Source organism: Arachis hypogaea, chromosome 7 (assembly GCF_003086295.3).
Source record: "Arachis hypogaea cultivar Tifrunner chromosome 7, arahy.Tifrunner.gnm2.J5K5, whole genome shotgun sequence".
Classification (NCBI taxonomy): domain Eukaryota; kingdom Viridiplantae; phylum Streptophyta; class Magnoliopsida; order Fabales; family Fabaceae; genus Arachis; species Arachis hypogaea.
In genome coordinates, this window is record NC_092042.1 from 41,178,248 (window position 1) to 41,250,336 (window position 72,089).

At 37.7% G+C, this 72,089-nt stretch overlaps 2 protein-coding genes, 1 long non-coding RNA gene and 1 other non-coding gene across 7 annotated transcripts in view; 1 reads left to right on the forward strand and 3 right to left on the reverse strand.

Annotated features, from left to right (window-relative positions):
- The first annotated feature begins 17,371 nt into the window (after positions 1-17,371).
- Positions 17,372-19,552, forward strand: LOC112704063 (uncharacterized). 2 transcript variants are annotated; one of them, XR_003154757.3, is made up of 4 exons: positions 17,372-17,519; positions 18,389-18,471; positions 18,743-18,807; positions 18,919-19,552. It is a non-coding gene; the product is annotated as an uncharacterized lncRNA (long non-coding RNA). The 2 variants fall into 2 exon arrangements; XR_011863475.1 differs by having other exon boundaries at positions 18,743-19,552.
- A 24,921-nt stretch (positions 19,553-44,473) lies between these two features.
- On the reverse strand, positions 44,474-44,581 carry LOC112704575 (small nucleolar RNA R71). Its single transcript, XR_003155192.1, has one exon. It is a non-coding gene; the product is annotated as a small nucleolar RNA R71 (small nucleolar RNA).
- Positions 44,582-52,240: 7,659 nt separating this feature from the next.
- LOC112702966 (lipase) lies at positions 52,241-57,757 on the reverse strand. Of its 3 annotated transcripts, none has more exons than XM_025754223.3 (11): positions 57,372-57,757; positions 56,655-56,752; positions 55,757-55,836; positions 55,450-55,515; positions 55,279-55,326; positions 55,089-55,156; positions 54,811-54,883; positions 54,566-54,727; positions 53,906-54,100; positions 53,026-53,114; positions 52,241-52,758 (listed from the first exon to the last, which is right to left on the reverse strand). In XM_025754223.3, the coding sequence occupies exons 2-11, from the start codon at positions 56,719-56,721 to the stop codon at positions 52,536-52,538; spliced, it is 1,071 nt and encodes a 356-aa protein (XP_025610008.1). In that variant the 5' UTR covers positions 56,722-56,752; positions 57,372-57,757; the 3' UTR covers positions 52,241-52,535. The 3 variants fall into 3 exon arrangements, with proteins under 3 accessions (XP_025610008.1, XP_025610011.1, XP_025610010.1); XM_025754226.3 differs by having other exon boundaries at positions 56,655-56,726; positions 57,372-57,734; XM_025754225.3 differs by having other exon boundaries at positions 56,655-56,737; positions 57,372-57,669.
- A 12,300-nt stretch (positions 57,758-70,057) lies between these two features.
- The window catches only part of LOC112701407 (uncharacterized), a 2,163-nt gene continuing 131 nt past the window's right edge, over positions 70,058-72,089 (reverse strand). Inside the window, exon 1 of the mRNA XM_025752166.1 lies at positions 70,058-72,089. This exon is cut by the window's right edge and continues 131 nt beyond it. Coding sequence (XP_025607951.1) covers positions 70,058-72,089 — 2,032 coding nt within the window.

Below are 72,089 nucleotides of genomic sequence, written 5' to 3' on the forward strand. Positions count from 1 at the left end.
GAATAACAGAGGTGACAAATGAGATGAGGGAAGGCTAACCTTGCCAAGGTAGAGGACTTGTCCGCCACCTTATAGAGTTCTTGGGCTATAACCTCATGAACTTCTATTTCTTCTCCAATCATGATGCTATGGATCATGATAGCCCGGTCTATGGTAACTTCGGACCGGTTGCTAGTGGGAATGATTGAGCGTTGGATGAACTCCAACCATCCTCTAGCCACGGGTTTGAGGTCATGCCTTCTCAATTGAACCGGCTTTCCTCTTGAATCTCTCTTCCATTGGGCGCCCTCTTCACATATGACTGTGAGGACTTGGTCCAACCTTTGATCAAAGTTGACCCTTCTAGTGTAAGGATGTTCATCTCCTTGCATCTTAGGCAAGTTGAACGCCACCCTCACACTTTCCGGAATAAAATCCAAGTATTTCCCCCGAACCATAGTAAGATAATTCTTTGGATTCGGGTTCAGACTTTGGTCATGGTTCTTGGTGATCCATGCATTGGCATAGAACTCTTGAATCATCAAGCTTCCGACTTGTTGAATGGGGTTGGTAAGAACTTCCCAACCTCTTCTTCGGATCTCATGTCGGATTTCCGAATATTCACCCTTTTTGAGTGAAAAAGGGACCTCGGGGATCACCTTCTTCAAGGCCACAGCTTCATAGAAATGGTCTTGATGCACCCTTGAGATGAATCTCTCCATCTCCCATGACTCGGAGGTGGAAGCTTTTGCCTTCCCTTTCCTCTTTCTAGAGGTTTCTCTGGCCTTGGATGCCATAAATGGTTATGGAAAAACAAAAAGCAATGCTTTTACCACACCAAACTTAAAATGTTTGCTCGTCCTCGAGCAAAAGAAGAAAGAAGAGAGTAGAAGAAGAAGAAATGAAGAGAAAGGGAATGGCTTTGTATTCGGCCAAAAGGGAGAAGAAGTAGTGTTTAAGGTGTGTGAAAATGAAGGAGTGAAGGAGGGATTATATAGGAGAGGGGGAGAGGGATGTTCGGCCATTTGAGGGTGGGTTTGGGTGGGAAAGTGGTTTGAATTTGAATGGTGAGGTAGGTGGGGTTTTATGAAGGATGGATGTGAGTGGTGAAGAGAAAGATGGGATTTGATAGGTGAGGGGTTTTTGGGGAAGAGGTGTTGAGGTGATTGGTGAAGAAGAGAGAGAGTGGTAGGGTAGGTGGGGATCCTGTGGGGTCCACAGATCCTGAGGTGTCAAGGAAAAGTCATCCCTGCACCAAATGGCATGCAAAATCACGTTTTGTGCCATTTCTGGCGTTAAACGCCGGGCTGGTGCCCATTTCTGGCGTTTAACGCCAGCATCTTGCCCTTCTCTGGCGTTTAACGCCAGTCTGGTGCCCCTTTCTGGCGTTAAACGCCCAGAATGGTGCCAGACTGGGCGTTAAACGCCCAACAGCTAACCTCACTGGCGTTTAAACGCCAGTGGGTGCGTCCTCCAGGGTGTGCTGTTTTTCTTCCTGTTTTTCATTCTGTTTTTGCTTTTTTCATGGATTTTGTGACTTCTTATGATCATCAACCTACAAAAGACATAAAATAACAAAAGAAAATAGTTAATTATAAAACATTGGGTTGCCTCCCAACAAGCGCTTCTTTATTGTCATTAGCTTGACAGAGGACTCTCATGGAGCCTCACAGATACTCAGAACCGTGTTGGAACCTCCCAACACCAAACTTAGAGTTTGAATGTGGGGGTTCAACACCAAACTTAGAGTTTGGTTGTGGCCTCCCAACACCAAACTTAGAGTTTGACTGTGGGGGCTCTGTTTGGCTCTGTTTTGAGAGAAGCTCTTCATGCTTCCTCTCCATAATGACAGAGGGATATCCTTGGGCCTTAAACACCAAGGATTCTTCATTCACTTGAATGATCAACTCTCCTCTATCAACATCAATCACAGCCTTTGCTGTGGCTAGGAAGGGTCTGCCAAGGATGATGGATTCATCCATGCACTTCCCAGTCTCTAGGACTATGAAATCAGTAGGGATGTAGTGGTCTTCCACTTTAACCAGAACATCCTCTACAAGTCCATAGGCTTGTTTTCGTGAATTGTCTGCCATCTCTAGTGAGATTTTTGCAGCTTGCACCTCAAAGATCCCTAATTTCTCCATTACAGAGAGGGGTATGAGGTTTACACTTGACCCTAAGTCACACAAGGCCTTCTTGAAGGTCATGGTGCCTATGGTACAAGGTATAGAAAACTTCCCAGGGTCCTGTCTCTTTTGAGGCAATTTCTGCCTAGACAAGTCATTTAGCTCTTTGGTGAGCAAAGGAGGTTCTTCCTCCCAAGTCTCATTTCCAAATAACTTGTCATTCAGCTTCATGATTGCTCCAAGGTATTTAGCAACTTGCTCTTCAGTGACATACTCATCCTCTTCAGAGGAAGAATATTCATCAGAGCTCATGAATGGCAGAAGTAAGTCCAGTGGAATCTCTATGGTCTCATTTTGAGCCTCAGATTCCCATGGCTCCTCATTGGGGAACTCATTGGAGGTCAGTGGACGTCCATTGAGGTCTTCCTCAGTGGCGTTCACTGCCTCTTCTTCCTCCCAGAATTCGGCCATATTGATGGCCTTGCACTCTCCTTTTGGATTTTCTTCTGTATTGCTTGGAAGAGTACTAGGAGGGAGTTCAGTAATTTTCTTGCTCAGCTGACCCACTTGTCCTTCCAAGTTTCTAATGGAGGACCTTGTTTCAGTCATGAAACTTTGAGTGGTTTTGATTAGATCAGAGACCATGGTTGCTAAGTCAGAGGTATTCTGCTTAGAACTCTCTGTCTGTTGCTGAGAAGATGATGGAAAAGGCTTGCTATTGCTAAACCTGTTTCTTCCACCATTATTGTTATTGAAACCTTGTTGAGGTCTCTGTTGATCCTTCCATGAAAGATTTGGATGATTCCTCCATGAAGGATTATAGGTGTTTCCACAGGGTTCTCCCATGTAATTCACCTCTTCCATTGAAGGGTTCTCAGGATCATAGGCTTCTTCCTCAGATGAAGCTTCCTTAGTACTGCTTGGTGCTTTTTGCATTCCAGACAGACTTTGAGAAATCATATTGACTTGTTGGGTCAATATTTTATTCTGAGCCAAAATGGCATTCAGAGTGTCAATCTCAAGAACTCCTTTCTTCTGACTAGTCCCATTGTTCATAGGATTTCTTTCAGAAGTGTACATGAATTGGTTATTTGCAACCATTTCAATCAGTTCTTGAGCTTCAGTAGGCGTCTTCTTCAGATGAAGAGATCCTCCAAAAGAGCTATCCAAAGACATCTTGGATAGTTCAGAGAGACCATCATAGAAAATACCTATGATGCTCCATTCAGAAAGCATGTCAGAGGGACACTTTCTGATCAATTGTTTGTATCTTTCCCAAGCTTCATAGAGGGATTCTCCTTCCTTCTGTCTGAAGGTTTGGACTTCCACTCTAAGCTTACTCAATTTTTGAGGTGGAAAGAACTTTGCCAAGAAGGCATTGACTAGCTTTTCCCAAGAGTCCAGGCTTTCTTTAGGTTGAGAATCCAACCATGTTCTAGCTCTGTCTCTCACAGCAAAAGGGAATAGCATTAGTCTGTAGACCTCAGGGTCAACCCCATTAGTCTTGACAATGTCACAGATTTGCAAGAACTCAGCTAAAAACTGATGAGGATCTTCCAATGGAAGTCCATGGAACTTGCAATTCTGTTGCATTAGAGAAACTAATTGAGGCTTAAGCTCAAAGTTGTTTGCTCCAATGGCAGGGATAGAGATGCTTCTCCCATAGAAGTCGGGAGTAGGTGCAGTAAAGTCACCCAGCACCTTCCTTGCATTGTTGGCATTGTTGTTGTTTTCGGCTGCCATGAGTTCTTCTCCTTTGAAGAATTCGGTCAGGTGCTCTAAAGAGAGTTGTGCCTTGGCTTCTCTGAGCTTTCTCTTTAAGGTCCTTTCAGGTTCAGGATCAGCCTCAACAAGAATGCCTTTGTCTTTGCTCCTGCTCATAAGAAAGAGAAGAGAACAAGAAAATGTGGAATCCTCTATGTCACAGTATAGAGATTCCTTTAGGTGTCAGAGGAAAAGAAGAGTAGAGGACAGAAGTAGAAAATTCGAACTTAACAAAGGGGATGAAGTTCGAATTTTGCATTAACGGATAGTGTTAGTCCATAAACAGAAGGATGTGAGAAGAGGGGAGGTGATTTTCGAAAATTAAGTCAAAGATTTTGAAAACATTTTTGAAAAGCATTACTTAATTTTCGAAAATGAAAGTGGAAAAGAAATCAAGTGATTTTTGAAAAAGATTTTGAAATTAGAAATCAAAAAGATTTGATTGAAAACTATTTTGAAAAAGATGTGGTTAAGAAGATATGATTGGTTTTGAAAAAAAATGTGATTGAGAAGATATGATTTGAAAAACATTTTAAAAAGATTTGATTTGAAAATTAAAAACTTGACTAACAAGAAAAGATATGATTCAAACATTAAACCTTTCTCAACAGAAAAGGCAACATACTTGAAATGTTGAATCAAATCATTAATTGGTAGTAAGTATCTTTAAAAATGGGAAGAAATTAATTTTGAAAAAGATTTTGATTGAAAAATTGATTTGAAAAAGATTTGATTTTGAAAAGATTTTGAAAACTAAAAAAATTTGATTTGAAAACAAAATCTTCCCTTCTAGCCATCCTGGCGTTAAACGCCCAGAATGGTATCCATTCTGGCATTTAACGCCCAAAATGCTACCCTTTTGGGCGTTAAACGCCCAACCAGGTACCCTGGCTGGCGTTTAAACGCCAGTCTGTCCTTCTTCACTGGGCGTTTTGAACGCCCAGCTTTTTCTGTGCAATTCCTCTGCTGTATGTTCTGAATCTTCAATTCTCTGTATTATTGACTTGAAAAGACACAAATTAAAAATATTTTTGGATTTTTAATAATAAGGAGAAATCAAAATGCAACAAGAATCAAATAACAATGCATGCAAGACACCAAACTTAGCAGTTTGTATACTACTGACACTAACAAAAGGAAAATGCATATGAGACACACAAAATACTCAAGTCAATTGAATTCAAAGATCAGAGCAAGTAAATCATCAAGAACATCTTGAAGATCACCAAGATACATGAATGCATGCAATTGACACCAAACTTATGATGAGACACTAGACTCAAACAAGAAATTTTTGGATTTTATGATTTTTTTTTTTAATTTTTTTTTGTGTTTTTCGAAAATTAAGTGGAAAAAGGCATCAAAATTCTTAATGAGAATTCCATGAATCAGTGCAATGCTAGTCTAAGACTCCGGTCCAGGAATTAGACATGGCTTCACAGCCAGCCAAGCTTTCAAAGAAAGCTTCGGTCCAAAACACTAGACATGGCCAAAGGCCAGCCAAGCCTTAGCAGATCACTGCTCCAAAAGCAAGATTGATAAGAAATCAGCAAGCTCTTGTGGTGATAAGTTGAAACCTCGGTCCAATGAGATTAGACATGGCTTCTCAGCCAGCCAGATTTCAACAAATCATCATGAAACTCTAGAATTCATCTTCAAGAATTTCGAAAAAAAATAAATACCTAATCTAAGCAACAAGATGAACCGTCAGTTGTCCAAACTAGAACAATCCCGGGCAATAACGCCAAAAACTTGGTGTTGTTGCCGGATCTTGGCACTGATGTTACCAAAAGCTTGCTCAAAACTTGAACAATCCCCGGCAACGGCGCCAAAAACTTGGTGTTGTTGCCGGATCTTGGCACTGATGTTACCAAAAGCTTGCTTAAAACTAGAACAATCCCCGGCAACGGCGCCAAAAACTTGGTGCGCGAAATTGTGAACAATACTTTTTCACAACTCTCATAATCCCCGGTCATGAACCCCAAAAACTTGGTAGCTCAATACCATGGCATTACACAACTTCGCACAACTAACCAGCAAGTGCACTGGGTCGTCCAAGTAATAAACCTTACGCGAGTAAGGGTCGATCCCACGGAGATTGTTAGTATTGAAGCAAGCTATGGTCATCTTGTAAATCTTAGTCAGGCAAACTCAAATGGTAATGGTGATGAACGAAAATAACACAAAGGTAAAGATAGAGATACTTATGTAATTCATTGGTAGGAACTTCAGATAAGCGCATGAAGATGCCTTCCCTTCCGTCTCTCTGCTTTCCTACTGTCTTCATCCAATCCTTCTTACTCCCTTCCATGGCAAGCTTAAGCAAGGGTTTCACCGTTGTCAGTGGCTACCTCCCATCCTCTCAGTGAAAGCGATTGCATATGCTCTGTCACAGCATAGCGGAATTCATCTGTCGGTTCTCAATCAGGCCGGAATAGAATCCAGTGATTCTTTTGCGTCTGTCACTAACGCCCCGCCTTCAGGAGTTTGAAGCACGTCACAGTCATTCAGTCATTGAATCCTACTCAGAATACCACAGACAAGGTTAGACCTTCCGGATTCTCTTGAATGCTGCCATCAGTTCTCGCCTATACCACGAAGACTCTGATCTCACAGAATGGTTGGCTCGTTTGTCATACGAGCACTCGGTTGTCAGGCGATCAACCATGCATCGTGCAATCAGGAATCCAAGAGATATTCACTAGAGCCTTGATCGCTTGTAGAACAAGAGTGGTTGTCAGTCACCTTGTTCATGGGTGAGAATGATGATGAGTGTCACGGATCATCACATTCATCAAGTTGAAGAACAAGTGATATCTTAGAACAAGAACAAGTGGAATTGAATGGAAGAACAATAGTAATTGCATTAATACTCGAGGTACAGCAGAGCTCCACACCTTAATCTATGGTGTGTAGAAACTCCACCGTTGAAAATACATAAGCATAAGGTCTAGGCATGGCCGAATGGCCAGCCTCCCAATGATCTAAGAACTAAATGTCCAAAGATGATCAAAGGATCTAAAACAATCCAAAGACCTAAAGATATCTAATACAATAGTAAAAGGTCCTATATATAGAAAACTAGTAGCCTAGGGTGTACAGAGATGAGTAAATGACATAAAAATCCACTTCCGGGCCCACTTGGTGTGTGCTTGGGCTGAGCAATGAAGCAAATTTCGTGCAGAGACTCTTCTTGGAGTTAAACGCCAGCTTTAGTGCCAGTTTGGGCGTTTAACTCCCATTTGGGTGCCAGTTCCAGCGTTTAACGCTGGGATTCCTGAGGGTGACTTTGAACGCCGGTTTGGGCCATCAAATCTTGGGCAAAGTATGGACTATCATATATTGCTGGAAAGCCCAGGATGTCTACTTTCCAACGCCGTTGAGAGCGCGCCAATTGGGCTTCTGTAGCTCCAGAAAATCCACTTCGAGTGCAGGGAGGTCAGAATCCAACAGCATCTGCAGTCCTTTTTGGTCTCAGAATAAGATTTTTGCTCAGGTCCCTCAATTTCAGCCAGAAAATACCTGAAATCACAGAAAAACACACAAACTCATAGTAAAGTCCAGAAAAGTGAATTTTAACTAAAAACTAATAAAAATATACTAAAAACTAACTATATCATATCAAAAATATACTAAAAACAATGCCAAAAAGCATACAAATTATCCGCTCATCAGACCCATTATTTTGTGATAATGGTCTTCATGTTCTTTGGTTAAGAACTTCTCTTGATTCCAAAGATTCTTTGGATTATTCTCTTTCTTTCCTCTTAAATTGGTTTGTTTTCCCTTAGGAGCCATGATCTTGATGAATCTTGGCTTAGTGATCACGGAAAAGCACACCAAACTTAGAGGTTTGCTTGTCCTCAAGCAAAAGAAAGGAAAGAAGAGAGAGATAGGAAGAGTAAATTCGAATGGTGTGGTGGAATGAGGGGGGGCCAAACATGTATTTATAAAGTGGGGAGGAGAGATTTCGAAAAAAAAGAAAAGTTTGAAAGGAGATTTGAGAAGATATGGAAAGAAATTGAGAGAAGGGTAAGTTTTTGAACAAAATTTGGGAATGATTTGAGAGATTTGAAGAATGATTTTAGATCTTTGAAAATTTGAAAGTGAATGATGAAAGATTGAAATGTGTTTTTGTAGAAAAATATGGGTAAGAAAAGGAAAGTTTGAAAAAATTTGATTTGAAAACAAAATTGTGGTCCTCCCACCTTTCTGGCGTTAAACGCCCAGAATGGCACCCATTCTGGCGTTTAACGCCCATTTGTTGCCCCTTTTGGGCGTTTAACGCCCAGCCAGGTGCCCTGGCTGGCGTTAAACGCCAGAATTCCTTTATCACTGGGCGTTTTTCTAAACGCCCAGGATGCTGCACACCTGGCGTTAAACGCCCAGAATGGTGCCCATTCTGGCGTTTAACGCCCAAAATGGCACCATTCCTGGCGTTAAACGCCCAGAATGATACCCATTATGGCGTTTAACGCCCAAAATGCCCCTTACTGGCGTTTTTTCGCCAGTAAGCTCTTTTTCTCTGCTTTTTGAGCTGAATCCTTCTGTAACTCTATGAATTCCTTCATTTTTGATACTTGCCTCTGTAAGAACAAATCATATAACCTCCTAATGACTGGGTTGCCTCCCAGCAAGCGCTTCTTTACTGTCTTTAGCTGGACCTTCACTGAGAATCATTCAAGTCACAGTTTTGAGCATTCCTGCTCAAAATTGCCTTCAAGATAATGCTTGATTCTCTGTCCATTAACAATGAACTTTTTGTCAGAATCAATATCCTGAAGCTCAACATATCCATATGGTGACACTCCTGTAATCACATACGGACCCCTCCACCGGGATTTAAGTTTTCCTGGAAACAGTCTGAGCCTAGAGTTGAAGAGCAGAACTTTTTGTCCTGTCTCAAAGACTCTGGTTGACAACTTCTTGTCATGCCATTTCTTTGCCTTTTCCTTATAAATTTTTGCATTTTCAAAGGTGTTGAGTCTGAACTCCTCTTGCTCATTTAGCTGGAGTAATCTTTTTTCACCAGCTAACTGAGCATCCATGTTTAGGAATCTGGTTGCCCAGTAGGCTTTATGTTCCAGTTCCACGGGCAGATGACAGGCCTTCCCATACACCAGTTGGTATGGAGAGGTTCCTATAGGAGTCTTGAATGCTGTTCTGTATGCCCACAGAGCATCATCCAAGCTCTTTGCCCAATCCTTTCTCCGGGCTATCACAGTCCGTTCCAGGATTCTTTTTAGTTCTCTGTTAGAGACTTCAGCTTGCCCATTTGTCTGTGGATGATACGGAGTTGCCACTTTGTGGCTAATTCCATATCTAACCATAGCAGAGTATAGCTGTCTATGGCAGAAATGAGTGCCCCCGTCACTGATTAGTACTCTGGGAACACCAAATCTGCTGAAGATGTGTTTCTGGAGGAATTTCAGCACGGTCTTGGTATCATTAGTGGGTGTAGCAATTGCTTCTACCCACTTAGATACATAGTCCACCGCCACCAGAATGTAAGTGTTTGAGTATGATGGTGGGAATGGACCCATGAAGTCAATTTTCCATACATCAAACAATTCTATCTCTAATATCCCTTGTTGAGGCATGGCATATCCGTGAGGCAAGTTACCAGCTCTTTGGCAACTGTCACAGTTACGCACAAACTCTCGGGAATCTTTATAGAGAGTAGGCCAGTAGAAGCCACATTGGAGGACTTTAGTGGCTGTTCGCTCACTTCCAAAATGTCCTCCATACTGTGATCCATGGCAATGCCATAGGATCCTTTGTGCTTCTTCTCTGGGTACACATCTGCGGATCATTCCATCTGCACATCTCTTAAAGAGATATGGTTCATCCCAGAGGTAGTACTTGGCATCTGAAATTAATTTCTTTCTTTGCACTCTGCTGTACTCCTGGGGTATGAACCTCACAGCTTTATAGTTTGCAATATCTGCAAACCATGGAGCTTCCTGAATGGCAAAGAGTTGCTCGTCTGGGAAGGTCTCAGAGATCTCAGTAGAGGGGAGGGACGCCCCAGCTACTGGTTCTATTCGGGACAGATGATCAGCTACTTGGTTCTCTGTCCCTTTTCTGTCTCTTATCTCTATATCAAACTCTTGCAGAAGCAACACCCATCTTATAAGTCTGGGTTTTGAATCCTGCTTTGTGAGTAAGTATTTAAGAGCAGCATGGTCAGTGTACACAACCACTTTGGATCCCACTAGATAGGATCTAAACTTGTCAATGGCATAGACCACTGCAAGTAACTCTTTTTCTGTGGTTGTGTAATTCTTCTGTGCGTCATTTAGAACACGGCTGGCATAAGAAATGACGTGCAGAAGCTTGTTATGCCTCTGTCCTAACACTGCACCAATGGCATGGTCACTGGCATCACACATTAGTTCAAATGGCAATGTCCAATCTGGTGCAGAGATGATTGGTGCTGTGACCAGCTTAGCTTTTAGGGTCTCAAATGCCTGCAGACACTGTGTGTCAAACACAAATGGTGTGTCAGCAGCTAGCAGGTTACTCAAAGGTTTTGCAATTTTTGAAAAATCCTTTATGAACCTTCTGTAGAATCCTGCATGCCCCAGAAAGCTTCTGATTGCCTTAACATTGGCAGGTGGTGGTAATTTTTCAATTACCTCTACCTTTGCCTTATCCACCTCTATTCCCCTGCTTGAAATTTTGTGCCCAAGGACAATTTCTTCAGTCACCATAAAGTGACATTTCTCCCAGTTTAAAACCAGGTTAGTCTCTTGGCATCTTTTCAGGACAAGTGCTAGGTGATTAAGACAGGAGCTGAATGAGTCTCCGTATACTGAGAAGTCGTCCATGAAGGCTTCCAGAAATTTCTCTACCATATCTGAGAAGATAGAGAGCATGCATCTTTGAAAGGTTGCAGGTGCATTGCACAGACCAAAAGGCATCCTTCTGTAGGCAAACACGCCAGAAGGGCAAGTAAATGCTGTTTTCTCTTGGTCCTGAGGATCTATTGCAATTTGGTTGTAGCCTGAATAGCCATCCAAAAAGCAGTAATAATCATGACCAGCTAGTCTTTCTAGCATTTGGTCTATGAATGGTAAAGGAAAATGATCCTTTCCGGTGGCTGTATTGAGCCTTCTGTAGTCAATACACATACGCCACCCTGTGACTGTTCTTGTAGGAACCAGTTCATTTCTTTCATTATGAACCACTGTCATGCCTCCCTTTTTGGGGACAACTTGGACAGGGCTCACCCAGGGGCTATCAGAAATAGGATAAATAATCCCAGCCTCTAGTAATTTTGTGACCTCTTTCTGCACCACCTCCTTCATGGCTGGATTTAGCCTCCTTTGTGGTTGGACCACTGGTTTGGCATTATCCTCCAACAGGATCTTGTGCATGCATCTAGCTAGACTAATGCCCTTGAGATCACTTATGGACCACCCAAGAGCTGTCTTGTGTGTCCTTAGCACTTGAATCAGTGCTTCCTCTTCCTGTGGATTTAAAGCAGAGCTTATAATCACTGGAAAAGTGTAACCCTCTCCCAGAAACGCATACTTCAGGGATGGTGGTAGTGGTTTGAGTTCAGGTTTGGGAGGCTTATCCCCCTCCTGAGGAATTTTCGAAAATTCCTTTGTTTCCACTGATTCTTCTTGATCAGGTTGAGCATCTTTGAAGATGTCCTCAAGCTCTGATTCTAGGCTTTCAGTCATATTGATCTCTTCTACCAGAGAGTCAATAATGTCAGCGCCCATGCAGTCATTTGGTGTGTCTGGATGCTGCATAGCTTTTACAGCATTCAACTTGAACTCATCCTCATTGACTCTCAAGGTTACTTCCCCTCTCTGTACATCAATGAGAGTTCGTCCAGTTGCTAGGAAAGGTCTTCCTAGAATGAGAGTTGCACTTTTGTGCTCCTCCATTTCCAGCACCACAAAGTCAGTTGGAAAGGCGAATGGCCCAACCTTGACAATCATATCCTCTATTATGCCTGATGGATATTTAATGGAGCCATCAGCGAGTTGGAGGCATATCCGGGTTGGTTTGACTTCTCCAGTCAACCCAAGCTTTCTGATAGTGGATGCAGGTATTAGATTGATGCTTGCTCCAAGATCACACAGGGCTGTCTTGGTGCAAGCACCTTCTAATGTGCATGGTATCATAAAGCTTCCTGGATCTTGAAGCTTTTCTGGTAAGCTTTTTAGAATGACTGCACTGCATTCTTCAGTGAGAAACACTTTTTCAGTTTCTCTCCAATCCTTCTTATGACTTAAGATTTCTTTCATGAACTTAGCATAAGAAGGTATTTGCTCAAGTGCCTCTGCAAACGGAATCTTTATTTCAAGAGTCCTTAGATAGTCTGCAAAGCGGACAAATTGCTTATCCTGTTCTGCTTGGCGGAGTTTTTGAGGATAAGGCATCTTGGCTTTATATTCTTCAACCTTAGATGCTGCAGGTTTATTCCTTACAGAAGTGGTTGAAGAAGCCTTGTTAGAGGGATTACTGTCAGCACTCTCAGGTGTCTGATCCTCCCTTGGCGTCTGAACGCCAGGATTGGGTGGAAAATGGGCGTTTAACGCCAACTTTTCCCCTTTTTCTGGCGTTTGAACGCCAGAACTGGGCAAGGAATAGGCGTTTAACGCCAGCTTTCCTTCCCTCTCTGGCGTTTGAACGCCACAAGTATTCCTCTCCGGGCTCTTACTGTCCTCAGAGGGATTTTGAATAGTGGGTTGGTTATCCTCTGTCAATTGTTCCTTATTCGACCTTTTGCTCTTTTGAGCAGTGTTATTCAGTGTCTTCCCACTCCTCAGTTGAACTGCTTGACATTCCTCTGTTATCTGTTTAAATATCTGCTGTTTTGCTTGATTCAACTGCAGTTCTATGTTCTTGTTAGCAACTTTAGTTTCATGGAGCATCTCTTTAAATTCTGCTAATTGTTCTGTCATCAGGAGCAATTGTTGATTAAGCTCAATCATCTGTTCTTGAGGATTAGGATCAGTGACTACTGTCATGACTTCCTCTTTTGGAGAGAACTCATTGCTAGAGTACAAATATTGATTTCTAGCAACAGTGTCTATAAGCTCTTGAGCTTCTTCAATTGTCTTTCTCATGTGGATAGATCCACCAGCTGAGTGGTCTAAAGACATTTGAGCTTTTTCTGTAAGCCCATAGTAGAAGATATCTAACTGTACCCACTCTGAAAACATTTCAGAGGGGCATTTTCTTAGCATACCTCTATACCTCTTCCAGGCATTATAAAGGGATTCATTATCCTCTTGTTTAAAGCCTTGGATGTCCAGCCTTAGCTGTGTCATCCTCTTTGGAGGGTAAAAGTGATTCAGAAATTTGTCTGATAACTGTTTCCATGTCTTTATGCTTGCTGTAGGTTGGTTATTTAACCACCTTTTAGCTTGATCTTTTACAGCAAATGGAAACAGTAATAGTCTGTAGACATCCTGATCTACCTCTTTATCATGTACTGTGTCAGCAATTTGTAAGAATTGTGCCAGAAACTCAGTAGGCTCTTCCTGTGGAAGACCGGAATACTGGCAATTTTGCTGCACTATGATAATGAGTTGAGGATTTAGCTCAAAGCTGCTTGCTTTGATGGGAGGTGTACAGATGCTACTCCCATATGAAGCTGTAATGGGGTTAGCATATGACCCCAGAGTCCTTCTGGACTGATCAATTCCACTTAGGTCCATAATGGATAAAGGGAAATGATATGGATTGCAAATAGATAAAATATTTTGTTTTTTTTTTGAAGAATTAAACGAAAAAAATAAAATAAAATAAAAGGAAATTAAGATAAAAATTCGAAAATCAAAAAGAAAATAAGATCAAAGCAAATTGAGAACTGAATCAATTAGTTAAATAAAAAGATTTTGAAAAGAGCAATTAAAAAGATATGATTGAAAAATTTTTATGAAAAAGATTTGATTTTTGAAAAGAGGAAAGAGAAAAACAACAAAATGACACCAAACTTAAAACTTTTAGAAAATCAAACACTAATTTTCGAAAATTTTTAAGGGAAAAACACAAAGAGGACACCAAACTTAGAATTTTCATAGATCAAAAAGAGACTAAGGACATGCAAAATCGAAAAACTAAAAGAAAAGTAAAAGCATGCAACTGACACCAAACTTAAAATATGAAACTAGACTCAACTAAAAGACTCTAAACCAACAAAAACAAAACAGTCCTAATCTAAGCAACAAGATAAGCCGTCAGTTGTCCAAACTCGAACAATCCCCGGCAACGGCGCCAAAAACTTGGTGCACGAAATTGCAATCACACTTTTGCAATCCCGCACAACTAACCAGCAAGTGCACTGGGTCGTCCAAGTAATACCTTACGTGAGTAAGGGTCGATCCCACGGAGATTGTTGGCTTGAAGCAAGCTATGGTTATCTTGTAAATCTTAGTCAGGATATCAGAAATTATCAGGATTGATTGTGAAAAGTAAAAGAACATGAAATAAGTACTTGTTTTGCAGTAATGGAGAATAGGTTGAGGTTTTGGAGATGCTCCATCTTCTGAATCTCTGCTTTCCTACTGTCTTCTTCTTCAAGCACGCAAGGCTCCTTCTATGGCAAGCTGTATGCAAGGGTTTCACCGTTGTCAGTGGCTACCTCCCATCCTCTCAGTGGAAATGTTCAACGCACCCTGTCACGGCACGACTATCCATCTGTCGGTTCTCGATCAGGCCGGAATAGAATCCAGTGATTCTTTTGCGTCTGTCACTAACGCCCCGCCATCAGGAGTTTGAAGCTCGTCACAGTCATTCAATCATTGAATCCTACTCAGAATACCACAGACAAGGTTAAGACCTTCCGGATTCTCTTGAATGCCGCCATCAGTTCTAGCTTATACCACGAAGATTCCGGTTAAAGAATCCAAGAGATATCTACTTAATCTAAGGTAGAACGGAGGTGGTTGTCAGGCACATGTTCATAGTTGAGAATGATGATGATTGTCACGGATCATCACATTCATCCGATTTAAGAACAAGTGATATCTTAGAATGGAAGCAAACATGATTGAATGAAAAACAGTAGTAATTGCATTAATCCATCAAAACACAGCAGAGCTCCTCACCCCCAACCATGGGGTTTAGAGACTCATGCTGTGGAAGGTACACAAAGAAACGTGTAAAGTGTCATGAGGTACAGATACAATGTCAAAAGATCCTATTAATAGTAAACTAGTAACCTAGGGTATACAGAAATGAGTAAATGACGTAAAAATCCACTTCTGGGTCCACTTGGTGTGTGCTTGGGCTGAGCAATGAAGCATTTTCGTGTAGAGACCTTTTCTGGAGTTAAACACCAGCTTTTATGCCAGTTTTGGGCGTTTAACTCCAAGTTTTATGCCAGTTCCAGCGTTAAACGCTGGAATTTCTGAGGCTGATTTGCAACGCCGGTTTGGGCCATCAAATCTTGGGCAAAGTATAGACTATCATATATTGCTTGAAAGCCCAGGATGTATACTTTCCAACGCCGTTGAGAGCGCGCCAATTGGGCTTCTGTAGCTCCAGAAAATCCACTTCGAGTGCAGGGAGGTCAGAATCCAACAGCATCTGTAGTCCTTTTCAGTCTCTGAATCAGATTTTTGCTCAGAACCCTCAATTTCAGCCAGAAAATACCTGAAATCACAGAAAAACACACAAACTCATAGTAAAGTCCAGAAAAGTGAATTTTAACTAAAAACTAATAAAAATATACTAAAAACTAACTAGATCATACTAAAAACATACTAAAAACAATGCCAAAAAGCGTATAAATTATCCGCTCATCACCATGTCACATGAAAAAGTTATGAGCTTAGAAACACAACCTTGCTTTTCAGAATTCTGTTTTCAAAATTCAGTAAGCTACCCTCACTCTTTGAACCATAACTAATTTTTTAAAAAACGTTTTGACACAAAATTTTAACTGTAGATTCTGGGCTCAAAAAGATTAAAAATGTCATTAATTTCAGCTCAAAAACTCAACAGAATTGCAAATTAGGTGGGTTGGAAGTTGGTGCTTATGCAGTAGAGAAATAGGATTTTCTGCAGAAACCATCAATCTTTAAAAATTCATTTCTCCCAAACCACTCATCAATAAAATCTGCATTTTTTATGAGGCACTCAAAACATGTTAAAGATTAGTGAAAAATGGTTTCACTCAAAAATAAGAGCTAGTATGCTCCCAGAAACGGTTCTATTCTACTACCAATTATGCAGAAATCCTGTCTAGACTTTTTCAGCAACCTTACATACCATATTCCATACTTAAAAGTTAAAACTATAATCCTTCCAAAAATCAAACTTCTAACCTTTTTTCATTTGTTCAGAGATGCTTTCACAACCAACACATTCTAAGAAAATAAATTCAATAAATTTCACAATTTCAAGTACCTAAACAAAGTCAAGCTTGCGCCTTTCTGCATTATACCAAACATAACAATTCAAACACATACTAGAACCATATTTATCATCAATCAAGCAAATAATACTTCATCAATTCTCATCATAGGCACAACCACAAAAATAACAATCTAATTATCTTAACCCTTACTTGGTGATGTCGAAAATTGATATGCTTTGCTCCTAAGCTCACTTTCTCAGCTAGAACACCTAATGCATCATAATTTAATTTTATTCATCATTATCATTAGGCCCTTAGAGCCAAATGATGAGCGGATATTTTATACGCTTTTTGGTGGTATTTTCATGTAGTTTTTAGTATGCTTTACTTACTTTTTAGTATATTTTTATTAGTTTTTATGCAAAAAATCACATTTCTGGAATTTACTATGAGTTTGTGTGTTTTTCTGTGATTTCAGGTATTTTATGGCTGAAATTGAGGGACCTGAGCAAAAATCTAATTCAGAAGCTGAAAAAGGACTGCAGATGCTGTTGGATTCTGACCCTCCTGCACGCGAAATGGATTTTTTGGAGCTACAGAAGCCCAATTGGCATGCTCTCAATTGCGTTGGAAATTAGACATATTGGGCTTTCCGTCAATGTATAATAGTCTATACTTTACTCGATATTTGATAGTGCAAACTGTCGTTTAAATGCCAGATTTTTACTATTTTTTGGCGTTAAACGCCAGAACTGGCATAAAAGTTGGAGTTAAACGCCCAAACTGGCACCAAAGCTGGCGTTTAACTCCAAAAATAGCCTATGCACGTGAAAGCTTCAATGCTCAGCCCAAACACACACCAAGTGGGCCCCAAAAGTGGATTTCTGCACTATCTATCTTAGTTTACTCATTTTCTGTAAACCTACACTACAAGAAAATGAAACATTTGTAATAAAAAATTTGTATCAAATTTAAAATTGTTATAAATTATAGCTTTTTTGTAACAATAATTAGTTATTATTACAAAATAAGAATATTTTGTAACAATAAAAAAATTTGTTACAAAACATTTCAATATTTTGTAACAACTTGATTTATTTTGTTACAAATTATGTTGGCTTTCGTATTGAATTGTTGTTTTGTTACAAAATGTTCGGTGTTATAATATTTTCAGAGTCATTATTGTCATTGTTCGGTGTTACTGCCCTTGTCTAGAGCTATTGAAAGTTTTTGCTACGAGAATATTACTAGAATCGCTGCTGCTGCCATGAATTGGGGATAAAGGGGATTCCTGCGTCAAATCCTGCTATTGCGACATTGAGGTGGGGGGTTCATTTGTAAATTGAAAGCTTTTAAATTAACAATGCCCAAAGATTTTATTGAGTAATGAAAATAACTTATAAATGTTATGTATGGCCAATTGATGAAAGTCAGAATTGTTGGTAATAGTGAATACGATTGATTGTGATAAGATTGATTTGTTGTTGTGTTTTGTTTGAGGATGATTTTTATTGGTTATGTGATTTGATGATGATAAGGGTATGCTTGGAAACTTGGTTGGTAGCTGATGAACTATTATGAACATGTGCTTGATTTCTTAAATGTTTAAGAATGCTGAAAAATTCTGTGTTTAGCTGGTTGTGATAAAGAATTGCCAGAGTTGTGTTTAATTACTGAGTTTTGGCTAATTGAGGTAGGGGATTTTATTTTGAAATTAACTGTAATGCCATGGAAGTCTAGGATTTAATTTATTAGAACTTCTGATTAGGGATATTATTTTTTATTATCAAAACTTGTGAATATTAAGGCTGTTGATTATTGTTCTGTGTAGTTTTTTTTCTGATTTGTTACTTGTTTTTTTTTTTTACTTGTTCTGATTAGTAATTTAGTATTATTAGAACTTCAAATTATTACTTGTTTTTGTTTTTAATTTGTTCTTAATTTAATTGATGCTAGATTGATGCCCAACAAAATTCATTCATAATAATAATTATTTACATGTTCATACCATCGATTGAGTTGTTACTCTTGAGAAACTTAGGGCTAAAAGAATTGAAGTTTTGGCCCTTGTTTGCCATGTCTCCAACGATCAATAGAGAAAGGATTTAATTCAAAAAACCGCACATTGTGTAATTGTGCTGGTTTATACATGTTGTACTAACTTGATTTCATGGGATATTTTTTAATGCAGCTGCCAAGACTCAGAAAAAGACAAGGGCTGGAAGTGATTTGAGTTTGACAAGGATGCGCCTCTTGAAGATGAGGAAATTGAAGGTTGGACTTGTTTGCCAATTTCATTATTCTAAATAAATTTGCGCAGATTTCTTCATTGCAAATACAATCTGTTTTAATACTATTGTTGTGTGCTTGTTAATACCACCAATACTTATTAATTTTAATTGTTCATTGCTTAGTCATGGTGATTCTTTTAATTATTGAATGCCAATGATATTTTTTCTTATAAATGATAATGAGTAATGGTTTGGGGTTTGGCTTGAAGTCTGAAACTTAATTGAACTGATTGTATTTGCCCACCTATCTGCAGTGGCTGAAGATGATGCTTCCTTGGTCAAGCAAATTGGCCAGAGTTTCTAGTATTCTAAAATAGAGGTATATTCCTCTTCTTATATTTATGCATAGTCAGTTTTGTTCCTTGTTAACATACATGCATCATCTATGTATGGAAGACTAAACATAGATCGAATCCATTTTCTTATCAAGGCAAGAAGGGAGGAACAAATCCAAGCTGCTCATGACAAAGCCATGTTTGGTGCTTCAGCACTTCCACCTCCTACCAGTACTGACAGTGAGCCTGAAAGGGAAAATGAGAAAGAAGTTGATAAAAAAACTGTTGTTACAAGCCTCTTAAGTGAAACGGTAAGTGGTTTCACTGCAGACTTATGTGGATAAGCATGATGAGTCATTTAAGTAATCCTTGTATTTGTGTGTGCATTTGTTGTTGAATAATTTCTCACATTAAGTTGTTATTCCTGCTCTATACTTGCTGTTGGTTGCTGCTGATTTTTCCCCCTCATTACTTGCTTATTGAATGATTGTTAAATTCAATGAAAAAGGAAATGCTGTTGAGTTATTGTTGTTTGTGTTGGAATAGATGATGATTGCTGAACTGAGATTGATTTTATTGATAAATCTGTTGCTGAAATCGTTTAGTTTGACTTGATTAATTTTCTGTTGAGTTAATGGATAAACTGCTATGCCCTTGCTGCTTGCAAGTGTAATGGTTATTGACTTCAATGAGTAGAATGCTGCCTAAATCCAATACCTTTGTTCATTTTACTGTTTTGGGTGCTGTATGATGGGCCATTGATTGCTGTTCTACTGAGTGCTGCTCTGCTTCTTGCTGGTTGGATTAGTTTTAATTGTTTCCTCATGTTTTCTTGTTGGAATTGGCTTATTTACTTCCTTCCTATGAATTCATTATGATTTTTTGTGTTTTTAACTGTTAAAGAATTCATATGGAATTTGAATTGATTGATTGAAATTGTGAAATAGGCAAATTTACTACTGAAATGCTGCCGAAATTTATTTTAAGCTGTTTTCAATATTCATCTTTGATTCAATTAATTGATTGAGTTGGTATTTAATTGCTTTTGGTTTTCAACTGTTGCTAAGCTCAATTGATTGATTATCCGGCTAAGTGCTTCACTGTTTTGGTTGTTGGAAGCTGGAAGCTTTGGGTTTTGTTATTCACTATTTGGTTGTTGTCCTATTTGGTTGCTCAATTAAACTGCATTGTGTTGTTTGAAAGGGTGCAAGTTGTGAATTGGTTGTGTTTGTTGGAACCGTGGACGGTGAAAATATCCAAGTTTTAGGGGAGGTTCTGCCGAAAATTTTCTAAACATTTTGGATAAAACTTAGTGGAAAAATTATAATTAGTGTTATATCTTGTTTCTAACTTTTTTGTTTCGGTTTTTCTTATTTACAAGAGTACTAAAATGGTGACCATATGCTACCTTGAGGGCTCAAGAATATTTTGATGCATAGAGACACTAATCTATGTTAGAACTTTTATGTTTTGGTTAAACTTTTATGTTAGAACTTTTATGTTTTGGTTGAACTAATCAATATACTCACTAGCTAATGTTATTTTGTTTCAAGACAATTTTAGCTAAAAGGATCTTGTTTGACTTATGTATATTTTTGCATATTATATACAAGTAAACTTGCTTACAAACAAAACTCTTTTCATTATTAATCTCCTGACTAAGGTTTACAAGATAACCATATATTGCTTCAAGCCGAGAATCTCCGTGGGATCGACCCTTACTCACGTAAGGTATTACTTGGACGACCCAGTGCACTTGCTGGTTAGTGGCACTGGAGTTGTGAAAAGTGTGAATCACAATTCTGTGCGCCATGTTTTTGGCGCCGTTGCCGGGGATTGTTCGAGTTTGGACAACTGACGGTTCATCTTGTTACTTAGATTAGGAAAAATTTGTCTTTTCGGTTTAGAGTCTTTTTTTTTCTTTTAAAAAAAATTTCAAAAATATCATTTTTCTTTATTTTAATTTTCTTTGAGTTTAGTTTCATGTTTTACGTTTAGTGTCAATTGCATGTGGTTATTTTCTTTTAATTTTTTGAGTTGTTCTTGTTTATTTTCCTTGTTTGATCTTTGAATTTTCTTGTTTGGTGTCTTTCCTTGTTTTTCCTGTGTATTTTCGAATTATTAGTGTCTAGAGTATAAAAATTTTTTAGTTTGGTGCTCCTTATTTTCGAAAATTTGAAGTCTTGTGTCTTTTTATTGTTTTTCTCTTTCCTCATTAAATTCAAAAAAATCAAAAAATATCTTTGCCTTTATTCACTCATAATTTTCGAATTCCTTGAGTTGATTTAGTCAAAATTTTTAAAATTTGGTAGTTTCTTGTTAGTCAAGTCAAAATTTCAATTTTTAAAATTATCTTCTTAAACCTTTTTTAAAACAAACTCTTTTTCAATTTTCTCTTTTTATTTTTTTCGAAAATCCTTCATAAAATTTTTCAAAATCTTTTTCTTTTTCTTACATACAATTTTCGAATCTCTTGTCTTGGCTCACTAAATTGATTGAAAAATTTTAAGTTTGGTGTTTTCTTGTTAAGAAAGTTTCAATCCTTAAAATTTTAAGATCATAACTTTTTCAATACTTCCTAACCACTTTTTCTCTCTTCATTTTTCGAAAATTCTCACCCAAAATCTTTCATTTATTTTATTTTATTTGATTTTATCTTCTTTTATTTTCGGATTTCTAAAAATTTTAAATAATAAATATAATATTTCTATCTCCAATCCACATCATCTCCCTTTCTCCATCATGGACCTAAGTGGAAATGAACAGTCCAGAAGGACTCTGGGGTCATATGCTAACCCCAATACTGCTTCATATGGGAGTAGTATCTATATACTCCCCATAAGAGCTAACACTTTTGAGCTAAATCCCCAGCTTATTATCATGGTGCAGCAAAATTGCCAGTATTTCGGTCTTCCACAGGAAGAGCCTAATGAGTTTCTGGCACAATTCTTACAAATTGCAGACACAGTACGTAATAAGAAAGTGGATCAGGATGTCTACAAATTATTGTTATTTCCATTTGCTGTAAAAGACCAAGCTAAGAGGTGGTTAAATAACCAACTCAAAGCCAACATAAGAACATGGAAACAGTTGTCAGACAAATTCCTGAATCAATATTTCCCTTCAAAAAGGATGACACAGCTAAGGCTCGACATCCAAGGCTTTAAACAAGAGGATAATGAATCTCTTTATGATGCCTGGGAGAGGTACAGAGGGATGCTAAGGAAGTGCCCCTCTGAAATATTTTCAGAATTGGTGCAGTTAGACATATTCTATTATGGGCTTACAGAAAAAGCCCAGATATCTCTAGACCACTCAGCTGGTGGATCTATACACATGAGAAAGACAATTGAAGAGGCTCAAGAGCTTATTGATACAGTTGCTAGAAATCAGCATCTGTACTTAAGCAATGAGTCCTCCATGAAAGAAGAAGCTAAGGCAGTTTCCACTGAACTTTGTCCTCCAGCACAAGTTGCTGAACTCAATCAGCAATTATGTTTTCTAACAAAACAGCTAGCAGAATTCAAAGAGATGCTATAAGAAACCAAAGATGCTAACCAGAATATGGTAAAACAATTGAATCAGACAAAATAGCAGTTATCTAAACAGATAACAGAAGAGTGCCAAGCTGTTCATTTAAGGAGTGGGAAGACATTAAATACCTCAACTCAAAGCAGCAAAAAAAGCTAAGAAAAGAATAATTGACAGAGGATGAGCAAATCACTGCCCAAAATCCCTTTGTGGATAGTAAGAGCCCAGAGAGAAATACTTCTGGCGTTCAAACACCAGAAAAGGGTAAAGAATTGGTGTTAAATGCCCAGTGGGTGTCCAGTTCTGGCGTTCAAATGCCAGAAAATGGTGGGAATTTGGCGTTAAACGCCCATCCAGCCCCTAATTCTGGAGTTCAAATGCCAATGAGGGATCAGACACCTACAAGTGCTGATAGTAACCCCTCTAAGAAGGCTTCTCTAACCACCTCTGTAGGAAATAAACCTACAACAACTAAGGTTGAAGAATACAAAGCCAAGATGCCTTATCCTTAGAAACTCTGCCAAGCAGAACAGGATAAATAATTTACCGCTTTGCAGACTATCTCAGGACTCTTGAAATCAAGATTCCGTTTGCAGAGGCATTTGAGCAAATACCCTCTTATGCTAAGTTCATGAAAGAGATCTTAAGCCATAAGAAGGATTGGAGAGAGACTGAAAAGGTTTTTCTCACTAAAGAATGCAGTGCAGTCATTTTAAAGAGCTTACCAGAGAAGCTTAAAGATCCTGGAAGCTTTATGATACCATGCACATTAGAGGGTACTTGTACCAAGACAGCTTTATGTGATCTAGGAGCAAGTATTAACCTAATACCTGCATTCACTATTAGAAAGCTTGGCTTGACTGAAGAAGTCAAACCAACCCGAATATGCCTCCAACTTGCTGATGGCTCCATTAAATATCCATCAGGCATAATTGAGGACATGATTGTCAAGGTTAGGCCATTTGCCTTTCCCACTGACTTTGTAGTGCTGGAAATAGAGGAGCACAAGAGTGCAACTCTCATTCTAGGAAGACCTTTCCTAGCAACAGAACGAACCCTCATTGATGTCCAAAAAAGGGAGGTGACCCTGAGAGTCAATGAGGATGAGTTTAAGTTGAATGCTGTCAAAGCTATGCAGCATCTAGACACATCAAAAGACTGCATGAGGGTTGATATTATTGACTACCTGGTAGAAGAAGTCAATATGACTGAGAGTCTCGAATCAGAGCTAGAGGACATCTTTAAAGATGTTCAGCCTGATTTAGAGGAACCAGAGAAAACAGAAGTACCCCTGAAAACTCCTCAGGAAGAGGATAAGCCTCCTAAACCCGAGCTCAAACCACTACCACCATCCCTGAAATATGCATTTCTGGGAGAGGATGCAGCTTTTCCTGTGATCATAAGCTCTGCCTTAGAACCACAGGAAGAGAAAGCACTACTTAAGGTGCTAAAGACACACAAGACAGCTCTTGGATGGCCCATAAATGATCTTAAGGGCATTAGCCCAGCCAGATGCATGCACAAAATCCTATTGGAGGATGATGCTAAGCCAGTGGTTCAACCACAGAGGTGGCGAAACCCGGCCATGAAGGAAGTGGTGCAGAAAGAGGTCACTAAATTACTAGAGGCTGGGATTATTTATCCTATTTCTGATAGCCCCTGGGTGTGCCCTGTCCAAGTCGTCCCAAAGAAAGGAGGTATGACAGTGATTCATAATGACAAAAAGGAACTGGTTTCTACAAGAACAGTTACAGGGTGGCGTATGTGTATTGACTACAGAAGGCTCAATACAGCTACCAGAAAGGATCATTTACCTTTACCATTCATAGACCAGATGCTAGAAAGACTAGCAGGTCATGACTATTACTGCTTTTTGGATGGCTATTCAGGCTATAACCAAATTGCAGTAGATCCTCAGGATCAAGAGAAAACAGCATTCACATGTCCATCTGGAGTATTTGCCTACAGAAGGATACCATTTGGTCTGTGTAATGTACCTGCAACCTTTCAGAGATGCATGCTCTCTATTTTCTCTGATATGGTAAAAAAATTTCTGGAAGTCTTCATGGATGACTTCTCAGTATTTGGAGACTCATTCAGCTCCTGTCTTGATTATCTAGCACTTATTCTGAAAAGGTGCCAAGAGACTAACCTGGTTTTAAACTGGGAAAAATATCACTTTATGGTGACTGAAGGAATTGTCCTTGGACATAAAATTTCGAACAAAGAAATAGAGGTGGATCAAGCTAAAGTAGAGGTAATTGAAAAATTACCACAACCCACCAATGTTAAGGCAATCATAAACTTTTTGGGACATGCAGGATTCTACAGGAGGTTTTTAAAGGATTTTTCAAAAATCACAAAATCTCTGAGTAATCTGCTAGCTGCTAATACACCATTTGTCTTTGACACAGAGTGTTTACAGGCCTTTGAGACTCTGAATGCTAAGTTGGTCACAGCACCTGTCATTTCTACACCAGACTGGACATTACCATTTGAATTAATGTGTGATGCCAATGACCATGCTATTGGTGCAGTATTAGGACAAAGGCATAACAAGCTTCTGCACATCATTTACTATGATATTCATGATCTAAATAACGCACAGAAGAATTACACAACCACAGAAAAAGAGCTGCTTGCAGTGGTGTATGCCATTGACAAGTTTAGATCCTATTTAGTAGGATCAAAAGTGATTATGTACACTGATCATGTTGCTCTCAAATATCTACTCACAAAGCAGGATTCAAAACCCAGGCTCATAAGATGGGTGTTGCTTCTGCAAGACTTTGATATAGAAATAAGAGACGAAAAAGGGACAGAGAACTGATGAGCGGATAATTTATACGCTTTTTGGCATCATTTTTAGGTAGATTTTAGTAGGATCTAGCTACTTTTTAGTATATTTTTATTAGTTTTTAAGCAAAATTCACATTTCTGGACTTTACTATGATTTTGTGTGTTTTTCTGTGATTTTAGGTATTTTCTGACTGAAATTGAGGGACCTGAGCAAAAATCTGATTCAGAGGCTGAAAAAGGACTGCAGATGCTATTGGATTCTGACCTCCCTGCACTCAAAATAGATTTTTTGGAGCTACATAAGCCTAAATGGCATGCTCTTAATTGCGTTGAAAATTAGACATCCAGGGCTTTCCAACAATATATAATAGTTTATACTTTGCTTGAGTTTTGATGACACAAACTGGCGTTCAAACGCCAACTTCCTGCCCTATTCTGGCGTTAAACGCCAAAAACAAGATAGAAGCTGCAGTTAAACGCCCTAACTGGCATAAAAACTGGCGTTTAACTCCAAGAAAGTCTCTACACATGAAAGCTTCAATGCTCAGCCCAAGCACACACCAAGTGGCCCGGAAGTGGATTTCTACATCATTTACTTATTTCTGTAAACCCTAATAACTAGTTTAGTATAAATAGGACCTTTTACTATTGTATTAGACATCTTTGGATTGTTGAATCTTTTGGATTATCCTTAGGTCATCTTTGGAAAAATTTTCCTTAGACTTGGAGGCTGGCCTCTCGGCCATGCCTAGACTATTTTCACTTATGTATTTTCAATGGTGGAGTTTATACACACCATAGATTAAGGTGTGGAGCTCTGCTGTTCGTCGAGTATTAATGCAAAGTACTATTGTTCTTCTATTCAATTTAAGCTTATTCTTATTCTAAGATATTCATTCGTACACAAGAACATGATGAATGTGATGATTATGTGACGCTCATCACCATTCTCAACCTATGAACGCGTGCCTGACAACCACTCCGTTCTACGTGAAAACAAGCTTGAATGTATATCTCTTGGATTCCTGGCCCACGACGCATGGTTGCCTTTCCTGACAACAGAGCCTTCTATTCCGTGAGATCAGAGTCTTCGTGGTATAAGCTAGAATCAATTGGCAGCATTCTTGAGATCCGAAAAGTCTAAACCTTGTCTGTGATATTCCGAGTAGGATCTGGGATAGGATGACTGTGACGAGCTTCAAACTCATGACTGTTGGGCATAGTGACAGACGCAAAAGGATCATTGGATCTTATTCCGATAGATGATTAGCCCTACGTAACCCGTAGTTGGACCATTTTCACTGAGAGGATAGACGGTAGCCATTGGCAACGGTGATTCCCTTACATACAGCTTGCCATGGAAAAGAGTATGAATGATTGAATGAAGACAGTAGAAAAGCGGAGATCCAGAAGGAATAACGAATCTCCATACGCTTATCTGAAATTCCCACCAATGAATCACATAAGTATCTCTATCTTTATTTTATGTTTATTTATCTTTTAACTATAAAAACTCTAAAACCATTTGAATCTGCCTGACTGAGATTTACAATATGACCATAGCTTGCTTCAAGCCGACAATCTCCGTGGGATCGACCCTTACTCACGTAAGGTTTATTACTTGGACGACCCAGTGCACTTGCTGGTTAGTTGTGCAAATTTGTGAAAAAGAGTTGAGATTACAATTGTGCGTACCAAGTTGTTGGTGCCATTGAGATCACAATTTCATGCACCAAGAACCAAGTAGCTGATCACTTGTCTCGGATAGAACCAGTAGCAAGGGTGTCTCTTCCCCTGACTGAAATCTTTGAAACCTTTCCGAATGAGCAATTCTTTGCCATTCAGGAAATACCATGGTTTGCAGACATTGCAAACTATAAGGCTGTAAGATTCATGCTCAAAGAGTACAGTAGACAGCAAATGAAAAAATTAATTTCTGATGCAAAGTACTACTTGTGGGATGAACCATATGCGTGCCTAGAGAAGAAGCACAGAAGATCCTATGGCATTGCCATGGATCACAATATGGAGGACATTTTGGAAGTGAGCGAACAGCCACAAAAGTCCTCCAATGTGGCTTCTACTGGCCTACTGTCTATAGAGACTCCAGAGAACTTGTACGTAACTGTGACAGTTGCCAAAGAGCTGGTAATTTGCCTCACGGTTATGCCATGCCTCAGCAAGGGATCTTAGTAATTGAGTTGTTTGATATATGGGGTATTGATTTCATGGGGCCTTTCCCACCATCATACTCAAACACTTACATTCTGGTGGCAGTAGATTATGTATCTAAATGGGTAGATGCAGTTGCCATACCCACTAATGATACTAAGACAGTGCTGACGTTCCTCCAGAAGCATATTTTCAGCAGATTTGGTGTCTCCAGAATACTAATCAGTGATGGAGGAACTCATTTCTGCAATAAATAGCTTGACTCTGCTCTGATCCGATATGAAATTAACCACAAAATGGCAACTCCATATCATCCACAGACAAATAGGCAGGCTAAAATCTCAAATAGAAAACTAAAACGAATCCTGGAATGGACTGTAAGTACCCGTAGAAAGGATTGGGCAAGGAGTCTGGATGATGCTATATGGGCATACAGAACTGCATTCAAAACTCATATAGGGACCTCTCTATACCAGCTTGTGTATGAAAAAGCCTGTCATCTGCCAGTGGAACTAGAACACAAGGCCTACTGGGCAACCAGATTCCTAAACCTTGATGCCAAGTTAGCTGGAGAGAAAAGATTGCTCCAGTTGAATGAGCTAGAGAAATTCAGACTCAATGCTTTCGAAAATGCAAAAATCTACAAAGAGAAAGCTAAAAGGTGGCATGACAAGAAACCGTCATCCAGAGTCTTTGAGCCAGGATAGAAGGTTCTCCTGTTTAACTCTAGGCTCAGATTGTTCCCTGAGAAATTAAAATCCCGGTGGAGGGGACCATATGTGATCACAAGTGTGTCACCATATGGATATGTAGAGCTTCAGGATATTGACTCTGATAAAAAGTTCATTGTTAATGGACAGAGAGTCAAACATTATCTTGAAAGCAATGTTGAGCAAGAATGCTCGAAACTGAGCCTAGACTAAAGCTCAGTAAAAGTCCAGCTAAAGATAATAAAGAAGCGCTTGCTGGGAAGCAACCCAGTCATTAGCAAGTGTTCTTGTTATTTAAATAATAATTATAGGAGTTTGATATAAATTATGTTTAAGGTTAATTGTCAAATGCAAAAGTTTACAGAGTTACAGAAGGATTCAGAACACAAAGCAGAGAAAAGGAGCTCACTGGCACGAAAATGCCAGTAAGGGGCATTTTTGGGCGTTAAACACCAGAATGGGTACCATTCTGGGCGTTTAACGCCAGTAAATATACCATTCTGGGCGTTAAACGCCAGAACGGGCACCATTCTTGGGGTTTAACACTAGAGTTGTAGCATCCTAGGTGTTTAGAAAAATGCCCAGTGATAAAAGATTTCTGGCATTTAATGCCAGCCAGGTACCCTGGCTGGGCGTTAACGCCCAAATTCGCCAACAAATGGGCGTTAAACGCCAGAATGGATACCATTCTGGGTGTTTAACGCCAGAACAGACAGGGGGAGGTGATTTTGTTTTCACTTCAATTTTTTTCAAATTTTCATGTTTTAATTCATAATTTTCTGCATAAACATGTTACAAATTTTCATCTCTCAAATTCAATTTTCAAAAATTTAATAATCTTCTAAATTCTATTTAATTTTCTTTCAAAATCTCTTTTAAATCTTTTTCAAAAACTCATTTATCTTTTTAATTTCTTTCCAAATCTTTTCCAACTCATCATATCATCTTTTAATTCTTAGATGCATCAACAAAATTTCCGATTTAACTTCTTTATATCTTTTCCATATCTTTTGAATTTTAAAATCTCATCTTTTTCATATCATGATTTATCTTTTACAAATCATATCTTTCTATCATATCTTTTTTAAAATTTTTGAATCCCACCCCCTCTCTTTTAAATACACGTTCGGCCATCCCCATACCTCCACCATTCAAATATGTCTCCCCCTTTATTCCTCTCCTCTTCTCTCTTTTGCTTGAGGACAAGCAAACCTCTAAGTTTGGTGTGTTTTTCTGTGATCACTGAGCAAAATTTCACCAAGATCATGGCCCCTAAAGGAAAACAAACCACTTTAAGAGGCAAGAAAGAGAATAATCCAAAACCACTTTGGAATCATAAGAGGTTCTTAACCAAAGAACATGCAGACCATTACCACAAAATAATGGGTTTGAGGTCAGTGATCCCGGAAGTTAAGTTCGATCTGAAAGAAGACGAATATCCAGAGATCCAAGAACAGATTCGAAACAGAGGTTGGAAAATCTTAGCTAATCCTGAGACAAAGATGGAAAGAAACATGATCCAGGAATTCTACTCAAATATGTGGCTAACAGATAAACAGAGAATGACGGGAACTGTCTTCCATACCTTTTGAACTATGGTCAGAGGGAAGACTATTTACTTCCACCTTGACAAAATAAGAGAGGTCTCCAAGCTGCCTCAACTACAAGATGATCCAGAATCCTTTAATAGGAGAATGGTGAGAGTAGATAAGCATTTGGACCAAGTTCTAGAGGACATGTGCCTCCCTGGAACTAAGTGGATAACCAAGTCAAGAGAGGATATCTCAAACCAGTTGTTAGGGGCTGGTTGGACTTCATTGGGCATTCTATACTGCCCCCTAGCAACCGCTCTGAGGTCACTATCAAAAGAGCAATGATGATTCATTGCATTATGCTGGGAAACAAAGTGGAGATTCATCATCTGATTTCTTGTGAGATTTACACAATTGCAAATAAGAACTCCACTGAAGCCAAATTGGCTTACCCAAGCTTAATCTCTCTGCTATGTAAAGATGCTGGGGTAAAGATGGGAGTGGATGAGTTCATCTCAGTCGAGCATCCAATCACTAAAAAGTCAATGGAGGGACAACAAGTACACGACAACTCCATCAAGAGGAGGGCGCATGAGTTTCTCCCAGAAATCCCTCAAATTGACTACTGGGCCTGCCTAGAAGCATCTGTCACCAAGTTCCAAGAAGCTATGGATCAACTTAAAGAAGAGTAGCAAAATCAAAATAGCATGCTCTGCAAACTGTTTAAGGAACAAGAAAAGCAAGGGCGTGAGCTACAGGAGTTGAAGTGCTAGAAGCTCTCCCTTGAGGGACCAGACACCCCACAGATTGAAGGAGCACCTATCTCCCAAAATAAAGGTTGTTGAGTCCTAATCTTAAATCTTACATGAGTATTAGTAATTAGGGTCTTTATTTTTATTTTTATTTTTATTATCTCCAAGTAAGCTATAATTTATTCCTCTCATCATCACTAAACATGAATAAAATAGTATATTTTCTTTAGAGTAAGGAGTCAATTATTTCAAGTTTTCAATAAGAGAAATTCTAATTATTTTTATGTGGTGGCAACACTTTTTGTCTTCTGAATGAATGCTTGAACAGTGCAAATTTGTTATAGTGAAGTTTATGAATGTTAAAATTGTTGGCTCTTGAAAAAATGATGAAAAGAAAGAGAAATGTTATTGATAATATGAAAAATCATAAAATTGATTCTTGAAGCAAGAAAAAGCAGTGAAAAATACAAAGCTTACAAAAAAAAGCAAGCAGAAAAAGCCAATAGCCCTTTAAACCAAAAGGCAAGGGTAAAAAGGATCCAAAGCTTTGAGCATTAATGGATAGGAGGGCCCAAAGGAATAAAATCCTGGCCTAAGCGGCTAAACCAAGCTGTCCCTAACCATGTGCTTGTGTCATGAAGGTCCAAGTGAAACGCTTGAGACTTAGTGGTTAAAGTCGTGATCCAAAGAAAAAGAGTGTGCCTAAGAACTCTTGGCACCTCTAATTGGGGACTCTAGCAAACCTGAGTCACAATCTGAAAGGTTCACCCAGTTATGTGTCTGTGGCATTTATGTACCTGTAGTATTACTGAAAAACAATATGCTTAGGGTCACAGCCAAGACTCATAAAGTAGCTGTGTTCAAGAATCAACATATTAAACTAGGAGAATCAATAACACTATCTAAATTCTGAGTTCCTATGGTTGCCAATCATTCTGAACTTCAAAGGATAAAGTGAGATGCCAAAACTGTTCAGAACCAAAAAGCTTCTAGTCCCGCTCATCTGATTAGAATTTGAGCTTCACTTAAAACACTGGGATTCTATTGCAACTTGATCCTCTTGTTATCCTATTTTATTTATCTAGTTGCTTGAGGACAAGCAACAGTTTAAGTTTGGTGTTGTGATGAGCGGATATTTTATATGCTTTTTGGTGGTATCTTTATGTAGTTTTTAGTATGCTTTAGTATATTTTTATTAGTTTTATGCAAAAATCACATTTCTGGACTTTACTATGAGTTTGTGTGTTTTTCTGTGATTTCAGGTATTTTCTGGCTGAAATTGAGGGACCTGAGCAAAAAATCTGATTCAGAGGCTAAAAAAGGACTGCAGATGCTGTTGGATTCTGACCCTCCTTCACGTGAAATAGATTTTCTGGAGCTATAGAAGCCCAATTTGCGCTCTCTCAATTGCGTTGGAAAGCAGACATCTTGGGCTTTCCAGCAATATATAATAGTTCATACTTTGCACGAGATTTGATAACGCAAACTGGCGTTTAAGCGCCAGCATTTTACCTTTTTCTAGCGTTAAACGCAAGAACTAGCATAAAAGTTGGAGTTAAACGCCAAAACTGGCACCAAAGCTGGCATTTAACTCCAAGAATAGCCTATGCACGTGAAAGCTTCAATGCTCAATCCAGACACACACCAAGTGGGCCCCGAAAGTGGATTTCTGCTCTATCTATCTTAGTTTACTCATTTTCTATAAACCTAGATTACTAGTTGAGTATAAAAACTACTTTTAGAGATTTATTTTGTACCTCATGACATTTTACATCTGAATTTGTATCTTCTACGGCATGAGTCTCTAAATCTCATGGTTGGGGGTGAGGAGCTCTACTGTGTCTCGATGGATTAATGCAATTATTTCTGTTTTCTATTCAATCTCGCTTGTTTCTATTCTAACATATTCATTCGCACTTCAACATGATGAATGTGATGATCCGTGACACTCATCACCATTCTCAACTTATGAACACGTGCCTGACAACCACTTCCATTCTACCTTAGATTGAGTGTGTATCTCTTGGGTTCTTGGTTCACGAATTTGATTGCTTCTCCTGACAACAGAGTGTTCAAATCCGTGCAACCAGAGTCTTCGTGGTATAAGCTAGAATCAATTGGCAGCACTCTTGAGATCTGAAAAGTCTAAACCTTATCTGTGGTATTCCAAGTAGGATCTGGGAAGGGGTGACTGTGGCGAGCTTTAAACTCACAAATGTTGGGTGCAATGACAGTGTGCAAAAGGATCAATGGATCGTATTCCAGCGCGAGTGAGAACCGACAGATGATTAGCCCTACGGAACCCGTAGTTGGACCATGTTCACTGAGAGGATAGATGGTAGCCATTGACAACGGTGATCCACCAACATACAGCTTGCCGTGGAAGGAGCCTTGCGTGCGTGAAGAAGACAACACTAGGAAAACAAAGATTCAGAAGATAGAGCATCTCCAAAACCTCAACCTGTTCTCCATTACTGCATAACAAGTATTATTCATTTCGTGTTCTTTTACTTTTTACAAACAAAACTTTTTTCATTATTAATCTCCTGACTAAGGTTTACAAGATAACCATATATTGCTTCAAGCCGACAATCTCCGTGGGATCGACCCTTACTCACGTAAGGTATTACTTGGATGACCCACTGCACTTGCTGGTTAGTGGCACCGGATTTGTGGAAAGTGTGAATCATAATTCCTTGCACCACCGAACCCTAACCACAAGAAAAGAGGAGATGCAACTCTCACCTTCTCTGACCGAATGGATCAGTGGAATAGAGAGACTAGAGGAACTTCCTTTGAGTTTCACAGACTAGAAGAAAGAGCGAGGTTGAATTGTTAAATAATGGTGAAATTGAATTGGATAGAAGAGAGGGGGAGCCGAGGTTAGCTTACCCAGTAAAGAATTTCAATGCTGCAAGGGTTGATGGAGGAAGAGGAGTGCTACATTCTTCAAGCTCCTATCGAAATTGAAGGGAAGAGGAAGATGGCAAGCCAACCGTGTTTGCTGGGTCACTTCAGTCTTCACTCTTTCTCTCTTCCTTTTTGCAGATTGTGTGTGAACAAATGAATAAATGGAGTGAGGACAATGAAGTGAAGAACAGGTGTAAGCTTGCATGTGTGTTTCGTGGCTGATGTTGGTGAATAAGGCAACACACGTACTTGAGTTTAATGACTAAGCATCCACTAGTTTAGTTAACCATGAGATGAAATCATGGTTTGAGAAGGGGGGAAAGAGGTGTTGTCTATGGAAATAATGGAAAGGAAAGGAGTGACATTGTTGCTTCTAATCATGGTTAAATTATAATTGGCTTAGGTGAACTAATGGTTTAATTGATCTTAGGGTTTTTCATAAGAATGACTAAAGCATTAGTTTGATTTATCCTATGGCAAGAGTATTTTGGGTTAAGAATAAAAATTGTGATCATGTACCAATTGTTGATTGATGATGCATCTAGGATTGTTCCTCTGTTAATTTATTATTCAGTGAAATTAATAAATTAATAAAATAAAGAAAATTTGATTATAGCGGTAATTAATTAATTATCCAAAACTTATCGTTTGGGAAAAGCTAAAAAGTTTTAGCGCCACGGATTATAATTTCAACTTACTACCTATGCCGCATATATACTTAAACCTACACATGTCGGCGAACGTCATAGGGAATGAGAAATCTTAGGCCTCATGGGGTAGGATGGTTACAAAATATATGTGTGAAATGTGTTAGAAAGTCCCCAAGAGATGATTAGAAAGCTTGAATTTGAGGTAAGAGTTAGGTTAGCTTAATTCCCGTTATATATGCTATAAAGCCTAAATGATGCATGATATCCATTTTTTATGAATTTTGGATTGAAAATAGTAAACTGCACTTATTCATTGTAATTGAAGGCTTTTGTTAATATTTTTCTAATTTGCATAATTGTTAAAAACATGCTTTTTGGACTTGTAAATTTTAAAATTAATTTCAATTCTATTCCATTCGATGTCTTGGTAGGTTTGTTTGAGTGATTTAAGATTTAAAAGGCAAGGATGGCTCGAAAAGATTGACAAAAAGCTGAAAAAGTGGAGAATTCATGAAGAAATGAAGTTGAGCAAAGCTACCAATCATGCGTACGCATCTTTTTTCATTCGTGTGCACGCAACATGCGTGTGTATGCATCTTTCCAATCTCGTTCCTTACTTAAAATCGCATGTGACCCGCAATTTCTAGCCCATTTTGGACACAATCCATCTCATTTCTAAAGCATTTGAAGCAAGGATTGAGAGAGGATCAGCCAAGTAGTCTTAGTTTTTAGTTTTTTTTAGGATTTTAGACTTTGAATTCTAGAGAGGGAAGCTCTAACTTCACACAACTGAACCAGCAAGTGCACTGGGTTGTCAAAGTGATACCTGAGTCAGTTAGGGTCGATCCCACGAGGATTGTGATTTGAAGCAAGCTATGGTTATCTTCTAGATCTTAGTCAGGCGGATAAAAAAGTTGTTTGTTTGTTTAAAGTGCATAAAAGGAAAATAAAGAAAACGTTACTCAATTGATGGTGAAAGCAATGATAAGAAGATGGTTAAGGCTTCAGAGATGCTTTGTTCTTCTGGATCAATTTGGTTTCACTATCTACTCCAACTGTGAATGATTTCTTCTATAGCAGGCTGTATGTGATCAACGCCTTTCTTGAGAGGTTGCCATTGCTCCTCCAGATCTGAACCCCAGGGTTAGTGCGGATCTAGTCTGATTGAGGGTGAAGCTCTTGCAGTCCATTCTCCTTAGTGATCCTACTGAAAAAGCCACTGACAAGGTTGAATCTTCTGGATCAAAGAATGTTGCGCCTTTGGTTCTAGCCTCTACCACAAAGACACTAATCTCCCCATACCTCGGCTGAACTGATGTCTCAAGAAGTCCCTAACGAAGTCGTGGATTTGCCGTCTAAGAGATGTATAATCAAGCTAGTGGTTCATCATTGTCCGATGAAAGACTCACTTTGAACCAATGTAGAATGAACGCATTCATAATGATGAAGAACGAAGATGCATCTTAGAATAGATAATGAAACACGAATTGAAATAGAACAGTAGTACTTTATTAATCCATAAAACTCAGCAGAGCTCCTCCCCTCAACCTAGGAGGTTTAGAAACTCATACTAATAGAAAATACAATGATAAACGTGTAAAGTGGTGGAAGATCTTTGAAAAATGTAAAAGTTCTCAAATAAATACTAAACTAATGACTAAGGGTTACATAGGTAGGGTAAAACAGTCTTGTAGTGCTAAAATCCACTATTGGAGCCTACTTAGTGCATGTTTGGGATGAGCTTGACTGAGATCCACATGCTAGGAGGCCTCTAGGGTGTTGAACGCTGGCTAGGGGGTCCTTTTTGGGCGTTGGACACAGGTCTCTTCTCCTTTGGGCGTTGGACGACAAAATAGGGCAGGAGGCTGGCGTTGAACGCTAGTTTTGGGCCTTCAATTCTGAAGCAAAGTATAGACTATTATACATTTCTTGAAAGCCCTAGATGTTAGATTTTCATAGCCGTTGAGAACGCTCCATTTGAACTTCTGTCATTCTATGAAAGCTTTTTCGAGTGCAAGGAGGTCATATCCTGACAGCATCTGTAGCACTTTCTCTGTCTCTGAATCAAACTTTTGCTCCAGCTCCTCAATTTCAGCCAGAAAATACTTGGAAATTGTATAAAAATACACAAACTCAAAGTATAATTCAAAAATGTGAATTTTGCACTAAAACCTATGAAAACTTAATGAAACTTAAACAAAACATACTAAAAACTATATGAAAATGATGCCAAAAAGTGTATAAAATATCCGCTCATCAAGTTGTAACAGCCCAATTTTCTATATATCTATATCATATCGAAAACTGAGTGCTACTAACTTGCCTTCCTAATTATTATCTATTATTTAATGAATATGAGCCTGATCGTAGTTAACACGTTGTTGATTTTATGGGAAACCTTTTCTTTTTAAAAAAAATTAGGTCAACGCACATCAACAACAGATATAATAACAGTCATAAGATAAGATAGAAATATTCATGAGCATCTCACAAATACATATAGGAACCCAAATATATGGTGATATGTCGTCAACTTCGTATAGTATCTAGTTAGAACATTCCTGGCATAGTAAGATAACACACACACACACACACACACACACACACACACACACACACACACACACATGACATCCCAGGTCCTGGCCAATTCAAAAAGTCCCTAAACTAGAATCCAGGCTAACCTAATTTCCACTATAAGTCTATTCTCCTTTAAGATCACAAAAGTGAGGGAAAGACACTCTAGGTCTTCAGTTGTGACTAAACAAGACGGCTTCAAAACAATAGCAACCCTATGGTCTTTCTTTTGGTCCTTTTCTCTACCGGTCGTGGAAAGGTGCTTTCTTCTCCATCGGGGAGTCCTTAGTAGGTTCGAGATAGTTAATTAGGTTCACTTTATTCTTTATTATACAACAAACAAGTAATAGAACATATACAACTTTAGCAAACAAAGAATAGAAAAGCAATCAACCAAAAACTTACATACATTCACAGAAATACACAACACAGAAATATGAGCAACCAAATATGATGTATGTCTGTCTTATGCAGGCCATGATCTCATGTTTTGGTTTACACCCTACAACCTGACATTACCTGAGAACCAGTTTCAGATATGGTTTCCTATTCCATACTATACCTGCGTCTATATCGATATGGTTAAGAACACCATCAGTACATGATCACCAGCAATTATCGCAAAGCTAGACGTAATAATATACGCATAATAGAAAACAGAAATCAAGAGCACGTGGGCATCCCCGAGTAGGCATCCATGAAGGAAAGATATCTGTAGCCTAAGGCTGAGTCGACCGGAGCATCAATGCAGGGGAGTATATAAGGATCTTTAGGGCAAGCTTTGTTAGATCAGTATAATCAACACACATTCTCCATTTACCGTTTTACTTTTTTACCAATACAACATTGGTCAGCCAAAGCAGATATTTTACCTCCCTTATAAATCCTGCTTCTAGTTGGGCCTGCACATGCTCTTCTACGACCTGTGTTTGCTCTGGCCCGAGATTCCTGTGCTTCTGTTGAACAGGTTGGGAACCTGGGTATACAGCAAACTTATGGCACATCAGGTTGGGATCTATGCCGGGCATGTCAGAAACTTTCCAGAAAAAAAAAGGTCAGAGTTTTATCTTAACAAGTCAACGAGCTACTTCTTCAGGCTCTCTTTTAAGTTTGCCCCTATACTCGTTGTCTTGCTAGGATGGTCTCCAATTTGTATCTCTTCAATTTTGCCTTCGGGTTGAGGACATAATTCTTCACGAACTCGTACTCCCCCCAATTCGATGGTGTTGACTTACTTGCCTCCCAAGTTGCCTTTCAAAGTGAGGCTCTCATTGTAGCACTTCCTAGCTAGCTTTTGGTCTCTTTTGATGGTGGCAATCCCTTCGGGAGTAGGATATTTCATGCAAAGGTGAGGAATAAAGACTGCAAGTTTATTTAGGGTGATCAGACCTATTAGAGAATTGTAGGATGAGTTCACGTCGACTACAATGTAGTCGATACTTAAGGTCCTTGACCTAGTACCCTTTTCGAAGGTGGTGTATAATGGGATGTATCCAAGATGTCGGATCGAGGTGTCTTCCAGTCCGTACAGGCTATGAGGGTAGGCCTTTAGGTCTTTTTCTTCTAACCCAAGCTAGTCAAAAGAATGTCAGTTGAACTTCCTTGATCTATCAAGGTACAGTGAAGGTTAGCATTGGCCAGGATCAGTGTTATCACCACTCGGTCATCGTTCCCGGATAGTAGGCCTTGTGCATCTTCTTTAGTGAAAGAGATGGTGAGCTGGTCGATTAGTTGATTGCTCTCTCCAACCTGGTATACTCTTTGAGGTGTCTTTTTTGGGATGATTTTGACATTCCTCCTCCTACAAATCCTCCATTAATCATATGGATGTGTCATTCCAGGGTGTGAGAAGGATGTTCGGGTCATCCCCTTTCTTCATCCCTTCTTCTTTTCCTTGGATCGTCCGACTTGTCTGCCAGGTATTGATAAATCCCAATTTTGTGGTTTATCTTGTGTTGAATTTAGGGGATTTTATCAACTTATCTCACATTTATTCAATGAAATTGCATGGTTTTGTGAATTTCTCCTAATTTGTGCTTAAGTGTAAAAATATGCTTTTTAGGCTTTTAAATCACTAATTTTAATTCACTTTAATTCTATTCGATGTCTTGATATGTTTGTTAAGTGATTTCAGCATTAGAAGGCAAAGATTGGGTTGAAGGAACAAAGAAAAATCATGCAAAAATGGAGAATTCATGAAGAAATAAAGATTTGCTGAACTCAAGGCCACGCGCACGCGTCATCGACGTGTACGCATCGACGTGTATGCATAAGGAAGAGATTCGCCAGCGATCCGCACGCGTCACCCACGCGCACACGTTGAGTGGGATTTTGCCAATGACGCGTACGCGTGACCCAAGAGTATGCGTGACAAGCTGCATGTGACTTCACTAAATGCAAAACGCTGGGGGGCAATTTCTGAGCTCAAGGATGCCCAAATACAACTCATTTCTGATGCTTTTGAGTCCAAGGATTACAAGGGAATGGGGGGAGAAGAGTCATAGTATAGTTTTCATCATGTTGTAAGTAGAATTCTAGAGAGAGAAGCTCTCCCTTCTCTCTAGAATTTAGGGTTGTTTAGGTTAAATTTTCTTAGATCCAAATTTTAATTCTTGTTTTTATTTCAATCTTCTTAGCTTTCCTTGTTAATTTCCTTATTTTGCCATTTTTACTTTCATAAACCCTTGTTGGATTTCTATTTTCTTTTAATGCAATTTTATGTTTCCATGTCATTTTATGTTTATCTTTATTGCTATTATTGATTTCTTGCTTATGTTAGTTATGGGTTTCAGTAATTCTTGCATTTTGTGATGTTTACTTTTATTGCACTCTAGGTGTTTGATAAAATGTTTCTACTAGTTTTAGAGTAATTTTCTTTACTCTTGGCCTAGGCTAAGGGAATTGAGTGACCTTGAGTCATTGGGTCTCAATGAATTGGTGATTTGAGAACCCTTAATGGTCAATTTGATAACCATTGACACTAGCCTACTACTAAGTCAATTAGTAGCTATGTTAGGACTTATGGATTGATGTTGATCAAGCCTATTTGACGTACTTCAAGCGTTGAAATAGACATTATGCTTACTTCAAGCATAGAAGTAGACTTAATGAGTTGGTCCCTCATAGTTGTCAATACATGATTTCTAGACAAGGATGGTGATCTCAATTTCCATGTCTTAGCCAAGAGTTCTTTTTTTTTTCTTTTATTAGTTCTTGTCATTTAGTTGCTTTTATATTTTCTTACCAATTACAAATCAAACCCCCCTTTGCCCCTTCATAGCCAATAATTGATCACTTCATTGCAATTCCTTGTGAGACGACCGGAGATTTGAATACTTCGGTTATTTTCATTGGGGCTTGTACGTGTGACAACTGAATTAAAACTTTGATTGAGTATTATTTGTTGATTGGAAACTATACTATCAACGGAATTATTTTGTGTGAAATTCCTAACCGACATAATTCTTACATCAGGTATCTATCAAGTCGGCCTTCTCTGGCTAACTTTTCTTTGACGTTTTTTAGGTCATAGCATTCGTTGGCGGAATGGCCATAGAGCTTATGATACTCACAACATTCTGTCTGACTTCTAGCTTTCTTGTGCTTAATCAGACGAGGTGGTGGAAGTTTCTCCGTGTGACATATCTCTTTGTAAACGTCCACTAGGGAGACCTTAAAAGGAGTGTAGTTATGATATTTTTGAGGTTTCTGTACTCCTGACTCCTCTTTTTTTTTGGGTTCCCTTTCTTCATCCCGGGGTGGATAGGGTAGGTTCGATCTTGAGGGAGGCTCTTGGTAAAAAAATTTCTTCCATGTTGATATACTTCTCTGCCCTTTCCTGAATCTCATTCAAAGAGGTCAGGTGTCTTTTAGATATGAATTGGATGAATGGTCCTTCTCTGAGGCCATTAACTAAGCCCATAATCATAGCTTCAGTTTGTAGATTCTGAATCTCCAAGCAAGCTTTGTTGAATCTTTCCATGTAATCTCAAAGCGTTTCTCTGACCTCTTGCTTTACTCCCAGTAAGCTTGGTGCGTGTTTTGTTTTATCCTTTTGAATAGAAAACCTAGTCAAAAATTTTCTAGCTAAGTTATCGAAGCTGGTAACTGACCACAGAGGTAGGCCGTCAAACCACTTCATCGCAGCTTTGGTTAGGGTGGTAGGGAAGGATTTGCAATGTATGGCATCAGAGGTGTCTACTAGGTATATTCAAATTTTGAAATTGCTTAGGTGGTGTCCTGGGTCGGACGTCCCGTCATAGAGATCCATGTCAGGCAATTTGAAATTTCTAGGAACTTTGGCCCTCATGATCTCTTCTATAAACGGGTCATCTCCTCCTAAGGGGCTCTCCTCTCGATTTGTCATGTTGGTCCGATGATGAGCGGATAATTTGTATGCTTTTTGGCATTGTTTTTAGTATGTTTTTAGTATGATATAGTTAGTTTTTAGTATATTTTTATTAGTTTTTAGTTAAAATTCACTTTTCTGGACTTTACTATGCGTTTTTGTGTTTTTCTGTGATTTCAGGTAATTTCTGGCTGAAATTGAGGGACCTGAGCAAAAATCTGATTTAGAGACTGAAAAGGACTGCAGATGCTGTTGGATTCTGACCTCCCTGCACTCGAAGTGGATTTTCTGGAGCTACAATAGCCCAATTGGCGCGCTCTCAACGGCGTTGGAAAGTAGACATCCTGGGCTTTCCAGCAACATATGATAGTCCATACTTTGCCCAAGATTTGATGGCCCAAACCGGCGTTCAAAGTCACCCTCAGAAATCCCAGCGTTAAACGCCGGAACTGGCACCCAAATGGGAGTTAAACGCCCAAACTGGCATAAAAGCTGGCGTTTAACTCCAAGAGAAGTCTCTGCACGAAAAATGCTTCATTGCTCAGCCCAAGCACACACCAAGTGGGCCCGGAAGTGAATTTTTATGTCATTTACTCATCTCTGTAAACCTTAGGCTACTAATTTTCTATAAGTAGGACCTTTTACTATTGTATTTTCATCTTGGTTCTTCTGGTTCCCTCTCTAGGGGCCGAAACCAATGATCACTTTTGTTCTTATGTATTTTCAACGGTGGAGTTTCTACACACCATAGATTAAGGTGTGGAGCTCTGCTGTACCTCGAGTATTAATGCAATTACTATTGTTCTTCTATTCAATTCCGCTTGTTCTTGTTCTAAGATATCACGTGTTCTTCAACTTGATGAATGTGATGATCCGTGACACTCATCATCATTCTCACCCATGAACAAGGTGACTGACAACCACTTTTGTTCTACAAGCAACCAAGGCTCCAGTGAATATCTCTTGGGTTCTTTAACCGGAATCTTCGTGGTATAGGCGAGAACTGATGGCAGCATTCAAGAGAATCCAGAAGGTCTAACCTTGTCTGTGGTATTCTGAGTAGGATTCAATGATTGAATGACTGTGACGTGCTTCAAACTCCTGAAGGCGGGGCGTTAGTGACAGACGCAAAAGAATCACTGGATTCTATTCCGGCCTGATTGAGAACCGACAGATGAATTCCGCTATGCTGTGACAGAGCATATGCAATCGCTTTCACTGAGAGGATGGGAGGTAGCCATTGACAACGGTGAAACCCTACACAAGCTTGCCATGGAAAGGAGCAAGAAGGATTGGATGAAGACAGTAGGAAAGCAGAGAGACGGAAGGGAAGGCATCTTCATGCGCTTATCTGAAGTTCCTACCAATGAATTACATAAGTATCTCTATCTTTACCTTTGTGTTATTTTCGTTCATCACCATTACTATTTGAGTTTGCCTGACTAAGATTTACAAGATGATCATAGCTTGCTTCAATACTAACAATCTTCGTGGGATCGACCCTTACTCGCGTAAGGTTTATTACTTGGACGACCCAGTGCACTTGCTGGTTAGTTGTGCGAAGTTGTGTAATGCCATGGTATTGAGCTACCAAGTTTTTGGGGTTCATGACCGGGGATTATGAGAGTTGTGAAAAGTATTGTTCACAATTTCGCGCACCAAGTTTTTGGCGCCGTTGCCGGGGATTGTTCAGTTTGGACAACTGACGGTTCATCTTGTTGCTTAGATTAGGTATTTTTTCTTCAGAGTTCTTAAGAATGAATTCTAGTGTTTCAAGGTGATGTTTTTATCATCACCAAAGCTGATTGATCTTCATCAATTTAGCTCTTGAATGCAATGTTTTGCTGAAGCTTGGCTAGCCATGTCTAATTTCTTTAGACTAAAGCTTTAGACTAACATTGCATGATTCCTGGAATTCTCATTAAGAATTTTGATATCTTTTTCCACTTAATTTTCGAAAAACACAAAAAAATTTAAAAAAATCATAAAATCCAAAAAATTTCTTGTTTGAGTCTAGTGTCTCATCTTAAGTTTGGTGTCAATTATATGCATCCATCCATGTGTCTTAGGGATCTTCAAGTTGTTCTTGATGATTTTCGTGCTCTGATCTTTAAATTCTATTGACTTGAGTGTTTTGTGTGTCTCATATGCATTTTCATTTTGTTAGTGTCAGTAGTATACAAACTGCTAAGTTTGGTGTCTTGCATGCATTGTTCTTTGATTTTAGTTGCATTTTGATTATTCCTTATTATTAAAAATCCAAAAATATTTTTAATTTGTGTCTTTTCAAGTCAATAATACATAGAATTGAAGATTCAGAACATACAGCAGAGGAATTGCACAGAAAAAGTTGGGCGTTCAAAACGCCCAGTGAAGAAGGACAGACTGGCGTTTAAACGCCAGCCAGGGTACCTGGTTGGGCGTTTAACGCCCAAAAGGGTAGCATTTTGGGCGTTAAACGCCAGAATGTGCACCATTCTGGGCGTTTAACGCCAGGATGGCACAAGGGGGAAGATTTTGTTTTCAAATCAAATTTTTTTCAAGTTTTCAAAGTTTTTCAAAATCAAATCTTTTTCAAATCATATCTTTTCAATCAAATGTTTTCAAAATCAATTTCTTTCCTTTTTCAAAGATACTTACTAACAATTAATGATTTGATTGAACATTTTAAGTATGTTGCCTTTTCTGTTGAGAAAGGTTTAATGTTTGAATCATATCTTTTCTTGTTAGGCAAGTCATTAATTTTTAAAATCAAATCTTTTTAAAATTGTTTTCAAATCATATCTTTTCAATCATATCTTTTTAAAACCATAACTTTTCAATCAAATCTTTTTAATCACATCTTTTTCAAAATAGTTTTCAATCAAATCTTTTTTATTTCTAATTTCAAAATCTTTTTCAAAAATCAACTGATTTCTTTTCCACTCTCATTTTCGAAAATCAATTAAGTGTTTTTCAAAATGTTTTCAAAATCTTTTAACTTAATTTTCGAAAACTTCTTCCTCTCTTCTCACATCCTTCTATTTATGACTAACACTACTTCTTAATGCAAAATTCGAACTCTATCTCCTTTGATGAGTTCAAATTTTCTACTTCTGCCTTCTATTTTTTCTCCTCTGACACCTCAAGGAATCTCTATACTGTGACATAGAGGATTCCACATTTTCTTGTTCTCTTCTCTTTCATATGAGCAGGAACAAAGACAAAGGCATTCTTGTTGAAGCTGACCCTGAACCTGAAAGGACCTTGAAGCGAAAGCTAAGAGAAGTTAAGGTACAACTCTCTGTAGAGGACCTAACCGAATTCTTCAAAGAGGAAGAAGACATGACAGCCGAAAACAACAACAATGCCAACAATGCAAGGAAGGTGCTGGGTGACTTTACTGCACCTACTCCCGACTTCTATGGGAGAAGCATCTCTATCCCTGCCATTGGAGCAAAAAATTTTGAGCTTAAGCCTCAATTAGTTTCTCTAATGCAACAGAATTGCAAGTTCCATGGACTTCCATTGGAAGATCCTCATCAGTTTTTAGCTGAGTTCTTGCAAATCTGTGACACAGTCAAGACTAATGGGGTTGACCCTGAGGTCTACAGACTGATGCTATTCCCTTTTGCTGTAAGAGACAGAGCTAGAGTATGGTTGGACTATCAACCTAAAGAAAGCCTGGACTCTTGGGAAAAGCTAGTCAATGCCTTCTTGGCAAAGTTCTTTCCACCTCAAAAATTGAGTAAGCTTAGAGTGGAAGTCCAAACCTTCAGACAGAAGGATGGAGAATCCCTCTATGAAGCTTGGGAAAGATACAAACAATTAATCAGAAAATGTCCTTCAGACATGCTTTCTGAATAGAGCATCATGGGTATTTTCTATGATGGTCTCTCTGAACTATCCAAGATGTCTTTGGATAGCTCGGCTGGAGGATCTCTTCATCTGAAGAAGACGCCTACAGAGGCTCAAGAGCTAATTGAAATGGTTGCAAATAACCAATTCATGTACACTTCTGAAAGGAATCCTGTGAACAATGGGACAAGTCAGAAGAAAGGAGTTCTTGAGATTGATACTCTGAATGCCATTTTGGCTCAGAATAAAATATTGACTCAAAAAGTCAATTTGATTTCTCAAAGTCTGTCTGGAATGCAAAATGCACCAAGCAGTACTAAGGATGCTTCATCTGAAGAAGAAGCTTATGATCCTGAGAACCCTTCAATGGAAGAGGTGAATTACCTAGGAGAACCCTATGGAAACACCTATAATTCTTCATGGAGAAATCACCCAAATTTCTCCTGGAAGAATCAAGAGAGACCTCAACAAGGTTTCAACAACAATAATGGTGGAAGAAACAGGTTTAGCAATGGCAAGCCTTTTCCATCATCTTCTCAGCAACAGACAGAGAATGCTAAACAGAACCCCTCTGACTTAGCAACCATGGTCTCTGATCTAATCAAAACCACTCAAAGTTTCATGACTGAAACAAGGTCCTCCATTAGGAACTTGGAGGCACAAGTGGGACAGCTGAACAAGAAAGTTACTGAACTCCCTCCAAGTACTCTTCCAAGCAATACAGAAGAAAATCCAAAAGGAGAGTGCAAGGCCATCAACATGGCCGAATTTGGAGAGGAAAGAGAAGAAGTGAACACCACTGAGGAACACCTCAATGGGCGTGCACTGACCTCCAATGAGTTCCCCAATGAGGAACCATAGGAATCTGAGGCTCAAAATGAGACCATAGAGATTCCATTGGACTTACTTCTGCCATTCATGAGCTCTGATGAGTATTCTTCCTCTGAAGAGGATGAGTATGTCACTGAAGAGCAAGTTGTTAAATACCTTGGAGCAATCATGAAGCTAAATGACAAGTTATTTGGAAATGAGACTTGGGAGGATGAACCCCCTTTGCTCACCAAAGAACTGGATGACTTGTCTAGGCAGAAATTACCTCAAAAGAGACAAAATCCTGGGAAGTTTTCCATACCTTGTACCATAGGCACCATGACCTTCAAGAAGGCTCTGTGTGACTTAGGGTCAAGTGTAAACCTCATGCCTCTCTCTGTAATGGAGAAGCTAGGGATCTTTGAGGTACAAGCTGCAAGAATCTCACTGGAGATGGCAGACAATTCAAGGAAACAAGCTTATGGACTTGTAGAGGATGTTCTGGTGAGGATTGAAGACCATTACATCCCTATTGATTTCATAGTCACTAGGAAGTGCATGGATGAATCTATCATCCTTGGCAGACCCTTCCTAGCCACAGCAAAGGCTGTAATTGATGTTGATGGAGGTGAACTGATCATTGAAGTGAATGAAGAATCCTTTGTGTTTAAGTCTCAAGGATGTCCCTCTGTCACCATGGAGAGGAAGCATAAAGAGCTTCTCTCAATTCAGAGTCAAACAGAGCCCCCACAGTCAAACTCTAAGTTTGGTGTTGGGAGGCCACAACCAAACTCTAAGTTTGGTGTTGAACCCCCACATTCAAACTCTAAGTTTGGTGTTGGGAGGTTCCAACATTGCTCTGAGTATCTGTGAGGCTCCATGAGAGCCCTCTGTCAAGCTACTGACATTAAAAAAGTGCTTGTTGGGAGGCAACCCAATGATTATATTTTATCTATTTTCCTTTGTTATTTTATGTTTTTGTAGGTTGATGATCATAAGAAGTCACAAAAATCAATTGAAAAAGCAAAAACAGAATGAAAAACAGGAAGAAAAATAGCACACCCTAGAGGAAGAACTCACTGGCGTTTAAACGCCAGTGAGGCTAGCAGTTGGGCGTTTAACGCCCAGTCTGGCACCATTCTGGGCGTTTAACGCCAGAAAGGGGCACCAGACTGGCGTTAAACGCCAGGAAAGGGCAAGAACCTGGCGTTAAACGCCAGAAATGGGCACCAGCCCGGCGTTTAACACCAGAATTGGCTCAAAACGTGTTTTTGAATGCCATTTGGTGCAGGGATGACTTTTCCTTGACACCTAAGGATCTGTGGACCCCACAGGATCCCCACCAACCCCACCACTCTCTCCTTTCTCTTCACCACTCACATGCATCCTTCATAAAACCCCACCTACCTCACCATTCAAATTCAAACCACTTTCCCACCTAAACACTACTGCTTCTCCCTTTTGGCCGAACCACAAAGCCATCTCCCTCTCCTCCATTTCTTCTTCCTCTACTCTCTTCTTTCTTCTTTTGCTCGAGGACGAGCAAACCTTTTAAGTTTGGTGTGGTAAAAGCATTGCTTTTCGTTTTTCCATAACCATTTATGGCATCCAAGGCCGGAGAAACCTCTAGAAAGAGGAAAGGGAAGGCAAAAGCTTTCACCTCCGAGTCATGGGAGATGGAGAGATTCATCTCAAGGGTGCATCAAGACCACTTCAATGAAGTTGTGGCCATGAAGAAGGGTCAACTTTGATCAAAGGTTGGACCAAGTCCTCATAGACATTTGTGAAGAGGGCGTTCAATAAAAGAGAAGATCAAAGAATCATGAGAGAGGAGCAACAAAGGCAAGGAAGAGACATTGAGGAGCTCAAGCACTCCATAGGATCTTCAAAAGGAAGAACAAGCCGCCATCACTAAGGTGGACCCGTTCTTTAATCTCCTTGTTCTTTATTTTCTTGTTTTTCGAAATTTACATGCTTATGTTTGTCTATGTTTGTGTCTTATGATCATTAGTGTCTTAGTGTCTATGCCTTAAAGTTATGAATGTCCTATGAATCCATCACCTTTCTTAAATGAAAACTGTTTTTATTACAAAAGAACAAGAAGTACAGGATTTCGAATTCATCTTTAAAACTAGCTTAATTAGTTTGATGTGGTGACAATACTTTTTGTTTTCTGAATGTATGCTTGAACAGTGCATATGTCTTTTGAATTTGTTGTTCATGAATGTTAAAATTGTTGGCTCTTGAAAGAATGATGAAAAAGGAGACATGTTACTGAGGATCTGAAAAATCATCAAAATGATTCTTGAAGCAAGAAAAAGCAGTGAATACAAAAAAAAAAAAAAGAGGCGAAAAAAAAAAGGGGGAAAGAAAAAGAAAGAAATAAGAGTTGTGATCCAAGACAAAAAGAGTGTGCTTAAGAACCCTGGACACCTCTAATTGGGGACTCTAGCAAAGCTGAGTCACAATCTAAAAAGGTTCACCCAATTATGTGTCTGTGGCATGAATGTATCCGGTGGTAATACTGGAAGACATAGTGCTTTGGGCCACAGCCAAGACTCAATAAATAGCTATGTTCAAGAATCATCATACTTAACTAAGAGAATCAATAACACTATCTAGATTCTGAGTTCCTAAAGAAGCCAATCATTCTGAATTTCAAAGGATAAAGTGAGATGCCAAAACTGTTCGGAGGCAAAAAGCTACTAGTCCCGCTCATCTAATTTGGAGCTAAGTTTCATTGATAATTTGGAGTCTATAGTATATTCTCTTCTTTTTATCTTATTTGATTTTCAGTTGCTTGAGGACAAGCAACAATTTAAGTTTGGTGTTGTGATGAGCGGATAATTTGTATGCTTTTTGGCATTGTTTTTAGTATGTTTTTAGTATGATATAGTTAGTTTTTAGTATATTTTTATTAGTTTTTAGTTAAAATTCACTTTTCTGGACTTTACTATGAGTTTTTGTGTTTTTCTGTGATTTCAGGTAATTTCTGGCTGAAATTGAGGGACCTGAGCAAAAATCTGATTTAGAGACTGAAAAGGACTGCAGATGCTGTTGGATTCTGACCTCCCTGCACTCGAAGTGGATTTTCTGGAGCTACAATAGCCCAATTGGCGCGCTCTCAACGGCGTTGGAAAGTAGACATCCTGGGCTTTCCAGCAACATATGATAGTCCATACTTTGCCCAAGATTTGATGGCCCAAACCGGCGTTCAAAGTCACCCTCAGAAATCCCAGCGTTAAACGCCGGAACTGGCACCCAAATGGGAGTTAAACGCCCAAACTGGCATAAAAGCTGGCGTTTAACTCCAAGAGAAGTCTCTGCACGAAAAATGCTTCATTGCTCAGCCCAAGCACACACCAAGTGGGCCCGGAAGTGGATTTTTATGTCATTTACTCATCTCTGTAAACCTTAGGCTACTAGTTTTCTATAAGTAGGACCTTTTACTATTGTATTTTCATCTTGGTTCTTCTGGTTCCCTCTCTAGGGGCCGAAACCAATGATCACTTTTGTTCTTATGTATTTTCAACGGTGGAGTTTCTACACACCATAGATTAAGGTGTGGAGCTCTGCTGTACCTCGAGTATTAATGCAATTACTATTGTTCTTCTATTCAATTCCGCTTGTTCTTGTTCTAAGATATCACGTGTTCTTCAACTTGATGAATGTGATGATCCGTGACACTCATCATCATTCTCACCCATGAACAAGGTGACTGACAACCACTTTTGTTCTACAAGCAACCAAGGCTCCAGTGAATATCTCTTGGGTTCTTTAACCGGAATCTTCGTGGTATAGGCGAGAACTGATGGCAGCATTCAAGAGAATCCGGAAGGTCTAACCTTGTCTGTGGTATTCTGAGTAGGATTCAATGATTGAATGACTGTGACGTGCTTCAAACTCCTGAAGGCGGGGCGTTAGTGACAGACGCAAAAGAATCACTGGATTCTATTCCGGCCTGATTGAGAACCGACAGATGAATTCCGCTATGCTGTGACAGAGCATATGCAATCGCTTTCACTGAGAGGATGGGAGGTAGCCATTGACAACGGTGAAACCCTACACAAGCTTGCCATGGAAAGGAGCAAGAAGGATTGGATGAAGACAGTAGGAAAGCAGAGAGACGGAAGGGAAGGCATCTTCATGCGCTTATCTGAAGTTCCTACCAATGAATTACATAAGTATCTCTATCTTTACCTTTGTGTTATTTTCGTTCATCACCATTACTATTTGAGTTTGCCTGACTAAGATTTACAAGATGATCATAGCTTGCTTCAATACTAACAATCTCCGTGGGATCGACCCTTACTCGCGTAAGGTTTATTACTTGGACGACCCAGTGCACTTGCTGGTTAGTTGTGCGAAGTTGTGTAATGCCATGGTATTGAGCTACCAAGTTTTTGGGGTTCATGACCGGGGATTATGAGAGTTGTGAAAAGTATTGTTCACAATTTCGCGCACCATTCGACTTCAGAGGTTGGCCTCCAGCTTCTAGAGATTTTCTTCTAGCTCCTTACGTCGTCTTACTTCTCTTCTCAATTCCCGTTCTGCCTCTCGCTGTCGTTCAGCTTCGTGTTCAAGCTGCCTCAGCCGATCTTGCTGTCCTTGGACCATGTCCAGTATCTCTGTCGCCTGTGGGTGATCCTCATCCTCGGGGTGGTGTACTTCAGAATGGATCCTTCTTGGAGGGGGGTTTCCTGAGAGCCCTTCTCCGCGGGGTCCCTCAGTGTGTTGTGGTGGATGAGGGAGCACGATGGCGTGGCCTTTCGACTGAACTTCTCGCTTAGATTCAAATGCGATGCGGCCGTCCTCCTGTTGGTTGTCCGCCATGGTTGTGGGATGAATTCCAAGTCCCCAGCAACGGCGCCAATGTTTCGAGGGTTACCTGAAATGTCGATTTGCGCCTGAACAGGAGGTCCAAGTCCCTTTCAATGGCAGCGTCCGATTTGTAATGTCGAGGTGCCGCCTGTCTGAGTTCTTCGTGGAGAGGTGGGGGTGGTACCTGAAAGAGACTCTAATACTTAAGTTAGCAAGGGTTTTAGGCAAGCTTTTTGTAGATTAGAACGTGAGTTATACTTGGGAGTGTTGGTGTATTTATAGTAAAGTTGCTAACCACCTTTGTTGAGGTGATCTTATCTTTTCTGAGAGATAAGCGTTTCCTTTATCTTAGGAATTTGTTAAGATTCTCCTTTTAGATGAGGTAGAGATTTTAGGGAGCAGTTTGTCTGCTTTAAGCAAGTAGGATTTTTGCCTCGTGGAGTCGGTGTCTTACTTCTTTAAAGAGATCAGACTTGCCATGAAGTCTGCCTTTATTGGTAGGCCTTTTAATGTTTTTGAGCCTGACTCTTATCTATTGGTTTAGGATATAAACAAATATAATTCTTTGAAATATAATTTTTAACCATAAAAAAATAACACAACAAACGTTTCCTGAAATTATCAATTTTTGCTATATCTAGCAAAAGTTGACCTTATTAATGGGGTTTGTCATAAAATGTTGATTAAGAATTATGACCGAAGGTGTTAAAGAGTGCAAGAAGGGAAGCGACTTGTTGAGAATCTGATCGAACACGTGATAGAACTCGATTTGTTGAGTAGTAGTTGCATATATTTTATTGAATTTTAATTTTTTTTTCAATTTTTATATAATTTTAATTGATTTTGTATTTTTTTTTCTCTAGTTATGATAATTGATATATTTGGATGTTACCTGCAATTTGGATATTGTAACCAAGTACAAAACCCTAAACCCAATTGGTCTAAAATCCAACTAGTATCGATTACAAATTTTGTTTGTGTTGAAAAAAGGTTAATTTTCAAATTAGTCCATAAAAAATAAGACGTTTTTTAAATTTATTTTTTGAAGGATTTTTCAATCAAATTGATCTTTCAAAGATTGCGAATTAATCATATTTGTCCTCTAATCACTCCATTAACAATTTTCTTTAAACATTGCTGTTGTAAAATGTTAATTAATAACATATATAATACTTGATATGTCGAATTGGATATTGACCAAATATATTTATGAAAATTTATTAATTTAGTCATTTTTCCCAATTATAAAAATGCTATTCCTAATATGATCTAGTAACTAAATTGATAGATTTTCGTAAATATATTTAATCAACAGCTAATTGAACATTTATGTGTCATGTATGCTATCAGTTAACATTTCACATCATTAATTATTGACGAAAATTGTGAATGGAGTAACTGAAGAACAGATATGAGTAATTCGTAATCTTTGAAGGACCAATTTAATTGAAAAAATCTTTCTGGCACGAATTTGAAAAATACCTTATCTTTTAGGAACTAATTTGACTATTAACCCATTGAAAAAAATAAAGCATTGATTAGGAAAAGAAGCATCACAAAGAATTAGAGTGATTGTATTGGAGAAAACATTGAGTCTTCTAAAAAAAATCATTCTCTAAAGCTTTTATATTAATCACATTTTTCTAGTTCTTAAAGATTCAAGGTAAAATTCACTGTCAACGATTGAAGTCAAGAATATTTCTTATAATGCCAAATCCTGACCTCTTTACATAAATTGAATAATAACTTCAGATATAAAGGTTCAAATTAAGCAATTTCAATATCATTGGAAAACTAAGACACATAATTCAAAACGATATGCAAATGTCGCATAAAACAGTGAGGATAACACCGTATATGCAAGAGAATTCTAGCTACACGAGGCTTCGCATATGCGAGTGATTTCTAGGTACTCGGACCAAGTTTCTTCGATCTCCATTAACTTGGAGCGTGAATTAGAATTTTTGGGCTCTATGGCTCACCCAGAGGTTGTGGTTGAAGGGAAAAAAGACTAACAGGAAAAGGGAATTCAAACAAATATCACCCAAATCACATAAGAAATTACGGACCAAGGAATTTAATTTACAATTATTGTACAATTAACAATATTAAGTATGACTACAAAAAAAAAAAACCAATATTAAGTATTAACAATCATATATACAGGGATGAGAATGTACAAGATCCCTACCTAATCTCACTGAAATAATTCCTCCTTACAGGCGACTCCTTTTAAGAAAGAAGAATTCGGAAGCATGTCGACCAACCCCCCAAACCTAACATTTAAAACCTATATATCTTACAAGAGACAATCCATGTAAACTCAACTAACACTAATGGCCTTTCCTTGATTGTCAAGCTCTCTACTCAGTTTCAGGACAAATTTTGCAGGGTCTCTGGTCAAGACGATGTTCCCTCTCGAATCTTGGACGCTAGGACTTGAATCATTAGAATCCATAACAATTCTGCATGAGTCTGGCGCGTCTGATCCCATTTCAACACCATAATATACCAAGTGGTCTGATATGCTATTCCCACTCACCGACCTGCATGGTAATACATTACCTCTTGACAATAGAGTTTGGATATACAACACTAGTCTATCATAAAATTAATGGATAATCTTTGGTAGTTGGATTCTTATTAATTTCCATAAATTTGTAAAATGGAAACAGTAAATATGAAAATAGGAAATTTAAACATAATGTAAACAACCCTCAATCTTCAATAGCGCTCGTGGAATTCACTGCAGCGGCGAAGTTTACTGTAGCCTATACTATTTAATGGGATTATGACCAAAAAGATTCACTTACCTACTGCAAGTTGGATCTTCACCAGATCCATCACAAACCTTCTCAACCCGATATACCAGACTTCCTAATCCAACGTTATAAAGCCACACCTGCAGTGCACAACAATATCTCAGATTCAAGAACTGGTAAACAAGTGAATCAGGTGCCACAGGTTTGCACAGATCACTAATGACAGCAGAATGGCCAACACAAGAAAGCCAGTATAGTTCAAGCAAAAAAAAAACCTGATAGAAAGAGCATTAAAAAAAAAAAGAATAATGAGTTTGGAAATAGAAAGCTTTCTCTCATTGAGGGTATGAAAAGGTTTGATGTCCAAAAAAGGCAAAAAGAAACATGAGAAAAATCGTAGCAAACTGCAACCATCAGTGCATAATATGATTAATGATTAAAAATATAGAAGTAAACAAGTGAATTTTTATTGACCAATAACACGGGAATTGACACAACCAAGCCAGATAAAAATATAGACGTGCAGAACATATTTTTGATACACATAACGTGTAATCAGTATTCACCGCTGAAGGTGAAATAATAGATGACAATAACATTGCGTTTGGTCTCCTTGTATTCATAGAGGAATTTATATCCCACATTGAGAAATTGGAAGGCTTTGCTTCATTGATGGCGGTTCTCTTTGTACTTATATTTGTGAAAATGATCTCTTATCCTGATTCCTCCTATTTCATAATTCTCCGTTCATCTTAATAAAATTCTTTTATCCCCAACCCCCAAAATAAATAAATAAATAAAAAGTAGATGAAATAGTCAATAAACATTTTACACAAACAAGAATGCAACCTATTAAACTTTTTAAAAAATTTAACAGGTCTGATACATATGATGCAAATCTTCATCACTTCATTAAGCCATAATGCCTAACCTCTCTTGGGAAATGGTGGTATGTCTTTGATGGTAAATAGTAATAATATGGTGGCAAATGGGGAACAATGTCGTGGTCATGTGTCACACGCAACGTATTTGGAACAAGTGTGCTATACAGGGATGCAAAAACAGCATTTCCGATTCGGGGTTGTCCAAATGTCATAACCTGAACATTCTTTTCACATCGATTCACCTGTAAAAAGGTCAAATCAAACAATAAACTACTACATATGTACAAAATAGGAAAAATCATAGAAGGGGAGCTTAAAAAATTGATCTAGACAAAATAGCAATTCAAAGACTTTTAATAGTTTGGGCATTGGACACTATTCCAATTAGATTTTTGAAGATTAATCAAGATAGGAAAAGAGGTCTTATGAATTTGGTATTAATCCATATTGTAAATATTAGGCAAAATTTTTTGCATTAGTGCTTATTACACAATACACCCGTCATTTACGCAGCCCAAGAACCTGAAATGCAAAATAAAACCGGATTTCCAAACACAATGGTTCCACTTCCCCAAGATATTATTTAAAAATTTTGCTTGATGAAAAATGCAGATATTAATCATGAAAAGTAGTCGAAGGAAACTTGAACCCACAAAGTGTGCATAATGTCCAGCTTTGCAAGATAAATAAACTGTAATTATAATTACCGTTAAATCTAGACCACAAAATGCAGCCATTGCTCCTCCCATTGAATGTCCAAGCACAATAATTTGAATATTTCCATAAAATTTCTTTGCCCTATCGACAGCATCCAGAATTGCAGGACGTATTGTTGTGTTGTGGTATGCATTATAAAATCCACGGTGTACCTAGAGAAAATGGTAAGAATATATCAAACCCAACATTGATAGAACAGAGCACTAATAAGGCTTAACCTTTTAACAGCACACACCATTGCATCATCCATGCCCGGATAATTTATTTCATGCTGCTTCCAGTATAAATCTTCTATCCAGTTCTGTAAGCTGTATAAAAACAGTTACAAACTGATTATCCTCGAATAACTCAAACAACAAAACAACAACGACAACAACAACAACAACAACAAAGCCTTGAATGAGATGCATCTAACAGACTTGAAGTGTTTGACTTTTAGAAAAATATATGAACCTTTGGATTTCTAGACCCCAAATAATGAATGAAATAAATTTAAGCCAGTAAAACCTGAACCTGTGTTCATTAGTTCCTCTGAATGCAATGATAATGGCATGCGGATCATCAGCCACTCCAACAAATGCCTAGAATAAGCAGCGATTATAACATCAGAACAAAGGGTACACTAATAAAAATAAAATAACAAACGAGAATCTATTAATTCTATATAAAGGAATATTGTTTCTACAAAGACTTTTTCACCCACCTGCAAGCAGTGCTCAACATCAACCACCAACTCTATAATTTCAAATCCCTGTTTCCATTTTAAGATCTTTATTAAAGAGCCAAATTCATAAGATACCAAAACATAATAATTCAAAGCTCTAAGACTTAAAGTGAATATTCAATGGAAAAATAAGATTCACATTCTTAGCACCTCAGTCAAGCCATCACATCTAGAGCATGTCCAAGTAAAAAGTGCTGTTAAATCTGACAAGTATACCTGCAAGAACCAGTCCTATTTCAGTCCTTTTATGCAATATGTACAGATTTCCAACACTATTTTGCTTTCACAAATAGAAGCTTAACCAAAGCAAAGTTTGAAGTTGAAATTTTCATTATTAATCCTGAATTCTTTATCAAACTTTTAAGATATGATTAGGAAACAAATAATATTTATAATTTCAAAGAAGCTTTGCTATACAGCCTAGATGATGATAATATAAAATGCCCATAGAACTCACCGCAGATGCATATTGCACTAATATTGTAGCAAGTGTATGGTTGTACTTGGGAAGATTAACCTTGTCCAAAGCCTTTAAGTCTGCAAAATTGAAAACAACACATAAGTACACAAACATGAAATGCTCACAAGACTCTGATTCACAGCACGGTTTCATCATATAAGATGAATTAACATTTGTTCGGGTATCATGAAGATATAATGACATATGTGCAGTGTAAATCATTCACTGAATCTTCAAAAAATGAGAGAAGAAAGATACTATTCATTGTGTCATGTAGCGTAAATCAGATAATCATTGTTGCAGTCATGAATGATATATCTTCAGTGCATTATCCAAATCAATACAAATAAAAGGACATGAAAATCTTCTGCAGAGTTTTAAAATGTCATTTGCCAACAATATGATCTATTTGAACTATTTTCAAGTTGGGTATATTGTTATTGAACAAAACTGGTACTGATTTTATGTCCCATAAAAAGAAAACCACACTCTGTAGGTTTAACCTACAACGACCAATATTCCTCCGACTAGATGGTATGGGTTAAATACATCAAACAACTCTAAACTGCCCCTTTCATAAACCATCTGAGACTCTGACTCTCTGTAAACAAACAATCAAAACCTAAATGTATTGTAATGGATTATCCTGTAACTTTTTTCTCTCCCTCACTAATATGATCACAAATGACACAACCAACAATCATCAAAAAGTAAACATGTACTGGGCTTTTGATTCTATCTCCTTTAAATAATAATAATAATAATAATAATAATAATAATAATAATAATAATAATAATAATAATAATAATAATGTTACAAGAGGGATTCCTCACCCTCTCTTCCATTTATCAACAAAAGTAGCAATAATATTGAATGCAAAATTTGGACTCTTACCTCTACCCTTGGATGAGCTCAGCAAGCATAAAAACGTAACCAATATCAACCACCATGTTTTCTTCATCTTGTCTGTAATTGAACTACAAAACAATCAGCTGACAACCAAAAGAAACAGTAAGAAAAGGTAAAACACAACATAAAATCATATTTCAACAAGTAAACATCGATGATTTCAAAAACCGTGCCCTAACAGAGTTAGGGAAAAGACGGATTTGGCACTCGGTATTTTATACTAAAGGTACATATATACAAGAGATGGCTCATTCATCAAATTTCCCCCAGAGCAAAAATTGTTTCTAGTTTAAGTCTTAGGCCACTCAAAAGAACAATTGTACAAATTAAAATAGGGTTAAGCGCCGGTTGAGCGCTTCATTCATCACTGATTTAGCAAAATAAAGACAATAGATGTAATCACTCGAAGTACAAAATCAAATTAACAGAATTTAACGCTGATTTGTTCATTTATCTGTTTATTGAGCATTTTCATGCGCCTTCCCTGATTCATTCACTTCATTCATATTCATATAAACTTAAAAAATTCTCAGCATCTGTTCCAACCAGTCCAAATAAAAATTCTTAATCACAAGGTCATTTTTGAAACATGTTCTCCTCTAGAAATCTAGAACATTCTTTCCTCAACAATGAACAATTAACTACAAAATTTAACAATTAAATACAAATTTTAACACTAAATGAAGCAATTTATATACGTACAAACACGGGAGGAAGGACCAGCTGCGAGGGACACGAAACAGAACAGCAGGAGCAGAGATAACTAGAGACCGGTGAGAGGGACAGGAAGGAGACAGAAGCAGCGAACGGCGGCGAACAGCAGAGACGGAGACAAGGGTTGGTGTGCCGCTTGACGGCGGCAGGCAGGGGCCGGCGGTGAGGATGAGAAGGAAAAAATCAAAGAAAGAGAGAGGGATGAGAGGAATTCTTCGAGTGAGAGAGGGACGGACGGAAGGGTTGGGGCTAGGAGCTTTTTTTTAATAAAAAAAAAATAAGAATTGGCGAAACCGTGAGGTTTTACAACTATTTGACAACTACATTGGAAAAGATTTGCGTATCGGTAACACTTTCTCAAGTGGGGCTGATTTTAAATAATGAGGAGTCAACAAAATTTATTATTTGTTATTATTATTTTTAGTTATTAAATTTATTCTTTTTAGTTTAATAATCTAAGAATGTACTTTTACAATTAGGCATATAATATTTAATATTATTTAATTTATAATTTTCTTATGATTTTTAAAGTTTACTCTTTATTAATTTGCTTAATTTATATAAATTTTATTTTATTATATTAATATTATTGAATAATATTAATATTAATTATTTAACATATATATATTTGTTGTATAAATATTTCTAAATAATTATCAACATATATTATGTTATTTGTATGAATTATTTTAAAAATTATTTAAAAGATATAAGTTTATTTGTTTGTTTGAACATCATCAAATTGATAAAAAAAATTTAATGAAAATATCTTTTTTTAGTGTGTTTAGTAAATTTTTAATAATAACAGTGAAAGTATTAAAAAAAATTTTAAAAAAAATATTTTTTTAAAAAGCTACAATTTATATTTTTTTTAAATTTTTTTCTTAAAAAAAAATATTTTCACGTAATAAATAAACAAAAAATTATTTTTATATAGTTATATCCAAATATAATAGATAAATAAAAAAAATCTTTGTATGATATATCTAAATATAAAATTACTTTTACTTTTTTATAAGTCTTTTGAAAAAATTAACTTCAAAAATATCTTTTTTTAAAAATTCACCCAAACAAATTCATATCAAAATTTTGTATATCATTAATAAAAATTACCACGTTACAATATAATAGCTTAGTTATAAATAAAATGACTAAAATAAAGGTATTATAAAATAAATAAGACAATATACATATATTATTCCCTTATTAAATTACATAATGAGAATACAATAACAGAACATGAATAAAAAATCAATATTAAAGGAGTCATGTTTATACTCTTTATCAATAAATATGTATGGTTATATTAATTTGAAAAATATAAAAAGAACCAAAACAGTATAATAAGATAACATAGTTCAAATATGTTTTTTTCTTCCAAAAAAGAAAAAAGAGAAAAAACAGAGCACTTGACTTATATTATAATGTGAAACGATAAAATAATAATAGAATGAAAAGAATGAATTAACTTGTGCAAAAGAAAAATAAGTATAAAAAATAAATTTTAAAAATTAAAAACAAAATATAAGGTTAACTTTTTATATAAATAAATTAAAAATAATTTAGGTGTACAAATATTTTTTTAATCAAGTCCAAAATAAAATTCAAAACCCAGCAAAATAATGTGCATACATCATTATTCTTTTTTATCACATTTTTTACAGTATATAAATTTTTGTTAGAAAATACAAAAATTTATTAATATACTACATAAATTTTCAAAGCATAACACACAATTTTACATATAATACATACTTATCAATATAGCATATAAATTTTTACACATAGTACACATATTTTTATACATATCACACAAATATTTGTACATAGTACAAATTTTTATTATTAGTTTGGTCAGTCAATATTTTGCATATATAATCTTCCAAAATTTTTTATACAACACATCAAAAATTCTATGCTATGCAATAAGATTTTTGTGTTGTACACCAAAATTTATGTGTTGTGTGTATTTAATTGGTTGGGTGTCAATATTTTGAATATGTCATCCTTAAAAAAATTTTTGTGTTGTATATTAAAATTTATGTGATGTGCACCAAAATTTATGTGTTATGTATCAAAATTTATATATTTTAGTTTTCTGAAAATTTATAAGAGAAGAAGAAGATAAAGACAACGAGGACAATGATAATGATAATAAAAGAGGATGAGGAGGATTAAAAAAAGAAAAAATTAAACAACAACAATAATATCAAGAGGAAGAAAAAAAAGAAGACAACGATAGTGACAGCGATGATGACGACAGTAGTGACGAGAGTGACAACGACAATGACGTTGAAGAAGGAAAAACGAACGTAAGAAGCAGAAGAAGCAACAATAATGATCATTAAAGGAGAGAGAAGTGGCATGCAAATAAGCTTTTATTTTTAAACAATTTGGTTACTCAAAAGACTTTGACACCTATCAGTTTTGATAACTTAAATATTTTATTTATCAATATATGTAATTTATAAGGTATGATGGTTATCAGTGGCTAAGAGAATGGGAGTTGAATCTTGGCCTCCTATTAATTTAGCTTTCAACCTTGCGTTATGTAGAGATTCTGTGAATAGAAGACATGAGAGATTTTGGTTTTGTCTCCTGATGTGGTAGGAGCCAAAACAGCGTAACTTACAAGAAGAGTTGTAATGAAATGAAGCTTTGTAGAGAAATCAGAAGATACTTTATTTTTTTTCTCCTATAGTGCAGAATCAAAAACAAAAATGAGATTAGAGAATGACATGCAAATGTATTCTGGTTCAGCTATCCAGTGCAATATAGTCTACATCTAGCCTCCATCACAACAATGATGAAATTTCACTATCTTTTAAACAAATTACAATCAACAATTTTTCCTAGCATCTACTCAATCCTATCTGGGACAAGTCCAAATTCTAACCCAACCTAAACTTCACTAGGATTGACCCTAACTTTCAACTGCAAAGTGCTAATCCAACTTTCAAGGGAATCCACTCAGGATCATGATACAAAACAGAAATACTTACAAAGGATTTCTAAGATAACCTAGACTTTTTCTCCAAGTTTAATACTCTGTCTTTTTCACTCATTGGCTTTTTCTTACAAACCTCACCATTTGCCTTTTACCAATTAAATTCAGACAGACTAAATTGAGAAAAAGAAATACAACATGAAAACTATGAAGGAGTAGAAGAATAAATAGCTCAAAGAGCTATAGAAATCCAAACATGTGCTCTCACTCTTTACTCCAATCCTTGGTCGTTCACCCTTATTATAGAAGAGTGAAGCTTCCTAGGCTTGAAACATCTTCAGCACTTTGTTTGTCTTCTTCTCTAACAATTAAAATCAGCAGTGGCGTTCACAGAGGAGAGAGAGAGGGTTGAAGCAATGACATACAACCATACCTTTCTCTTTCAACCTTTTTCTTCATGCATCTTGAATCTGGGTTATGCATTTTTAATTTGACCCCAAGTTTGTTTCTTGACCGTTAATAAACAGTAGAGCACCATTAACTTTACGTTCTTTATTTTTTCAGAACAGTGCTTGTGACACAGTGAATTTCTTTAACATTCCTTGATAAAGAACAAATGAGAAAATCTCCTTTTTGTAATTTTCTGTTTTGATGAGATCTTCTCTCTTGTTGTAGCCCTTTTTCTTTCTCTTTTTACTTGATAATAAAAACTAGCTTTTTATTCTTTATTGTGCCCTAACTCCAGAATTTTTTTTCTTTCTTCTTGGTATAAAGAGTGATATGATATGAATTTTGAATTACCTACTTGAAGTCTAAATGAAGTGTATGGATTTGAGTGTGTAATCCACTAATTCAGCTTTATATTTTTATTTGAACTTGCTTTATTTCTTTTATTATTTGGCTAGAGACTTGTTTTGTATCATGAGAAACTTTTGTGATAGAGCAAGTAACTCTTGGATTATTATTGTGAGTTTGTGGGTCAAAATACTATGTAGCTTGGGTTATAGCTTTTTGGGCTATTCTCCATTTAATTTGTTTTTTATACACTAAATAAAATACATTACACAAATAATTTGACAATTAACCCAATAATATTTAGTTATCATCTTAATTATAATTTAATTTTCTAAACTCAATAAAATATGTACTAATTTACGTAATATTATTTATCTCGTTGATGAGATAATTATAAATGTTTATAGTGTAAACGAAATAAATCGCAATTTTTTTTGTTTTATCTCATTTGCAAATGAAATATGTGAAATTTAAAACAAAAGCATATCTCAGTCTACAGTTATCAAAAATAATTTACATGTTTACATATGTATTATAATTTTTTTAAATTAATCCAATTTTTTAGCGTATAGTTATTAATCTCTTAAAATAGTTACATTACGTATTTTAATACAATTTAATTTTATACAATGTTATTTATTTGAATTTTTTTAATCCAATTAATATTAAAAAATATATAAAAATTTTTGTAACTAAAATTAATATCTCAATTTATACCCAAAAGACTAACATAAAATATTTAAAATTTAAACATTTTATTATTTATCAATTTAATTAAATTTTATTTAAAAATATTTATTTAAATTTATTTTTGAATCTGTAATAAGTACAAGAAATATGTATTTGGCTAACTTTCAATCCACTTTAATTTGGCCTCTTTTTCTATTACTTATTAAAATCCTTCATTGATTAATTTTTCGTTTTTATTTATCTCTCCTGATTTTTTAGAAATTAGATTTAAAACAACATGTTATTCGCAAAATTTTTCCTTTAATCTATTGATTTTTTGTTTTAAAAATTTATAATTTAAATTTTATTAATCTAATTTAAAAAATAATACAAACAAACGTTATAAAATTTATCTATATATAATTATAAAATTTTAATTATTTTTTATTTAGATTATACTACATCTAAATTTTACTAGTAGATCGATCTAATTCTATAATAAATTATATCAATTTTTTTTTTAACTCTACTTATATTTCGATTATAGTATAATATATATGTATCTACTTATATTTTATTTACAATGTAATATACAAATATTTTATTTATAAAATAAACGAGATAAATAATAAGACAAAAAATATAAATTATGTCTAAATTATTTATACTAGTAAATAAAATATTTAAAATATTTATTTAAAAAAATCCCAAAATATAATCATAGTGAATAATTCATAAAAAAAAAACTAAAAAGAATAAAAAGAAAGATACATATACATTAAAGTTGGTCATGTGTTATTTAAAAGAAGGAAAGGAACAAAGAAAATAACTCTACCAAATGCGAGGATTTATACAATGAAAATATTTTTGCATTAGTTAAATTCATAAATTAAGTACTAACAAATAAATAAAAAAGAGTAGTTTTTCCTATCAATAGAAGAAATCAATTTAGATTAGTCATTAACACTATTAGATACATGCAGATTTCTGACTATCGTTTTAACAACCCGTGAAGAGACAGTATTAACAGCAAGATCATCGGTAATATGGATTTACGTCGAAAAATTAGGTTTTTTTTTTTGGAGATTAAAATTGTAAAACCCAGGAAAAATTGCTAGATAATTAATTAATAAATAAATTATGAAAAAACAAAATTAAAAAAATTTGAATTTATAATTTAAAAAAATAAAATTATTTTGAATACAAATTAAAATATTAACCTTAAAAGTTCTCGCTCAAAATTGGGACAAAAGGTTAAAACAAGTGAACTAGACTTAAGTCTTTAACTAATACAATCTTTAACTTATGCAATCTTCGTTTCATCATATCTTGAGCCACAGTATTTCGATTGATGAGCCGTTTGCAGCTACGCGAAGTTCTCGTTGAACTCTTCAGTTCTAGCAAATAAATTTTGATACCCCTTTCTTGTATTTCTTGGATTTAACATGAGGACATATTATTGTTTAAGTGTGAGGAGGTTGATAAATCACAATTTTATAGTTTATCTTGTATTGAATTTGGTGAATTTTAACAACTTTCCTATATTAATTCTTTGAAATAGTATAGTTTTATGAATTCTTCCTAATTTGTGCTTAAGAGTGAAAAACATGCTTTTTAGGCTCTTAATTTGCTAAATTTAATTTCCTTTAATTCCATTCGATGCCTTGATGTGTTTGTTAAGTGATTTCAGACTTATAAGGCAAAGAATGGATTGAAGAAGTAAAGAAAAAGCATGCAAAATGGAGAATTCATGAAGAAATGAAGATTTCGAGTGATTCACGGTCACGCGTACGCATGCCTCTCGCATACGCATGCGTTGGAGATTTCGTCAAGACACGCGTACGCATGCCCCATGCATACACACGACGTGAACCACGTGACTCACTTAAGAAAAACGTGGCTGGTAATTTCTAGATCCTCTTAAGCCCAAATCTAACTCATTTCTGAAGTATTTCATGCAATTTTTAAGAAGGATCAAGGGGAGAGCAATTAGGTTTAGTTTAGAAACATATTTTAGGTTATATTCTAGAGATTGAAGCTCTCTTTTCTTTCTAGAATTAGGATAGATTTAGCTTAATTACCTCTTAGATTTAGGTTTTAATCTTGTTTTGATTTAGTTTTCCTTGCAATTTCTTGTTATTACATCCTTATTTTCTTAGTTTTAATTGTTATTTCTTTTATTTTGTCGCTTTTGATCTTATGAACTCTTGTTGAATGTGATTTACATTTTGTTCTTGCCTGAGCGAACGGAGGTATAACTCGGTTCTTGACGAAGGTCGGCGATCCTTCCCTGGAAAGTGCAGTATACGTCGGTTGATTGGAGCGGGGGGTCGGGTACCTGCAAAGGCACTCCGATGCTTAAGTTAGTAGAGTAATATAGGTGTGTGAATGCTTTCTTTCATAAAAAGATGATCTTACCTTTGGTTGTTTCCTCGTCCCTTTATATCCGTGTGGACGAGGTTGTAACGTCTGAGAATTGATTGCATATCCGACGTTATCAATTAGAGATTAATGCTGTCCTTCAAAAAGGTCGGTTATTACTGAGGATTATACGTTTCCGAGCTTATAACTCGTAACCGATGTTTACTGGTCATATCACAGCCCCCAAGCTTGTCCTGACTTAAAAGAGACAGGTTAAACTTTTAAATTGTCGTTAGCGAGTTATAGTTCGGCGTATGGGCCCCCCAGCTTAACGTGGTTCATTTAAGTAAAACCGTTTTGTTTTGAGAGGTTTTTGGGAGATGGAAGGGTAGTGGGAATTAATGCTTTTTGTTTTTTGTTTCACACTTTTTTTATTGTGTTAATAATAGTTGTGCTATTTCCAAAGCGTTGCATCTACCGTTGGAAGTGGGTGGACTTGAACGGTTGATATCGTCCTACGGATCTGAAAAGTTTTTGTTAAATGAAAAGGTAAGGGACTTGGTGTTTCTTCCGTTGCAGTACAAGAAGTTTTCAGAGGCTCTTAAGGAGAATGAGTACTAGAGGTTAGTGAGATTTTCTTCATCTCTTATTCTCAGAAGTAGTTTTATTTTTTGTTCAAAAATGGGTAAGGGAAAGAAAAAGGTGTTGCCCAAGGTTGAAGACGGTGATTCTTATGACTGGGTAGATAGTGATGTTCAGATACGGGCTTCGCTTTTCTCTGATGTAGATAGTGTTGGCAGAGTGGTTTTGTCCAGGATAGTAAAACCAGGGTTTCGTCTGGAATTGTTGCCATGCAATCGGTCTGATCGAGTCTATCATAGGAGGAAAGATTTTGAGAGTTTTTATATGTACAGTCCTGTGTTGGAGGAGTTGCGTGTTAAGCTTCCTTTTTCCAGCTTTGAGTGTGATGTTATGACACAGATGAATTGTGCCCCTTCTCAAATCCATCCTAACGGCTGGGCATTTATTAAATGTTTTGAAATTTTGATGGATTTTCTTGAAGTTGAAACAGATTTAGAGTTGTTCTTTTCACTATTTCAAGCCAAAGGTGTTTGGAAAGGGTTATGGATAAATCTGAATAGCACCCCAGGTTTTGCTGTTTTCAAACTTTACAAATCATCTTTTAAAGATTTTAAAGAAATGTTTCTAAAGGTAAAATCTGTAGATGAGGAATTTCCATTTTATCTTGATGAGCACTTGGGAGAGAAATTTCCCATGTATTGGTGTTGCCAACCAAATCATATACTAGGGCCCGAGCTTATTAGTGGTCGGAATGAATGCATTTTGTCGTTTCTGATTGAAATGGTGGATAAGGGTGGTTTAGTGTCTGTGTCAGAGTTGCTCCCCTGGGAGGATGACAAATCGGCCGTTTTGGATTATCTAGGTGAGGGTTTTTGTGGATGTGGGTTATGCTACGTGAGTTATATTTGATCTGGTTTTGTTATAATAATATTTTTTTTTGTAGCCGGGAAGTATCCTGGAGTATCGGCTTCTAGCTTAAGATCTCGTTTTAAGGCAAAAAATTTTGAAGGTTCCTCTTCAAACCTGGAAAAGGTTGATGGTGGGGCCGAGGTTAACCAGCCTCCGAAGAAGAAGGGAATTGTGTTTAAGAAGAGGAAAACAGATTCGGTGGAGTTGGATGGTGGAGGAAGTAAACAAGAGATGTTATCACTGGAAGATTTGTCGAGTTTTACCTTGAAACAAGAAAAATTGCATGCTTTTGATAATGAAGGGAAGAGTTCTTCTGTTTGGTGTCCGAAGTTTCCGTTTAACGTTGTTGCTGATGAGGTTGTTCAGTCATCTTCTGACGTTTCTTTGGTGGAGGAGGTCGGGGACATAGGAGTCGATCAATTTCTGCAGGTTAGTTCTTTTGTTTTTTTTTTTGTTTTTATAGAGAAAATAGTATACTTACTTATGATCATTTTGAATGCTAGGTTCTGGGGTTTCGTCTTGCTAGTATTGGTCGGAGTCAAGAGAAGAAACACAAAAAATTGTCGAATGATGCTTCTGCAGCTGTTGCTTTAAAGGAGGAGCTTCTGTTGAGAGATAAATCCTTGTCTGATCTGAAAGAAAAATTTGCTGAAGTTGAAAGTGAATTAAAAGATGAGAAGGAAGGTCGGGAAAAGACAGTAAAATTATTGGCGAAGAAGGAAGAGGATCTGATTAGTCTAGGCAATCAAGTTATTGAATTGACTTCTAAAATGAAAGAAATGGAGGGTGCTAAGGAGGGTGATATTTTGGATGCATTTGCAGAGGGGTTTGAGCGAGCTGTGACCCAGGCAAAATTTCTTGTACCTGACGCAGACTTCTCTGCCATGGACCCTGGGAAAATAATTCGTGGTGGTGAGCTTGTTGATGACGAGGAAGCTGCCGAGGAAGGCGATGACAACTTAGCTGATTAGGGCTTTTATTAGCCTTTTGGGCTGTATTTTGTGGAACTTTAGCTCTTTACTTTTTGGAATAGGATCTGTGATTTGTGTATGTGTTGGGAACTTTCTGTTTGCGTTTGCTGAATGCATGTTAAGATTCTGGTTTATCCTTATGAGGATGTTTTGACTGTTTTAAGCGTTTGGTATTTGCTTAAATATTGCGCATTCGTTACTGAATAATGCGACTTTGTTTGGTAACCTTTTTGCGAAAGGTCGTTGGAGTCTGATAGTTTGGTAACAATTTTTACTGAAAAAATACATGAAAAATATGCTAAGAAATGTTCAGTTTTATTATGAATAGTACCTTGACATGTTATATGTCGGTAAGCTAGCCTCGTTAAAACCTTCTTGAGCAAAACCTCTTTTGGGAAAAATCTCAAGTTAGGAAAAAGAGTACTAGCATGCTGTTGTCCTTAACTGTAGTATCGCTTTAAGGATTGTACATTCCATGTGTTGGAGATTTTGTCTCCATCTAAATGTTCTAACTTGTAGGCACCTTTCCCTAAAACTTCACATATCCGATATGGACCGTCCCAAGTTGCTGCGAGCTTTCCGTGGGTGGAAGGTCGGCGAGCCTGTTCTGTTTTTCTTAGTACTAAGTCGCCGATCTGGAAATCTCTGGGAATTACTTTCTTTGAATATCGTCGGGCAAGTTGCTGTTGTAATGCTCGGTGCCGAATGGCTGCTATATCTCTGATTTCTTCGACAAGGTCAAGCTCGGCCAACCGAGCTTGGTCATGATTTATAGCTTGCGTTCTTAGCGAGCTTTGTGAGACTTCGATGGGTATCATCGCCTCCGAGCCATATACTAGGCGAAATGGAGTTTCCTTAGTTGTTGAGTGTGTTGTAGTGTTGTATGCCCATAGCACCTCTGGAATGAGCTTGGCCCATGCCCCTTTTGCGTTATCGAGCTTTTTCCTTAAGGCTTGTAAGAGGACCTTGTTCGCTGCCTCTGCCAACCCGTTTGATTGTGGGTGCTCTACAGATGAGAAGTGTTGCCTGATCTTTAGATTCTGCAAAAATTCTTTGAAATTGTGATCGGTAAATTGTCGACCATTGTCAGTAATAACGTGCTGTGGTATGCCGAATCTACAGATAATATACTTCCAAACAAAATTTACCATTTGTGATGATGTTATTTTTGCTAAAGGTTGTGCCTCGATCCACTTAGAAAAGTAATCGATGGCGACTACCAGGTATTTTACCTGTCCCGAGGCCGTGGGGAAAGGGCCGAGGATGTCAATGCCCCATCTATTGAAGGGCCAGCTTACCACGGAATGATGAAGTTCCTCGGCAGGTAGGTTAATGATCGGCGCGTGCTTTTGGCATTTGTCACAAGTCTTGACTTTTTTGCTGCTGTCTTCCCACAATGTGGGCCAGTAAAATCTGGCTCGTAGAATTTTTTGTGCTAAACTTCGAGCTCCGGTGTGTATTCCGCATATGCCTTCGTGGGCTTCAGATAAAATAAGGTCGGCTTCATCCCTGTCTAAACATTTTAAGAGTGGTCGAGAGTAGCCTCGCCTATATAAAGTGTTATTTAACAATGTGAAAAAAGATGCTTGTCTCTTAAACTTTTTCTTGTCTTGGATTTCATCAGGAATAGAACCATGGCGGAGGTACTGGAGATAAGAATTTTGCCAACTGTCTTTGTTTAAGGTAGTTAGAATCCTTATTGTATCAATGCTTGGTTTATCTAAAGTTGATTGCAACAGTTTGGCAGTGTGTGCTTGTGTTGTTGCTAACTTTGACAAAACATCTGCTCTATGATTTTTTTCTCTAGGTATGTGATGTATTTTAACGTTCAAAAAGTTTGCTAACAGTTGTTGAACAACATCTAAATATTTTTGCAAAGTCTGATCTTTTACTTGGAAACTTCTGTTTACTTGTTGAACAACTAATAAAGAGTCACAAAGTATTGTTAAATTTGTAATATTTAAATCGGCTGCTAACCTGAGCCCAGCAATGAGGGCCTCGTATTCCGCTTGGTTATTGCTAGCTTTGAAGGAAAAGCGGAGAGAGTGCTCCAGGACTATGCCGTCTGAACTTTCCAGTAGTATGCCGGCTCCAGACCCTTGAGGGTTTGAAGCACCATCAACAAACAAGGTCCATGTCTGGTTTACCTGTTCTGGGTGTGAGCTTGTTAATTCTGCAACAAAATCGCCTAACCATTGTGGTTTGATAGTGCCACGTGGCTGGTATGAGATGTCAAACTTGGAAAGTTCGATAGACCACTTAATTAGTCGGCCCGCTAATTCAGGCTTACTGAGTATTTGACGAAGTGGGTAGTCTGTTCTGACGATGATTGTGTGGCTTTGAAAATAAGGTCAGAGTCGTCTTGTAGAGAAGACCAGGGCTAGGGCGAGCTTCTCGAGTCTCGGATAACGAAGTTCTGCATTCTGTAATGACTTGCTTACAAAATAGACTAGTCGCTGTTGCTTATCTTCCTCTGCAGTGAGAACAGAACTAATCGCCACGTCAGTGATAGATAAATACAAATATAGTGGTTTGCCAAGTTTGGGCTTCTGTAAAATTGGTGGTTTTGAAAGGAGTTGTTTCAAATCGGCGAACGCTTTTTCGCATTCTTCAGTCCAAGTAAAGAATTTTTTATCTTTTTTCAGACATTGAAAAAAGCTGTGTGACTTAGACGCCAAGCCTGGAAGGAATCTCGATAGAGCTGCTAATCTGCCTGTTAAACGTTGCACTTCTTTTATGTTTGTCGGACTTTGCATGTTAAGTATTGCTTGACACTTTTCTGGGTTTGCTTCAATACCTCGGCTTGTCAGGATAAAGCCGAGGAATTTGCCTCCTTGGACGCCGAAAGCACACTTCTCGGGGTTCAGCCTCATGTTATATTTTCTGACCTGTGCAAATATCTCCTCAAGGTCTTGTATGTGAGGGCAGCCGATCTTTGTTTTGACGACCATGTCATCTACGTATACCTCGATGTTTCGGCCGATTTGTTCCTCGAAGACCTTGTTCATGAGTCGCTGGTAAGTTGCACCTGCATTCTTTAATCCAAAAGGCATAACATTATAACAATAGTTACCATATTCAGTTATAAATGCTGTTTTTTCTTGGTCTGATGGGTGCATAAGGATCTGGTTGTAACCAGAGTATGCATCCATGAAACTCAAGGTACCATAGCCACAGGAATTGTCAACCAGGGTGTCAATATTTGGCAGAGGATAAGCATCTTTGGGGCAGGCCTTATTTAAATCAGTAAAGTCGACGCACATGCGCCATTTACCGTTTTGCTTTTTTACCATGACGATGTTGGCCAACCATGTTGTGAAGCGGAGTTCTCTGATAAACTCGGCGTCAATAAGCTTCTTGACCTCGGCTACGGACGCTGATCGTTTCTCGGTCCCGAGGTTCCTTTTCTTCTGGCAGATCGGCCGAGCTGTTGGATTGATTTATAATTTATGTGTGATCACTGCTGGGTCTATCCCCGGCATATCTCCTGAAGTCCAAGCAAATAGGTCAGCGTTCTGGCGTAAGCAGTTTATCAGGTTTTGCTTTTCCTCTCTGGTGATAGATGTTCTGATGAATGTGAATTTGGTAGGATCCTCCTTGAGGGTGACCTTTTCCAGATCTTCGTTTGGCGTAGGGCGATCTTCGAAGTCGGCCCTAGGGTCGAGCTCGTTTAGCAATGGTCTTCTAGGTTGTATGGAATTAACACGTGCCTGAGTGCTTCTTTTAATCGGCTTGAGGCTGGTATTGTAGCATTGTCGTGCTTTGTGTAGGTCACCATGTATGGTGGCAACTATATTATCCTGCACAGGAAACTTGATACAAAGATGAAAAGTGGAAACAATAGCAGCAAATCTATTTAAAAAGGGTCTTCCTAATATGAGATTATAAGGGCTAAAGCAATCGACCACGAGATATTGTATATCCTGTGTCTTAGTTAGGGGTTGCTCACCGAGTGTGGTCTGTAACCACACAGATCCGAGCACAGGCACTCGTTCGCCTGAAAATCCGACTAGATCTCCCGAGTAAGCTTGCATGATATGGGTGCTGAGCTTCATTTTCTGGAATGTAGTGAAGAATAGTACATCGGCGCTGCTCCCAGGATCAAGCGGCACCTTCCGGACAATAAGGTCCCCCAACTGAATTGAGATCACCACGGGATCGTCATAGTTCATGTGGTTGGATTTAAAATCAGAACAGCCAAAAGTCATCTCAGGGACGTCTGGGGTTGGTTGAGATTGGCCAGAAGAGTGTTCAACTGCCAACATAGCCCGGTAGGTGCGTTTTCTTGCCGAGTTTGTTTCTCCTCCACCGGCATATCCCCATGAAATACAGTTAATCACCCCTCTGGGCTGAGCCGGTGCTTTGTCCTTTTCTTTGGATGATGAAGTTGTTGCAGGTTGGTCGGAGCTTGGAACTTGACGTTTCTGCATATGTCCTGCAATGAATTTATCAAGGTGTCCTTGCCGCGCTAAGCGCTCTAATAGATCCTTGGCAATCACGCATTCATCTGTGGTATGACCATGCTTTTGGTGAAAGGTGCAGTACTTTGATTTGTCTATGTTCTTTGGCTCCGGGTAGTTGCCGGCCTTACGGGGTGGCTTGATAAGCTTGGAGTTTAATATTTCTTTGATAATGTCGTCCCTTTTTGTATTGAACTGAGTGTAAGACTCGTAACGTGGTACAGGCTTGAAATTTTTCTTGCTCTCCCGAGGTTTGTCATCGTCTTTCATGAATGCGGACTTTTCTGCTCGTCGGGCTTGTCGAAGCTCTTCGATGTCTATTTGCCCCTTAGCTTTCTCCCTAAACTCGGCCAAGGTCTTTGGCTTGGCTACTGTAATAGTTTCCTGGAATTTGCCAGGTCGGAGGCCGCTTTTAATTGCATGCAAGTGGACCTCTGGATGTAGATCAGGAATTTGCATGGCGATTTTCGTGAAACGGGTAATATAATCCTTCAGACTTTCTTGCGGACCCTGTTTGATTGTAGTCAGATAGTCGGAATCGTGCAGGTAAATTGCTGATGCTGCAAAATGTTCTTCAAACTGTTTTGCTAGCTCCTGAAAGCGGGAAATGGAATCTGCAGGCAAAGAGCAAAACCAGTCAAGCGTGGGTCCATCTAAAAAGGAAGGAAAACAACGACATAAAATGGGGTCGGATGCCCCATTAACAATCATAATAGATCGAAATTTTTTAATGTGCTGCTTAGGATCCCCTAGCCCGTCGTAGGGAGTTAGTGTTGTCGGCAACGTGAATTGTCGTGGCAATTGAAAATTCATGATGTCAGCCGTAAAAGGCCCTGCCGAGTTGTCGGGCTGGTCATCGTCGTCCTCGGGTATCGCCTCCTCATTCCGATGGTCAGCGTCGTCGTCTTGAGGTGTCTCCGAGACATGAGTCGGTTCGGAGCGTTGGTCATCATTTTCCTGCCGCTCGCGACGATCATTGTTATGTTCCAGCCGGGCGTTAGCCAATTGTTGA

Excerpts from the sequence above, each read along its gene's own strand:
- LOC112702966 (XM_025754223.3), bottom strand. The coding sequence starts at position 56,721 with ATGAAGAAAACATGGTGGTTGATATTGGTTACGTTTTTATGCTTGCTG. Across the intron at positions 55,516-55,756 it reads TAGTGCAATATGCATCTGCG|GTATACTTGTCAGATTTAAC; the intron begins GTGAGTTCTATG and ends TGGTTCTTGCAG. Across the intron at positions 55,327-55,449 it reads GATGTGATGGCTTGACTGAG|GGATTTGAAATTATAGAGTT; the intron begins GTGCTAAGAATG and ends AAATGGAAACAG.